We start from the raw sequence: 72,089 nt of genomic DNA, 5'->3' as shown, positions 1-72,089 counted from the left end.
GAGACATGGAGGTAAGAGTGGTTTAACAAGACGGTTTTAATGCCCCTTGGAAGAGACGTGGAGGACGCAGTAGCTTAACAAGACGGTTTTAATGCCACTTGGAAGATCGGTGGAGGTCGCAGTAGCTTAAGACGGTTTTAATGCCCCTTGGAAGAGCGGTGGAGGACGCAGTAGCTTAAAAAGATGGTTTTAATGCCCCTTGGAGAAGCGGTGGAGGTCGCAGTAGCTTAACATGACGGTTTTACTGCCCCTTGGAAAAGTGGTGGAGGTTGCAGTAGCTTAACAAGACGGTTTTAATGACCCTTGGAAGAATGGTGGAGGTCACAGTAGCTTAACAAGACGGTTTAAATGCCCCTTGGAAGAGTCGTGGAGAACACAGTGGAATAAAAAGACAATATCAATGCCCCTTGGAAGAGTGGTGGAAGTCGCAGTAGCTTAACAAGATGGTTTTAATGCCCCTTGAAAAAGTGGTGGAGGTCGCAGTAGCTTAACAAGACGGTTTTAATGCCCCTTGGAAGAGACATGGAGTTAAGAGTGGTTTAATAAGTCGGTTTTAATGCCCCTTGGAAGAGACGTGGAGGTCGCAGTAGCTTAACAAGACAGTTTTAATGCCACTTGGAAGATCGGTGGGGGTCGCAGTAGCTTAACAAGATGGTTTTAATGCCCATTGAAAAAGTGGTGGAGGTCGCAGTAGCTTAACAAGACGGTTTTAATGCCCCTTGGAAGAGACATGGAGGTAAGAGTGGTTTAATAAGTCGGTTTTAATGCCCCTTGGAAGAGACGTGGAGGACGCAATAGCTTAACAAGACAGTTTTAATGCCCCTTGGAAGAAATGTGGAGGTCAGTCTGATTTAACAAGACAGTTTTAATGCCCCTTGGAAGAGTGGTGGAGGTAGCACTAGCTTAACAAGACTGTTTTAATGCCCCTTGGAAAAGTGGTGGAGGTCGCAGTAGCTTAACAAGACAGTATTAATGCCCGCTGGAAGAGACGTGGAGGTCAGAGTGGTTTAACAAGACGGTTTTAATGCCCCTTTGAAAAGTGGTGGAGTACGCAGTAGCTTAACAAGACGGTTTAAATGCCCTTTGGAAGAGTGGTGGAAGTCGCAGTAGCTTAACAAGACGGTTTTAATGCCCCTTGGAAGAGTGTTGGAGGTCACAGTAGCTTAACAAGACGGTTTTAATGCCCCTTGGAAGAGTAGTGGAGGTCAGAGTGGTTTAACAATACTGTTTAAATGCCCCTTGGAAAAGTGGTGGAGGTCGCAGTGGCTTAACAAGATTTTTTTAATGCCCCTTGGAAGAGTGGTGGAGGTCACAGTGGAATAAAAAGACAATATCAATGCCCCTTGGAAGAGTGGTAGAGGTCGCAGTAGCTTAACAAGACGGTTTTAATGCCCCTTGGAAGAGCGATGGAGGTCAGAGTGGTTTAACAGGACGGTTTTAATGCCCCTTGGAAAAGTGGTGGAAGTTGCAGTAGCTTAACAAGATGGTTTTAATGCCCCTTGGAAGTATGGTGGAGGTTACAGTGGAAAAAAAAGACAATATCAATGCCCCTTGGAAGAGTGGTGGAGGTTGCAGTTTCTTAACAAGACGGTTTTAATGCCCCTTGGAAGAGCGATGGAGGTCAGAGTGGTTTAACAAGACGGTTTAATTCCCCTTGGAAAAGTGGTGGAGGTCGCAGAAGCTTAACAAGATGGTTTTAATGCACCTTGGAAGAGACGTGGAGGTTAGAGTGGTTTAACAAGACTGTTTTAATGCCCCTTGGAAAAGTGGTGGAGGTCGCAGTAGCTTAACAAGATGGTTTTAATGCCCCTTGGAAAAGTGGTGGAGGTCGCAGTAGCTTAACAAGATGGTTTTAATGCCCCTAGTATGAGCGGTGGAGGTCGCAGTAGCTTAACAAGACGGTGTTTATGCCCCTTGGAAGAGACATGGAGGTCAGACTGGTTTATCAAGACAGTTTTAATGCCCCTTGGAAAAGTGGTGTAGGTCGTAGTAGCTTAATAAGACGGTTTTAATGCCCCTTGGAAGAGTGGTGAAGGTCGCAGTAGCTTGACAAGACGGTTTTAATGCCCCTTGGAAAAGTGGTGGAGGTCGCAGTAGCTTAACAAGACGGTTTTAATGCTCCTTGGAAGAGACGAGGAGGTCGTAGTAGCTTAACAAGATGGTTTTATTGCCCCTTGGAAGAGACGTGGAGGTCACAGTAGCTTAACAAGATGGTTTTAATGCCCCTTGGAAGAGTGGTGGTCAGAGTAGCTTAACAAGATGGTTTAAATGCTCCATGGCAGAGACGTGGAGGTCACAGTGGAAAAAAAGACAATATAAATGCCCATTGGAAGAGTGGTGGAGGTCGCAGTGGAATAAAAAGACAATATCAATGCACCTTGGAAGAATGGTGGAGGTCGTAGTAGCTTAACAAGATGGTTTTAATGTCCCTTGTAAAAGTGGTGGAGGACGCACTAGCTAAACAATATGATTTTAATGCCCCTTGGAGAAGTGGTGGAGGTCACCTTAGCTTAACAAGACGGATTTAATGCCCCTTGGAAGAGACGTGGAGGTCAAAGTAGCTTAACAAGACGGTTTTAATGCCCCTTGGAAGATCGGTGGACGTCGCAGTAGCTTTGAACGGTTTTAATGACCCTTCGAAGAGCGGTGTAGGACGCAGTAGCTTAACAAGACGGTTTTAATGCCCCTTGGAAGATCGGTGGAGGTCGCAGTAGCTTTGAACGGTTTTAATGACCCTGGGAAGAGCGGTGGAGGATGCAGTAGCTTAACAAGATGGTTTTAATGACGCTTGGAAAAGTGGTGGAGGTCGCAGTAGCTTAACAAGACGCTTTTAAAGCCCTTTGGAAGATCGGTGGAGGTCGCAGTAACTTAAGACGGTTTTAATGCCCCTTGGAAAAGTGGTGGAGGTCGCAGTAGCTTAACAAGACGGATTATATGCCCCTTGGAAGAGTGGTGGAGGTCACAGTAGCTTAACAAGATGGTTTAAATGCCCCTTGGAATTGACGTGGCGGTCACAGTGGAATAAAAAGACAATATCAATGTCCCTTGGAAGAGTGGTGGAGGTCGCAGTAGCTTAACAAGACGGATTTAATAGCCCCTTGGAAGAGACGTGGAGGTCGCAGTATCTTAACAAGACGGTTTAAATGCCCCTTGGAAGAGACTTGGAGGTCACAGTGGAATAAAAAAACAATATCAATGCCCCTTGGAAGAGACGTGGAGGTCGCAGTAGCTTAACAAGACGCTTTAATGCCCCTTGGAATAGTGGTGGAGGTCGCAGTAGCTTAACAAGACGGATTATATGCCCCTTGGAAGAGTGGTGGAGGTCACAGTAGCTTAACAAGATGGTTTAAATGCCCCTTGGAATTGACGTGGCGGTCACAGTGGAATAAAAAGACAATATCAATGTCCCTTGGAAGAGTGGTGGAGGTCGCAGTAGCTTAACAAGACGGATTTAATAGCCCCTTGGAAGAGACGTGGAGGTCGCAGTATCTTAACAAGGCGGTTTAAATGCCCCTTGGAAGAGACTTGGAGGTCACAGTGGAATAAAAAAACAATATCAATCCCCCTTGGAAGAGACGTGGAGGTCGCAGTAGCTTAACAAGACGCTTTACTGCCCCTTGGAATAGTGGTGGAGGTCGCAGTAGCTTAACAAGACGGTTTATATGCCACTTGGAAGAGTGGTGGAGGTCACAGTAGCTTAACAAGATGGTTTAAATGCCCCTTGGAAGAGACGTGGAGGTCAGAGTGGTTTAAAAAGTCAGTTTTTATGCCCCTTGGAAAAATGAAGGCGGTCGCAGTAGATTAACAAGATGGTTTTAATGCCCCTTGGAAGAGTGGTGAAGGTCGCAGTAGCTTGACAAGACGGTTTTAATGCCCCTTGGAAAAGTGGTGGAGGTCGCAGTAGCTTAACAAGACGGTTTTAATGCTCCTTATAAGAGACGAGGAGGTCACAGTAGCTTAACAAGATGGTTTTAATGCCCCTTGGAAGAGACGTGGAGGTCACAGTAGCTTAACAAGATGGTTTTAATGCCCCTTGGAAGAGTGGTGGAGGTCACAGTAGCTTATCAAGATGGATTAAATGCTCCCTGGAAGAGACGTGGAGGTCACAGTGGAAAAAAAGACAATATAAATGCCCATTGGAAGAGTGGTGGAGGTCTCAGTGGAATAAAAAGACAATATCAATGCACCTTGGAAGAGTGGTGGAGGTCGCAGTAGCTTAACAAGATGGTTTTAATGTCCCTTGGAAAAGTGGTGGAGGACGCAGTAGCTAAACAATACGATTTTAATGCCCCTTGGAGAAGTGGTGGAGGTCACAGTAGCTTAGCAAGACGGTTTTAATGCCCCTTGGAAGAGACGTGGAGGTCAGAGTGCTTTAAAAAGACGGTTTTTATGCCCCTTGGAAAAGTGGAGTAGGTTGCAGTGGCTTAACAAGACGGTTTTTATGCCCCTTGAAAGAGACGTGGAGGTCAAAGTGGTTTAACAAGATGGTTTTTATGCCCCTTGGAAAAGGAATGAAGGTCGCAGTAGCTTAAAAAGATGGTTTTAATGTCCCTTGGAGAAGCGGTGGAGGTCGCAATAGCTTAACAAGACGGTTTTACTGCCCCTTGGAAGAGTGGTGGAGGTCGCAGTAGCTTTACAAGACGGTTTTTATGCCCCTTGGAAAAGTGTTGGAGGTCGCAGTAGCTTTACAAGATGGTTTTAATGCCCGTTGGAAGAATGGCGGAGGTCACAGTAGCTTAACAAGACGGTTTAAATGCCCCTTGGAAGAGTCGTGGAGCACACAGTGGAATAAAAAGACAAAATCAATACCCCTTGGAAGAGTGGTGGAAGTCGCAGTAGCTTAACAAGATGGTTTTAATGCCCCTTGGAAAAGTGGTGGAGTTCGCAGTAGCTTAAGACGGTTTTAATTCCCCTTGGAAGAGCGGTTGCGGACGCAGTAGCTTAACAAGACTAGTGTTGAGCCACCCCCGTAGTGTTCGAGTTCGGTTCGGTTCGTCGAACACCCGTGTGTTCGCCGAACTGTTCGTCGAACTGTTCGTCGAACACCTTCGAACACCGTTAAAACCAATGGCAGGCAAACAAAAACACATAGAAACACATAGAAAACACTTTCAAAGGTGTCCAAAAGCTGACAAACTGCTCAGAAGACACAACTAACACATGGAAAAGTGACAAGTACATATAGTCATGCGAAAATAAAAGAGGTGGAGGAGTAAAAGGAGGGGGAGACACAGATATAGGCATGTCATGCCCTTCTAAAATCCAAAAAGTGAGAAGCCGACACGGCCAGTCCGCTCCTGCCCGTGCCACCTCCGTGTCGCCGGGTTTGTGCCAGAGCTGCGGTGAACCCTGATGGCCAGCCCCCCTCTCCCAATACTGGTGCCTGTCCGCTGGTGGGTCGAGCGAGCCCCCCTGTGGTGGAGGCAGCTCTAAGCTTTTTAATTTAAATTGTCTCTCTAATTTGAATGAATACACTTTAAATCCATTTACAAGGATCTATTGGAGGGCAAGTCTCATGCCAGCAGCCGCGTAATTCCAGCTCCAGTAGCGTCCACTAAAGCTGCTGCAGTTAAAAAGCTTTTATAAGGATCGAGCTCGGCTGTCCACCGCAAGGCATCCTACTGCCAGTCCCAGCCCCTATGCCTTGGGGTGCCTCCTGATGCTCTTCACTGAGTATCCCATGGTCCCGAAGCATTTCCTTTGAAAAAATTAAGTGTCTAAACTACAGGTGGTGTAGCTTGCTTAACAGCCGGGATAATCCGCTAACTAGCAGACACTGCTACTAGGCACAAAGTATTTCCTGGGCTAGATGCAGTTAAAAATTTGTAATTAGATACTCTCGTTGGATGCTGAGAAAGCATTCCATAGAGTCTCCTGGCACGCCATATATGATTCTCTTAAAAAGCTTGGGGTAGGGGTCTAGGGGACCCTTTTATAGCCAAAATCACGGCCCTGTATCGCAATACGTCACCTAGGCTGAAGATAAATGGAACTGTAGCACCCTGAGGGCTCGGTTGCTACAGACGTATTGCACCTCACCCAGAGGTGTGATAGCTCACTCTCAGGTAAGGTTGGAGTGTGGATCAGGACCCGACACCTGCATGCATTACACCACATTGCCGTGGGGCAGGGCGACCAATATGCCCCTGAGATGGGCACGACAGTCCCTGTCCCTGGCTGGAGTGGGGGGAGGGAACACTCAGGAAGGGGAACCCTGTAGTGCAGGAGCAGAGGAAGCAGTTCCTGGGTGCATTGAGAAGGGAGTATAAAAGGTGGGCACCATCTTAGTTCAGTGCAGAGAAGTCTGAGCAGAAGTGGCAGGGAGCAGGGGCTCTGCATGAGCTCTGCTCCGGAGGTGGGCCTAGTAACAGAGGCCCAGGCCTGGAAGAGGGAGAAGGAAGGAAGAGGAGCGGAGAAGGCTCCAGGAACGAGGAATGAAGGGATCCCAGGGGTGCGGACGGGCGAGTCGCCACCGCACGCCCGAATCCACCTGCGTGGAGGGGTCAGGCCAAAGGGGGAGACCGGTCCCCGAACTAGTGGAGGCAGGAAACGACCCTCAGCTAGAAACCGGAGGCTCTGACATTTTATGTGGCGCAGCCCCTCGCTACACCCGCTAGGAAGGCACCACATAGGGTCAGGGAAACTGGCGCCAAGTTTACCAAGAGGAGGCCCGAGGCAGCCGGACAGAAGTGTTGGTAAGAAAGGCCAGACAAAGGACACACAAAGGGGGTCCTGTGAAGTGCTCCAAAGTTATCTGGGAGTTGTCTGAGTCCCTCACCTGGTGAGCACAGTACGACGTTGGCAGCCGTTACCTGCAGACGTGGTCTGGATAATAAGAACTGTGAGTAAAGGCCCTGGACTGCATCACTGACTCCGTGTCGTTACTGCTGCTGCCCTGCACCATCACCCTCATCCTCCGCATACACTGCCCTGAGGCTATACTCCTCCCGTGGGGAGTTATGCTACGCTCTGCTGCACCCACAACACCAGCCTCAGCGGTCTGCCCTGTAGCGGCGGTTCACTCTGACCGCAATCCACGGGTGGCGTAGTCGGACATTTAAACATCAAAACCACATAAATAGTTCCGCCACTGGTTTGACCGCCCTGAGCCACGGAACCGGGTCGCCGCCACGAAGACTACAACCACCAGCATCCACCAAAAAGGGTCCGGCTCCGGGTGTCCCAAGGCCCAGGGGGTGCGTCAGAACATTTTCATCACCTTTCACAATCACCAATGGGACAAGGCAGGGATGTCCTCTGTCCCCTCTCTTATACATCCTAGTGACGGAGCACCTGCTCTCATCAATTCGCCATAACCCCAATATTAGGTGGATTGAGGTGGGAGGCACCGAGTACAAGTGCTCTCTATTTGCTGATGATGTCCTAGTATATATCACTCAATCACATATATCCATCCATGCTGTTATGGCTGAAATAGATCACTTTGTTACATGGTAAAATTTTAAAATCAATGCAGCGAAGTCTGAGGCCCTCGATGTCTCCCTCCCCAAATCCATATAGGATTCCATCCAGTCCAACTTTCCCTTTGCCTGGCCCTCACAGGGTATCAAATACTTAGGAATTCCTATTCATAGAGACCTCTCCCATCTATGTTATCTTAATTTTGGGCCCTTTATTGAACAATTCCATACAGACCACGGTTGGCAAGTTAGAACTGTAAGATTCACTACGTGAACCGCTGGTGTTTTGTGGAAAAGCACATGTACACCGCGTTCCAAATTATTATGCAAAAAGTGTTTAGGAGTGATAAGGGAAGAATTTGTTTGTTTGTCAGTTAAACTCATTGATGGTGATGTGTGTCAGGGCTCTTTATATCACTGTAAGCAATTGCAGACACCTGTGCTAATTAGTTTGGCAGGTGTGTCCAATGAAAGGCAAGACTACTTAAGAAGGCTCTCTCACATTATTAAGCAGCCTACATTTTCTGCCAAAATGGGAAAGAAAAAGGATGTGTCGGCTGCTGAGAAGCAACAAATTGTGGAGTGTTTAGGTCAAGGCATGACTACAATCAACATTGTGCGATGATCAGGATGAAGTGTCTTGGCAATCAAGAAGTATGTAGCTGATTCACAGTACACACGTGTGCGTGCTGATAAGCGCAAATTGAGGACTCTTTCCTACAGGCAATTACGTCAGGTTGAAAGAGCAGCGGCAAAAAAGCCTTGTCATAGCAGCAGACAAGTTTTTGAAGCTGCTTGTGCCTCCAACGTCCCCCGAACAACAAGATGCAGGGTCCTTCAGAGGTTTGCAGCTGTGCATACGCCATCCTGTCGACCTCCTCTATCCACTTCACACAAGCAGAAACGGCTCCAGTGGGCCAAACATTACATGAAGACTGATTTCAAAACTGTTTTGTTCACGGATGAGTGCCGTGCAGCGCTCGATGGTCCAGATGGATGGAGTGGAGGATGGCTGGTTGATGGACACCCCACGCAAACACGGCTACAGCGCCAACAAGGAGGAGGTGGAGTAATGTTTTGGGCTGGAATCATGGGGAGAGAGATTGTCGGACCCTTTAGGATCCCTGAAGGCGCTTAAGATGAACTCCATAATGTATGTGGATTTTCTCAACAGCACTTCCTGCCATGGTTCAAGAAGAAGAACCGTGTATTTCACAGCAAGATCATTTTTCTGCATGATAATGCACCATCTCATGCTGCACATAAAACATCTGCATCTCTGGCTGATATGGGCATAAAAGGGGACAAACTTATGGTGTGACCCCCATGCTCCCCTGACCTCTACCCCATTCAGAACCTTTGGAGCATCATTAAAAGGAGTGTCTATGATGGCGGGAGGCAGTTCACATCTAAGCAACAGCTCTGGGAGGGTATTCTGTCCTCATGCAAAACAATTGAAGCAGAAACCATCCAAAACCTGACAAATTCAATGGACGAGAGAGTTCAGAAGCTCCTTTCGAACAAGGGGTCCTATGTGAAAATGTAACATCACCTAGAATAAAGTTTTGAGTTGAAAACTGTTTGATTTCAGTTTCTAACAACCTGCTAATGCTTATAATTTCAAAAATGACCATTTTTTTGGTCTTTATTAAAATGAAAAGGTTGATCGAAAAGTTTGGGGGATCTAAGAGTGTGGCAACCCAGTAGTCATGATGACTTCGAATTCTGACAATATGAGGGTCATGCTGCAGGTAGTGCAGCAAGAAGGCACTTATGTGTCTTGCGCATCTCGGAGCCCCAAAATTATTTTCCGGGCTAGATGCAGCTAAAAATTATTTTTAATTTTAAATCTGGTGGAGCTTATTATAGATGGCCTAATAGGATTAGTGCTGCACACTGCTACAAAGCCCAAATTATTTTCCAGTCAAGATACAGATAAACATGATTAGTAATTTGAAAGCTTAAAACGTTTGGTAGGGTGATTTTAACCACTCATCAAGCTTTTACTCTCCCCAGGATGACACAGGGGTAGAAAAGTCGTTTCGGATCCATGATTTGTTCATCTTTATGAACTTGAGTCTGTCTACATTATCAGTGGAGAGCCGCGTGCGCTTATCTGTCAGCACACCACCAGCAGCGCTGAACACACGTTCAGACAGAACGCTGGCTGCGGGGCATGACAAGATCTCCAAGGCGTAAGTGGCTAGCTCCGGCCATTTATCCAGATTGGAAGCCCAAAAAGAGCAAGGGTCCAGTGACACAGTCGTGGCTTCAATGTTTACTTGGAGATACTCCTGTACCATCGTCTCTAGGCGTTGACTATGTGTCAGACTTCTTGTCTCCTGTGGCCTTGCAAAGGATGGGCTAAAAAAGTGGTGAAATGATTCCGCAAAATTGATGTTACCAGCAGATACTGTGGTTCTGTTACGGTTTGAGTGCTGAACACTTGACGGTCCCACGGTTGGCAAGTTGGAACTGTGAGATTCACTACGTGCACCACTGGTATTTTGTGGAAAAGCACATGTAAGATTCTGCAACAGTCTCTGCTGATACTCCTGCATGCGTGCATCCCTTTCTATGGCAGGAATAATTTCTGCAAATTTACTTTTGTACCGGGGATCTAACAGTGTGGCAACCCAGTAGTCAGGATTATTTCTAATTCTCACAATTCGAGGGTCATGTTGCAGGTAGTGCAGCAAGAAGGCACTCATGTGTGTTGCGCATCCAGGAGCACCAAGTCCCTGTTGTGTTGGTGGCGAGGTAACAATCATGCTTCCTTCCTCTGTCCTCTCCCCCCAACCTCGCACAACAGAAATGTGATCAAGGTCTCCCTCATCTGATGAGTCTTCCATCAGTTCGTCCTCCACTTCTTCCTGGGCTCCTGCACCTTCCTCACTAGTTTGGCTGCTACCATGCGCCCTGGTAAAACCATCTCCCCCACCCTCACATGCCTGCCGCCTTGGTGCTGCCGACCTTCTGGACCTTGCAGATGTTAGCCCTTCCGCATACAACTCCTCCTCCTCTACTTCCTCCACCTCCTCTTGTGCCACCACCTGACTCCGAATTCTGTTTAACATGTGCTCCAGCATGTAAATCACCGGAATAGTCATGCTGATAATGGCATCGTCAGCACTAAACATCTTCGTCACCATTTCAAAACTGTGCAGAAGGGTGCATAGGTCCCTGATCTGAGACCACTCCTCCAGCATGATTGCCCCACCTCTGAATCTCGTTGGCCCAGGCTATACGTCAGAACGTATTGCACCAGGGCTTGTCGGTGCTGCCACAGTCGCTGCAACATGTGCAGAGTTGAATTCCACCGGGTAGGCACATCGCATTTTAGCCGGTGAAGTGGCAGGCCCAACGACTTCTGTAGAGATGTAAGTCGCTGAGCTGCGGGATGCGAACGGCGGAAGTGAGCACACAGCGACCGTGCCCTCTGCAGAAGGCCATCTAGTCTGGGATAGTGGGCTAAAAATTGCTGGACAACCAGGTTCAACACGTGAGCCATACAAGGCACGTGTGTGACATTGCCCCGGCGAAGGGCCGCACCCAGGTTTGCAGCATTGTCGCACACGGCCTTCCCTGGTTTCAGGTCCAGTGGAGACAACCATTCATGAAATTGGTTCTCCAGAGCTGACCACAACTCCTCAGCTGTGTGACTCACATTTCCCAGACATTTCAATGTAAAAACCGCCTGATGACGTTGAGCCCTACTGCCAGCATAGTAAGGAGGTGTGCAGGATCCCTTCTGCGCAGTTAGAAAGCTTGTGGCATGACCAGACAGGCTTTGGGTGCAGGTGGAAGACCGAGAGGAGGTTGAGGAGGCAGAAGCAGTGGAGGAACTTTGACATAAAGAGGATTGACGCACAACTCGTGGGGACGGCAAGACTTGGACAGCAGCCCCTTGTCCTGCTGTCACCATAGTTACCCAGTGCCCAGTCAGCGACATGTAACGCCCCTGTCCATGCCTACTCGTCCAAGTGTCTGTGGTGAAATGCACCCTGTCACACACAGAGTTTCTCAAAGAAGCGGTGATGTTGTGTGCGACATGCTGGTGGAGCGCAGGCACACCTTTCTTTGAGAAGTAGTGCCGACTGGGCATCTGGTACTGGGGCACTGCGACGGACATAAGGTCTCGAAAATCCTCTGTGTCCACCAGGCGGAAAGGCAGCATTTCTGTAGCCAAGAACTTGCAGATGGTGAAATTCAACCTCTTAGCTTTTTCATGGCTAGGAGGAAATGGTCTTTTACTTGTCCACATCTGAGGGACCGAGGGCTGGCTATTGTGCTTAGACGGGGTTGATAAGGGTGTCCCCGGCAAACTGCCGGTCTGTGAGGAAGATGCAGGCGGACATGTTAGGTTGCCTTGATCCAAAGGTGGTGCTATCGATGTCGGACAGCGCTCAACACCAGCTGGTGTTACCACCTCCAAAGAAAATGATGACCTGCCAATCACGCTGGCTGTTGCGGGTAAAGAGGTGGCAGGTCTGCGCCCCAAAACAGGTGTGACTGCTGTCCCCCCAGTCACAGAGGATGAAGAGGCCGCGGATGCACAAGATATGGCAGACGGTGGTTGGCCCGGCCGGCTAGGCCGCATTGTAGCACACTGAGCTTCCCACTGCAACTTATGCTTCATGTCCATGTGCCGGTTCATGCATGAAGTACTCAAACTATGTATTTTTTGGCCTCTACTTAGCTTTTGCTGACAAATGTTACAGATAACACGAGTTGGGTCATCTTTATCGATCTGAAAAAATGCCCAGGCTATGCAAGGCTTAGCACCCATGCGACCTGAAGAGCCACCACGACTTGTGGTGAGAGGCAGAGTTGTGTTTGAGGATGCAGTTGTTGACGTGCTTCCAGTACTACGTCTCTGTCCAGGAAGGCGCAACCTGACCTCGTCGTCACTAGCATCTTCCTCCACCTCCTCTGCTGACCTCATCTCTTGGCTGACTGTGGGTTGACAGTAAGTGGGATCTCCGACCTCATCATCATCACCCTGTGCGTTATCACACCCGTCATCCTCAGAGCCAACCTGTTCCTGCCCTGACAAAAAACTAAAGTTGTCGCTCCAATCAGGTATTTGAGTCTTATCATCGTCTTCCTCATTGTCTCCACCAACAGGAGTTACAGTTTGGGAATGAGGGTCTACATTATGGTCAGAACCTTCTGCGTCTGGTCCTGGATCCGACTCATAAAGATTCTGGGCATCAGTGCAGATCATTTCCTCGTCTGGATTCACAGAAGCGCTGGAGTCGACCTCTGATTCCCAGGCTATAGTATGAGTAAACAGCTCTGCAGACTCAACCATCTGTTCTACCTCATACTCAGACGGGCAGCTGGAGATTTGGGAGCTGTGAGGAAGCAAGTGCGATTTGGGTGACACCTTTGAGGACTGGAGTATTTGTGATGTTGAAGTTGATGTGGAGGAGAGCCCACTTAAAGGAGCACTTGATATCCGTTGAAGCACCTGCTGTTTTTGTGCCTCATCTGGAATTTGTAGCGATTGGCGTGGCCGTAAGAAAGGGATCTTATCACATTGTCCGCTAAAAGAAGTAGACATTTTAGTTTGGCTGGAAGATGGTCTTTCTTCTGCAGATGTTACTGTTGCTTTAACACCTACCCCACGGACACAACCTTTTTTCCCCTTCCCAACACGCCTATTCCCCTTTCCACCAGCAGCAGGCCTTTTTCCACTCATTTTGGTGGTTAACTAATTCACAACTCTGGAGTTGTTTGCACAAAAAAACAATGGATGGTAACCGAGCAGAGCTGAGTGGCCAAACTGTGGTATTAGGCCAAAACTATTGGCTGGGTTAGATGCAGAAAAAAATTATTTTGAATTTGCAACCTGATGGAGGTCAGTATAGATGGACAAATAGAGAAAGTCCGACACACTACTAGAAGGCCAAATATTTTTTCAGAGGTAGATGCAGAAAAAAATATATTCAGTTTGCAACCTGATGGAGGTCAGTATAGATGGACTAATACAACAAGTCCCGCACAGAGCTAGAAGCCCAAATATTTTTTCAGAGGTACTGTAGATGCAGATAAAAATTATTTTTAATTTGCAACCTGATGGAGGTCAGTATAGATGGACTAATAGAGAAAGTCTGACACACTACTAGAAGGCCAAATATTTTTTCAGAGGTAGATGCAGAAAAAAATATATTCAGTTTGCAACCTGATGGAGGTCAGTATAGATGGACTAATACAACAAGTCCCACACACAGCTAGAAGCCCAAACATTTTTTCAGAGGTACTGTAGATGCAGATAAAAATTAGTTTTAATTTGCAACCTGATGGAGGTCAGTATAGATGGACTAATAGAGAAAGTCCGACACACTACTAGAAGGCCAAATATTTTTTCAGAGCTAGATGCAGAAAAAAATTATATTCAGTTTGCAACCTGATGGAGGTCAGTATAGATGGATTAATAGAACAAGACCCACACACAGCTAGAAGCCCAATATTTTTTCAGAGGTAGATGCAGAAAAAAATATATTCAGTTTGCAACCTGATGGAGGTCAGTATAGATGGACTAATAGAACAAGTCCCACACACTGCTAGAAGCCCAAATATTTTTTCAGAGGTACTGTAGATGCAGATAAAAATTAGTTTTAATTTGCAACCTGATGGAGGTCAGTATAGATGGACTAATAGAGAAAGTCCGACACACTACTAGAAGGCCAAATATTTTTTCAGAGGTAGATGCAGAAAAAAATATATTCAGTTTGCAACCTGATGGAGGTCAGTATAGATGGATTAATAGAACAAGACCCACACACAGCTAGAAGCCCAATATTTTTTCAGAGGTAGATGCAGAAAAAACTATATTCAGTTTGCAACCTGATGGAGGTCAGTATAGATGGACTAATAGAACAAGTCCCACACACTGCTAGAAGCCCAAATATTTTTTCAGAGGTACTGTAGATGCAGATAAAAATTAGTTTTAATTTGCAACCTGATGGAGGTCAGTATAGATGGACTAATAGAGAAAGTCCGACACACTACTAGAAGGCCAAATATTTTTTCAGAGGTAGATGCAGAAAAAAATATATTCAGTTTGCAACCTGATGGAGGTCAGTATAGATGGATTAATAGAACAAGACCCACACACAGCTAGAAGCCCAATATTTTTTCAGAGGTAGATGCAGAAAAAATATATTCAGTTTGCAACCTGATGAAGGTCAGTATAGATGGACTAATAGAACAAGTCCCACACACTGCTAGAAGCCCAAATATTTTTTCAGAGGTACTGTAGATGCAGATAAAAATTAGTTTTAATTTGCAACCTGATGGAGGTCAGTATAGATGGACTAATAGAATGATGCAATGCCCAAAAGATTTTACTTCACTAGGTGCAGTAAAAAAATTGGTATTCTATACACAGGTGGTATATCTTGCAACACAGATAGGCTACTCCACTGACTAACACACTCTGCAATAGGCCAAAAAGGATTAGCTTTGCTAGATTCAGCCAAATGCTGTGAAAAAAACTTGCACAGCACTGGCACAGACCTGCCTGGCAAAAACTGATAGGAACTCATGTAACCTAGTCCTGAAAAGGACTCCAATTACAATTAGTCTTTACTCCCACAACCTATCTATTTAAGAGCACAGACCTCCCTGATAAAAGTCGTAGGAAATGCTGTAACCTAGTCCTTAAAAGGACTGCAATCACAACTATTCCCTACTCCCAAGCTATCTGTATATTTTTGCGAAAATTGGCTTGAAATTAACAAGGTATAGCGCACACAGCAACAGCGGTGCCGTCTAACACGCAGCTGCAGCAGTGAGAAAATGGTGGCGACGGGGAAAATGGCTTGGTCTTATAGGGCAAGGACATGTGACATACACTGCCAATGACACATGCCCTTGCTTGTGTGAAAAAAAGCACTTCGCTCCGTGTGTGCGCTGCTGATAGGCTGACAGATTGCACCTCCCCACTGTAAATGCGGGAAAGAGAAAAAAAAATGGAGATCTTCATTGTTCCTGCAGAGATCCATCCCCTGCCCCTCCCCCCACCCCGCTGTACACTCAAACTGCGTATTAACATTAATTTTCATCATTACTGAGAAAAAATCCAGTTATGATTTTGGTGCACGAACAGTTTTCGAACATAACCTCGAACAGCCGAATTTTTCTCAAATTGTTCGTGTTCGCCGAACGGCTCGAACACCGCCCAAAACAGCTCGAATTTGAGATTGGCGAACAGTTCGAGTAGAACAACGCTCATCTCTAAACAAGACGCTTTTAATGCCCCTTGGAATAGTGGTGGAGGTCGCAGTAGCTTAACAAGACGGTTTATATGCCACTTGGAAGAGTGGTGGATATCACAGTGGAATAAAAAGACAATATCAATGTCCCTTGGAAGAGTGGTGGAGGTCGCAGTAGCTTAACAAGACTGTTTTAATACCCCCTTGGAAGAGACGTGGAGTTCGCAGTAGCTTAACAAGACGGTGTTAATGCCCCTTGGAAGAGACGTGGAGGTCAGACTCGTTTAACAAGACGGTTTAAATGCCCTTTGGAAAAGTGATGGAGGTCACAGTAGCTTAACAAGACGTTTTTAATGCCCCTTGCATGAGACGTGGAGGTTAGAGTGGTTTAACAAGACGATTTTAATGCCCCCTGGAAAAGCAGTGGAGGTCGCAGTAGCTTAACAAGATGGTTTTAATGCCCCTTGGAAGAGCGGTGGAGGTCGCAATATCATAACAAGACGGTTTTAATGCCCCTTGGAAGAGCGGTGGAGGTAGCAGTAGCTTAACAAGACTGTTTTAATGTCCCTTGGAAGAGCGGTGGAGGTCGGAGTAGCTTAACAAGACGGTTTTAATGCCCCTTGAAAGAGTGGTGGAGGTCACAGTAGCTTAACAAGACGGTTTAAATGCTCCGTGGAAGAGACGTGGAGGTCACAGTGGAAAAAAAGACAATATCAATGCCCATTGGAAGAGTGGTGGAAGTCGCAGTAGCTTAACAATATGGTTTTAATGCACCTTGGAAAAGTAGTGGAGGTCGCAATAGCTTAACAAGACAGTTTTAATGCCCCTTGGAAGAAACGTGGAGGTTATTCTGATTTAACAAGATGCTTTTAATGCCCCTTGGAAGAGCGGTGGAGGTAGCAGTAGCTTAACAAGACTGTTTTAATGCCCCTTGGAAAAGTGGTGGAGGTCGCAGTAGCTTAACAAGACAGTATTAATTCCCGTTGCAAGAGACGTGGAGGTCAGAGTGGTTTAACAAGACGGTTTTAATGCCCCTTTGAAAAGTGGTGGAGGTCGCAGTAGCTTAACAAGACGGTTTTAATGCCCCTTGGAAGAGCGGTGGAGGTCGCAGTAGCTTAACAAGATGGTTTTAAAGCCCCTTGGAAGAGAGGTGGATTACGCAGTAGCTTAACAAGACGGTTTAAATGCCCTTTGGAAGAGTGGTGGAGGTCACAGTAGCTTAACAAGATGGTTTAAATGCCCCTTGGAAGAGAAGTGGAGGTCACAGTGGAATAAAAAGACAATATCAATGCCCCTTTGAAGAGTGGTGGAGGTCGTAGTGAAATAAAAAGACAATCTCAATGCCCCTTGGAAGAGTTGTGGAGGTCGCAGTAGCTTAACAAGACGGTTTTAACGCCCCTTGGAAGAGACGTGGAGGTCAGAGTGGTTTAACAATACTGTTTAAATGCCCCTTGGAAAAGTGGTGGAGGTTGCAGTAGCTTAACAAGATGGTTTTAATGCCGCTTGGAAGAGACGTGGAGGTCAGAGTGGTTTAACAAGACGGTTTTAATGCCCCTTGGAAAAGTGGTGGAAGTTGCAGTAGCTTAACAAGACGGTTTTAATGCCCCTTGGAAGTATGGTGGAGGTCACAGTGGAATAAAAAGACAATATCAATGCCCCTTGGAAGAGTGGTAGAGGTCGCAGTGGAATAAAAAGACAATATCAATGCCTTTTGGAAGAGTGGTGGAGGTCGCAGTACCTTAACAAGACAGTTTTAATGCCCGTTGGAAGAGACGTGGAGGTCAGAGTGGAATAAAAAGACAATATCAATGCCTTTTGGAAGAGTGGTGGAGGTCGCAGTACCTTAACAAGACAGTTTTAATGCCCGTTGGAAGAGACGTGGAGGTCAGAGTGGTTTAACAAGACGGTTTTAATGCCCCTTGGAAAAGTGGTAGAGGTTTCAGTAGGAATAACAAGTACCTCAACAAGACAGTTTTAATGCCCGTTGGAAGAGACGTGGAGGTCAGAGTGGTTTAACAAGACGGTTTTAATGCCCCTTGGAAGAGTGGTAGAGGTCGCAGTGGAATAAAAAGACAATATCAATGCCTTTTGGAAGAGTGGTGGAGGTCGCAGTACCTTAACAAGACAGTTTTAATGCCCGTTGGAAGAGACGTGGAGGTCACAGTGGAATAAAAAGACAATATCAATGCCTTTTGGAAGAGTGGTGGAGGTCGCAGTACCTTAACAAGACAGTTTTAATGCCTGTTGGAAGAGACGTGGAGGTCAGAGTGGTTTAACAAGACGGTTTTAATGCCCCTTGGAAAAGTGGTGGAAGTTGCAGTAGCTTAACAAGACGGTTTTAATGCCCCTTGGAAGTATGGTGGAGGTCACAGTGGAATAAAAAGACAATATCAATGCCCCTTGGAAGAGTGGTAGAGGTCGCAGTGGAATAAAAAGACAATATCAATGCCCCTTGGAAGAGTTGTGGAGGTCGCAGTAGCTTAACAAGATTGTTTTAATGTCCCTTGGAAAAGTGGTGGAGGTCGCAGAAGCTTAACAAGACGATTTTAATGCAGCTTGGAAGAGACGTGGAGGTTAGAGGGGTTTAACAAGATGGTTTTAATGCCCCTTGGAAGAGAGGTGGAGGTCGCAGTAGCTTAACAAGACGGTTTTAATGCCCCTCGGAAGAGACGTGGAGGTTAGAGTTTTTTAACCAGACAGTTTTAATGCCCCTTGGAAAAGTGGTGGAGGTTGCAGTAGCTTAACAAGACGGTTTTAAAGCCCCTTGGAAGATCGGTGGAGGTCGCAGTAGATTTAAACGGTTTTAATGCCCCTTGGAAGAGTGGTGGAGGTCGCAGTAGCTTAACAAGACGGTTTATATGCCCCTTGGAAGAATGGTGGAGGTCACAGAAGCTTAACAAGATGGTTTAAATGCCCCTTGGAATTGACTTGGAGGTCACTGTGGAATAAAAAGACAATATCAATGCCCCTTGGAAGAGTGGTGGAGGTAGCAGTAGCTTAACAAGACGGATTTAATAGCCCCTTGGAAGAGACGTGGAGGTAGCAGTAGCTTAACAAGACGGTTTAAATGCCCCTTGGAAGAAACTTGGAGGTCACAGTGGAATAAAAAAACAATATCAATGGCCCTTGGAAGAGACGTGGAGGTCGCAGTAGCTTAACAAGATGGTTTTAATGCCCCTTGGAAAAGTGGTGGAGGTCGCAGTAGCTTAACAAGATGGTTTAAATGCCCCTTGGAAGAGTCGTGGAGAACACAGTGGAATTAAAAGACAAAATCAATGCCCCTTGGAAGAGTGGTGGAAGTCGCAGTAGCTTAACAAGATGGTTTTAATGCCCCTTGGAAGAGTGGTGGAAGTCGCAGTAGCTTAACAAGATGGTTTTAATGCCCCTTGGAAAAGTGGTGGAGGTCGCAGTAGCTTAACAAGACGGTTTTAAAGCCCCTTGGAAGATCGGTGGAGGTCGCAGTAGATTTAAACGGTTTTAATGCCCCTTGGAAGAGTGGTGGAGGTCGCAGTAGCTTAACAAGACGGTTTATATGCCCCTTGGAAGAATGGTGGAGGTCACAGAAGCTTAACGAGATGGTTTAAATGCCCCTTGGAATTGACGTGGAGGTCACTGTGGAATAAAAAGACAATATCAATGCCCCTTGGAAGAGTGGTGGAGGTAGCAGTAGCTTAACAAGACGGATTTAATAGCCCCTTGGAAGAGACGTGGAGGTAGCAGTAGCTTAACAAGACGGTTTAAATGCCCCTTGGAAGAAACTTGGAGGTCACAGTGGAATAAAAAAACAATATCAATGCCCCTTGGAAGAGACGTGGAGGTCGCAGTAGCTTAACAAGATGGTTTTAATGCCCCTTGGAAAAGTGGTGGAGGTCGCAGTAGCTTAACAAGATGGTTTAAATGCCCCTTGGAAGAGTCGTGGAGAACACAGTGGAATTAAAAGACAAAATCAATGCCCCTTGGAAGAGTGGTGGAAGTCGCAGTAGCTTAACAAGATGGTTTTAATGTCCCTTGGAAAAGTGGTGGAGGTCGCAGTAGCTTAACAGGACGGTTTAATTGCACCTTGGAAGAGTCGTGGAGAACACAGTGGAATAAAAAGACAATATCAAAGGCCCTTGAAAGAGTGGCAGAAGTCGCAGTGGAATAAAAAGACAATATCAATGCCCCTTGGAAGAGAAGTGGAGGTCTCAGTAGCTAAACATGACTGTTTAATGCCCCTTGGAAAAGTGGTGGAGGTCGCAGTAGCTTAACAAGATGGTTTTAATGCCCCTTGGAAGAATGACGGAGGTCACAGTAGCTTAACAAGACGGTTTAAATGCCCCTTGGAAGAGTCATGGAGAACACAGTGGAATAAAAAGACAAAATCAATGCCCTTTGGAAGAGTGGTGGAGGTAACAGTGGAATAAAAAGACAATATCAATGCCCCTTGTAAGAGAAGTGGAGGTCGCAGTAGCTTAACAAGACGGTTTTAATGCCCCTTGGAATAGTGGTGGAGGTCGCAGCAGCTTAACAAGACGGTTTTAATGCCCCTTGGAATAGTGGTGGAGGTCGCATTAGCTTAACAAGATGGTTTTAATGCCCCTTGGAAGAGTGGAGGAGGTCACAGTAGCTTAACAAGATGGTTTAAATGCCCCTTGGAATTGACGTGGAGGTCACAGTGGAATAAAAAGACAATATCAATGCCCCTTGGAAGAGTGGTAGAGGTCGAAGTGGAATAAAAAGACAATATCAATGCCCCTTGGAAGAGTGGGGGAGGTCGCAGTAGCTTAACAAGACGGTTTTAATACCCCCTTGGAAGAGACGTGGAGGTTGCAGTAGCTAAACAAGATGGTTTAAATGCCCCTTGGAAGAGACGTGGAGGTCAGACTGGTTTAAAAAGGTGGTTTAAATGCACATTGGAAAAGTGGTGGAGGTCACAGTAGTTTAACAAGATGGTTTTAATGCCGCTTGGAAAAGTGGTGGAGGTCGCAGTAGCTTAACAAGACGGTGTTAATGCCCCTTGGAAGAGACGTGTAGGTCAGACTGGTTTAACAAGATGGTTTAAATGCCCATTAGAAAAGTGGTGGAGGTCACAGTAGCTTAACAAGGCGTTTTTAATGCCCCTTGGAAGAGACGTAGAGGTTAGAGTGGTTTAACAAGATGGTTTTAATGCCCCCTGGAAAAGCAGTGGAGGTCGCAGTAGCTTAACAAGACGGTTTTAATGTCCCTTGGAAGAGCGGTGGAGGTCGCAGTATCTTAACAAGACGGTTTTAATGCCACTTGGAAGAGTAGTGGAGGTAGCAGTAGCTTAACAAGAAGGTTTTAATGCCCCTTGGAAGAGTGGTGGTGGTCGCAGTAGCTTAACAAGACGGTTTTAATGCCCCTTGGAAGAGTAATGGAGGTCACAGTAGCTTAACAAGACAGTTTTAAAGCCATTTGGAAGAAACGTGGAGGTCAGTCTGATTTAACAAGACGGTTTTAATGCCCCTTGGAATAGCGGTGGAGGTAGCAGTAGCTTAACAAGACTGTTTTAATGCCCCTTGGAAAAGTGGTGGAGGTCGCAGTAGCTTAACAAGACAGTATTAATGCCCGTTGGAAGAGAAGTGGAGGTCACAGTGGAATAAAAAGACAATATCAATGACCCTTGCAAGAGTGGCGGAGGTAGCAGTGAAATAAAAAGACAATATCAATGCCCCTTGGAAGAGAGGTGGAGGTCGCAGAAGCTTAACAAGACTGTTTTAATGCCCCTTGTAAAAGTGGTGGAGGTTGCAGTAGCTTAACAAGACAGTATTATTGCCCACTGGAAGAGACGTGGAGGTCAGAGTGGTTTAACAAGATGGTTTTAAAGTCCCTTGGAAGAGTGGTGGAGTACGCAGTAGCTTAACAAGACGGTTTAAATGCCCCTTGGAAGAGTCGTGGAGAACACAGTGGAATAAAAAGACAAAATCAATGCCCTTTGGAAGAGTGGTGGAGGTCACAGTGTAATAAAAAGACAATATCAATGCCCCTTGGAAGAGAAGTGGAGGTCGCAGTAGCTTAACAAGACTGTTTAATGCCCCTTGGAAAAGTGGTGGAGGTCGCAGCAGCTTAACAAGACGGTTTTAATGCCCCTTGGAATAGTGGTGGAGGTCGCATTAGCTTAACAAGACGGTTTATATGCCACTTTGAAGAGTGGTGGAGGTCACAGTAGCTTAACAAGATGGTTTAAATGCCCCTTGGAATTGACGTGGAGGTCACAGTGGAATAAAGAGACAATATCAATGCCCCTTGGAAGAGTGGTAGAGGTCGAAGTGGAATAAAAAGACAATATCAATGCCCCTTGGAAAAGTGGGGGAGGTCGCAGTAGCTTAACAAGACGGTTTTAATACCCCATTGGAAGAGACGTGGAGGTTGCAGTAGCTTAACAAGACAGTTTAAATGCCCCTTGGAAGAGACTTAGAGGTCACAGTGGAATAAAAAGACAATATCAATGCCCCTTGGAAGAGTGGTAGAGGTCGCAGTGGTATAAAAAGAAAATATCAATGCCCCTTGGAAGAGTGGTGGAGGTCGCAGTAGCTTAACAAGACGGTTTTAATGCCCCTTGGAAGAGACGTGGAGGTCAGACTGGTTTAAATAGATGGTTTAAATGCCCATTGGAAAAGTGGTGGAGGTCACAGTAGTTTAACAAGACGGTTTTAATGCCGCTTGGAAAAGTGGTGGAGGTCGCAGTAGCTTAACAAGACGGTGTTAATGCCCCTTGGAAGAGACGTGTAGGTCAGACTGGTTTAACAAGATGGTTTAAATGCCCATTAGAAAAGTGGTGGAGGTCACAGTAGCTTAAAAAGGCGTTTTTAATGCCCCTTGGAAGAGACGTAGAGGTTAGAGTGGTTTAACAAGATAGTTTTAATGCCCCCTGGAAAAGCAGTGGAGGTCGCAGTAGCTTAACAAGACGGTTTTAATGTCCCTTGGAAGAGCGGTGGAGGTCGCAGTATCTTAACAAGACGGTTTTAATGCCACTTAGAAGATTAGTGGAGGTAGCAGTAGCTTAACAAGAAGGTTTTAATGCCCCTTGGAAGAGTGGTGGTGGTCGCAGTAGCTTAACAAGACGGTTTTAATGCCCCTTGGAAGAGTAATGGAGGTCACAGTAGTTTAACAAGACAGTTTTAATGCCACTTGGAAGAAACGTGGAGGTCAGTCTGATATAACAAGATGGTTTTACTGCCCCTTGGAAGAGCGGTGGAGGTAGCAGTAGCTTAACAAGACTGTTTTAATGCCCCTTGGAAAAGTGGTGGAGGTCGCAGTAGCTTAACAAGACAGTATTAATGACCGTTGGAAGAGACGTGGAGGTCACAATGGAATAAAAAGACAATATCAATGACCCTTGGAAGAGTGGCGGAGGTAGCAGTGGAATAAAAAGACAATATCGATGCCCCTTGGAAGAGAGGTGGAGGTCGCAGAAGCTTAACAAGACTGTTTTAATGCCCCTTGAAAGAGTGGTGGAGGTCACAGTAGCTTAACAAGACGGTTTAAATGCTCCGTGGAAGAGACGTGGAGGTCACAGTGGAAAAAAAGACAATATCAATGCCCATTGGAAGAGTGGTGGAAGTCGCAGTAGCTTAACAATATGGTTTTAATGCACCTTGGAAAAGTAGTGGAGGTCGCAATAGCTTAACAAGACAGTTTTAATGCCCCTTGGAAGAAACGTGGAGGTTATTCTGATTTAACAAGATGCTTTTAATGCCCCTTGGAAGAGCGGTGGAGGTAGCAGTAGCTTAACAAGACTGTTTTAATGCCCCTTGGAAAAGTGGTGGAGGTCGCAGTAGCATAACAAGACAGTATTAATTCCCGTTGCAAGAGACGTGGAGGTCAGAGTGGTTTAACAAGACGGTTTTAATGCCCCTTTGAAAAGTGGTGGAGGTCGCAGTAGCTTAACAAGACGGTTTTAATGCCCCTTGGAAGAGCGGTGGAGGTCGCAGTAGCTTAACAAGATGGTTTTAAAGCCCCTTGGAAGAGAGGTGGATTACGCAGTAGCTTAACAAGACGGTTTAAATGCCCTTTGGAAGAGTGGTGGAGGTCACAGTAGCTTAACAAGATGGTTTAAATGCCCCTTGGAAGAGAAGTGGAGGTCACAGTGGAATAAAAAGACAATATCAATGCCCCTTTGAAGAGTGGTGGAGGTCGTAGTGAAATAAAAAGACAATCTCAATGCCCCTTGGAAGAGTTGTGGAGGTCGCAGTAGCTTAACAAGACGGTTTTAACGCCCCTTGGAAGAGACGTGGAGGTCAGAGTGGTTTAACAATACTGTTTAAATGCCCCTTGGAAAAGTGGTGGAGGTTGCAGTAGCTTAACAAGATGGTTTTAATGCCGCTTGGAAGAGACGTGGAGGTCAGAGTGGTTTAACAAGACGGTTTTAATGCCCCTTGGAAAAGTGGTGGAAGTTGCAGTAGCTTAACAAGACGGTTTTAATGCCCCTTGGAAGTATGGTGGAGGTCACAGTGGAATAAAAAGACAATATCAATGCCCCTTGGAAGAGTGGTAGAGGTCGCAGTGGAATAAAAAGACAATATCAATGCCTTTTGGAAGAGTGGTGGAGGTCGCAGTACCTTAACAAGACAGTTTTAATGCCCGTTGGAAGAGACGTGGAGGTCAGAGTGGAATAAAAAGACAATATCAATGCCTTTTGGAAGAGTGGTGGAGGTCGCAGTACCTTAACAAGACAGTTTTAATGCCCGTTGGAAGAGACGTGGAGGTCAGAGTGGTTTAACAAGACGGTTTTAATGCCCCTTGGAAAAGTGGTAGAGGTTTCAGTAGGAATAACAAGTACCTCAACAAGACAGTTTTAATGCCCGTTGGAAGAGACGTGGAGGTCAGAGTGGTTTAACAAGACGGTTTTAATGCCCCTTGGAAGAGTGGTAGAGGTCGCAGTGGAATAAAAAGACAATATCAATGCCTTTTGGAAGAGTGGTGGAGGTCGCAGTACCTTAACAAGACAGTTTTAATGCCCGTTGGAAGAGACGTGGAGGTCACAGTGGAATAAAAAGACAATATCAATGCCTTTTGGAAGAGTGGTGGAGGTCGCAGTACCTTAACAAGACAGTTTTAATGCCTGTTGGAAGAGATGTGGAGGTCAGAGTGGTTTAACAAGACGGTTTTAATGCCCCTTGGAAAAGTGGTGGAAGTTGCAGTAGCTTAACAAGACGGTTTTAATGCCCCTTGGAAGTATGGTGGAGGTCACAGTGGAATAAAAAGACAATATCAATGCCCCTTGGAAGAGTGGTAGAGGTCGCAGTGGAATAAAAAGACAATATCAATGCCCCTTGGAAGAGTTGTGGAGGTCGCAGTAGCTTAACAAGATTGTTTTAATGTCCCTTGGAAAAGTGGTGGAGGTCGCAGAAGCTTAACAAGACGATTTTAATGCAGCTTGGAAGAGACGTGGAGGTTAGAGGGGTTTAACAAGATGGTTTTAATGCCCCTTGGAAGAGAGGTGGAGGTCGCAGTAGCTTAACAAGACGGTTTTAATGCCCCTCGGAAGAGACGTGGAGGTTAGAGTTTTTTAACCAGACAGTTTTAATGCCCCTTGGAAAAGTGGTGGAGGTTGCAGTAGCTTAACAAGATGGTTTTAATGCCCCTTGGAAAAGCGGTGGAGGTCGCAGTAGCTTAACAAGATGGTTTTAATGCCCCTTGGAAGAACGGTGGAGGTCGCAGAAGCTTAACAAGACGGTGTTAATGCCCCTTCGAAGAAAAGTGGAGGTCAGACTGGTTTAGCAAGACAGTTTTAATGCCCCTTGGAAAAGTGGTGGAGGTCGCAGTAGCTTGACAAGACGGTTTTAATGCTCCTTGGAAGAGATGAGGAGGTCGTATTAGCTTAACAAGATGGTTTTATTGCCCCTTGGAAGAGACGTGGAGGTCACAGTAGCTTAATAAGATGGTTTTAATGCCCCTTGGAAGAGTGGTGGAGGTCACAGTGGAAAAAAAGACAATATAAATGCCCATTGGAAGAGTGGTGGAGGTCACAGTGGAATAAAAAGACAATATCAATGCACCTTGGAAGAGTGGTGGAGGTCGCAGTAGCTTAACAAGATTGTTTTAATGTCCCTTGGAAAAGTGGTGGAGGACGCAGTAGCTAAACAATACGATTTTAATGCCCCTTGGAGAAGTGGTGGAGGTCACTGTAGCTTAACAAGATGGTTTTAATGCCCCTTGGAATAGTGGTGGAGTTCACAGTAGCTTAACAAGACAGTTTATATGCCACTTGGAAGAGTGGTGGAGGTCACAGTAGCTTATCAAGATGGTTTAAATGCCCCTTGGAAGAGACGTGGAGGTCAGAGTGGTTTAAAGTCTTTTTTTTATGCCCCTTGGAAAAGTGAAAGAGGTCGCAGTAGATTAACAACATGGTTTTAATGCCCCTTGGAAGAGTGGTGAAGGTCGCAGTAGCTTGACAGACGGTTTTAATGCCCCTTGGAAAAGTTGTGGAGGTCGCAGTAGCTTAACAAGACGGTTTTAATGCTCCTTGTAAGAGACGAGGAGGTCACAGTAGCTTAACAAGATGGTTTTAATGCCCCTTGGAAGAGACGTGGAGGTCACAGTAGCTTAACAAGATGGTTTTAATGCCCCTTGGAAGAGTGGTGGAAGTCGCAGTAGCTTAACAAGATGGTTTTAATGCCCCTTGGAAAAGTGGTGGAGGTCGCAGTAGCTTAACAAGACGGTTTTAAAGCCCCTTGGAAGATCGGTGGAGGTCGCAGTAGATTTAAACGGTTTTAATGCCCCTTGGAAGAGTGGTGGAGGTCGCAGTAGCTTAACAAGACGGTTTATATGCCCCTTGGAAGAATGGTGGAGGTCACAGAAGCTTAACAAGATGATTTAAATGCCCCTTGGAATTGACGTGGAGGTCACTGTGGAATAAAAAGACAATATCAATGCCCCTTGGAAGAGTGGTGGAGGTAGCAGTAGCTTAACAAGACGGATTTAATAGCCCCTTGGAAGAGACGTGGAGGTAGCAGTAGCTTAACAAGACGGTTTAAATGCCCCTTGGAAGAAACTTGGAGGTCACAGTGGAATAAAAAAACAATATCAATGGCCCTTGGAAGAGACGTGGAGGTTGCAGTAGCTTAACAAGATGGTTTTAATGCCCCTTGGAAAAGTGGTGGAGGTCGCAGTAGCTTAACAAGATGGTTTAAATGCCCCTTGGAAGAGTCGTGGAGAACACAGTGGAATTAAAAGACAAAATCAATGCCCCTTGGAAGAGTGGTGGAAGTCGCAGTAGCTTAACAAGATGGTTTTAATGCCCCTTGGAAGAGTGGTGGAAGTCGCAGTAGCTTAACAAGATGGTTTTAATGCCCCTTGGAAAAGTGGTGGAGGTCGCAGTAGCTTAACAAGACGGTTTTAAAGCCCCTTGGAAGATCGGTGGAGGTCGCAGTAGATTTAAACGGTTTTAATGCCCCTTGGAAGAGTGGTGGAGGTCGCAGTAGCTTAACAAGACGGTTTATATGCCCCTTGGAAGAATGGTGGAGGTCACAGAAGCTTAACAAGATGGTTTAAATGCCCCTTGGAATTGACGTGGAGGTCACTGTGGAATAAAAAGACAATATCAATGCCCCTTGGAAGAGTGGTGGAGGTAGCAGTAGCTTAACAAGACGGATTTAATAGCCCCTTGGAAGAGACGTGGAGGTAGCAGTAGCTTAACAAGACGGTTTAAATGCCCCTTGGAAGAAACTTGGAGGTCACAGTGGAATAAAAAAACAATATCAATGCCCCTTGGAAGAGACGTGGAGGTCGCAGTAGCTTAACAAGATGGTTTTAATGCCCCTTGGAAAAGTGGTGGAGGTCGCAGTAGCTTAACAAGATGGTTTAAATGCCCCTTGGAAGAGTCGTGGAGAACACAGTGGAATTAAAAGACAAAATCAATGCCCCTTGGAAGAGTGGTGGAAGTCGCAGTAGCTTAACAAGATGGTTTTAATGTCCCTTGGAAAAGTGGTGGAGGTCGCAGTAGCTTAACAGGACGGTTTAATTGCACCTTGGAAGAGTCGTGGAGAACACAGTGGAATAAAAAGACAATATCAAAGGCCCTTGAAAGAGTGGCAGAAGTCGCAGTGGAATAAAAAGACAATATCAATGCCCCTTGGAAGAGAAGTGGAGGTCTCAGTAGCTAAACATGACCGTTTAATGCCCCTTGGAAAAGTGGTGGAGGTCGCAGTAGCTTAACAAGATGGTTTTAATGCCCCTTGGAAGAATGACGGAGGTCACAGTAGCTTAACAAGACGGTTTAAATGCCCCTTGGAAGAGTCATGGAGAACACAGTGGAATAAAAAGACAAAATCAATGCCCTTTGGAAGAGTGGTGGAGGTCACAGTGGAATAAAAAGACAATATCAATGCCCCTTGTAAGAGAAGTGGAGGTCGCAGTAGCTTAACAAGACGGTTTTAATGCCCCTTGGAATAGTGGTGGAGGTCGCATTAGCTTAACAAGACGGTTTTAATGCCCCTTGGAATAGTGGTGGAGGTCGCATTAGCTTAACAAGATGGTTTTAATGCCCCTTGGAAGAGTGGGGGAGGTCGCAGTAGCTTAACATGACGGTTTTAATACCCCCTTGGAAGAGACGTGGAGGTTGCAGTAGCTTAACAAGATGGTTTAAATGCCCCTTGGAAGAGACGTGGAGGTCAGACTGGTTTAAAAAGATGGTTTAAATGCCCATTGGAAAAGTGGTGGAGGTCACAGTAGTTTAACAAGATGGTTTTAATGCCGCTTGGAAAAGTGGTGGAGGTCGCAGTAGCTTAACAAGACGGTGTTAATGCCCCTTGGAAGAGACGTGTAGGTCAGACTGGTTTAACAAGATGGTTTAAATGCCCATTAGAAAAGTGGTGGAGGTCACAGTAGCTTAACAAGGCGTTTTTAATGCCCCTTGGAAGAGACGTAGAGGTTAGAGTGGTTTAACAAGATGGTTTTAATGCCCCCTGGAAAAGCAGTGGAGGTCGCAGTAGCTTAACAAGACGGTTTTAATGTCCCTTGGAAGAGCGGTGGAGGTCGCAGTATCTTAACAAGACGGTTTTAATGCCACTTGGAAGAGTAGTGGAGGTAGCAGTAGCTTAACAAGAAGGTTTTAATGCCCCTTGGAAGAGTGGTGGTGGTCGCAGTAGCTTAACAAGACGGTTTTAATGCCCCTTGGAAGAGTAATGGAGGTCACAGTAGCTTAACAAGACAGTTTTAAAGCCATTTGGAAGAAACGTGGAGGTCAGTCTGATTTAACAAGACGGTTTTAATGCCCCTTGGAATAGCGGTGGAGGTAGCAGTAGCTTAACAAGACTGTTTTAATGCCCCTTGGAAAAGTGGTGGAGGTCGCAGTAGCTTAACAAGACAGTATTAATGCCCGTTGGAAGAGAAGTGGAGGTCACAGTGGAATAAAAAGACAATATCAATGACCCTTGCAAGAGTGGCGGAGGTAGCAGTGAAATAAAAAGACAATATCAATGCCCCTTGGAAGAGAGGTGGAGGTCGCAGAAGCTTAACAAGACTGTTTTAATGCCCCTTGTAAAAGTGGTGGAGGTTGCAGTAGCTTAACAAGACAGTATTATTGCCCACTGGAAGAGACGTGGAGGTCAGAGTGGTTTAACAAGATGGTTTTAAAGTCCCTTGGAAGAGTGGTGGAGTACGCAGTAGCTTAACAAGACGGTTTAAATGCCCCTTGGAAGAGTCGTGGAGAACACAGTGGAATAAAAAGACAAAATCAATGCCCTTTGGAAGAGTGGTGGAGGTCACAGTGTAATAAAAAGACAATATCAATGCCCCTTGGAAGAGAAGTGGAGGTCGCAGTAGCTTAACAAGACTGTTTAATGCCCCTTGGAAAAGTGGTGGAGGTCGCAGCAGCTTAACAAGACGGTTTTAATGCCCCTTGGAATAGTGGTGGAGGTCGCATTAGCTTAACAAGACGGTTTATATGCCACTTTGAAGAGTGGTGGAGGTCACAGTAGCTTAACAAGATGGTTTAAATGCCCCTTGGAATTGACGTGGAGGTCACAGTGGAATAAAGAGACAATATCAATGCCCCTTGGAAGAGTGGTAGAGGTCGAAGTGGAATAAAAAGACAATATCAATTCCCCTTGGAAAAGTGGGGGAGGTCGCAGTAGCTTAACAAGACGGTTTTAATACCCCATTGGAAGAGACGTGGAGGTTGCAGTAGCTTAACAAGACAGTTTAAATGCCCCTTGGAAGAGACTTAGAGGTCACAGTGGAATAAAAAGACAATATCAATGCCCCTTGGAAGAGTGGTAGAGGTCGCAGTGGTATAAAAAGAAAATATCAATGCCCCTTGGAAGAGTGGTGGAGGTCGCAGTAGCTTAACAAGACGGTTTTAATGCCCCTTGGAAGAGACGTGGAGGTCAGACTGGTTTAAATAGATGGTTTAAATGCCCATTGGAAAAGTGGTGGAGGTCACAGTAGTTTAACAAGACGGTTTTAATGCCACTTGGAAAAGTGGTGGAGGTCGCAGTAGCTTAACAAGACGGTGTTAATGCCCCTTGGAAGAGACGTGTAGGTCAGACTGGTTTAACAAGATGGTTTAAATGCCCATTAGAAAAGTGGTGGAGGTCACAGTAGCTTAACAAGGCGTTTTTAATGCCCCTTGGAAGAGACGTAGAGGTTAGAGTGGTTTAACAAGATGGTTTTAATGCCCCCTGGAAAAGCAGTGGAGGTCGCAGTAGCTTAACAAGACGGTTTTAATGTCCCTTGGAAGAGCGGTGGAGGTCGCAGTATCTTAACAAGACGGTTTTAATGCCACTTAGAAGATTAGTGGAGGTAGCAGTAGCTTAACAAGAAGGTTTTAATGCCCCTTGGAAGAGTGGTGGTGGTCGCAGTAGCTTAACAAGACGGTTTTAATGCCCCTTGGAAGAGTAATGGAGGTCACAGTAGTTTAACAAGACAGTTTTAATGCCACTTGGAAGAAACGTGGAGGTCAGTCTTATATAACAAGATGGTTTTACTGCCCCTTGGAAGAGCGGTGGAGGTAGCAGTAGCTTAACAAGACTGTTTTAATGCCCCTTGGAAGAAATGTGGAGGTCAGTCTGATTTAACAAGACAGTTTTAATGCCCCTTGGAAGAGTGGTGGAGGTAGCACTAGCTTAACAAGACTGTTTTAATGCCCCTTGGAAAAGTGGTGGAGGTCGCAGTAGCTTAACAAGACAGTATTAATGCCCGCTGGAAGAGACGTGGAGGTCAGAGTGGTTTAACAAGACGGTTTTAATGCCCCTTTGAAAAGTGGTGGAGTACGCAGTAGCTTAACAAGACGGTTTAAATGCCCTTTGGAAGAGTGGTGGAAGTCGCAGTAGCTTAACAAGACGGTTTTAATGCCCCTTGGAAGAGTGTTGGAGGTCACAGTAGCTTAACAAGACGGTTTTAATGCCCCTTGGAAGAGTAGTGGAGGTCAGAGTGGTTTAACAATACTGTTTAAATGCCCCTTGGAAAAGTGGTGGAGGTCGCAGTGGCTTAACAAGATTTTTTTAATGCCCCTTGGAAGAGTGGTGGAGGTCACAGTGGAATAAAAAGACAATATCAATGCCCCTTGGAAGAGTGGTAGAGGTCGCAGTAGCTTAACAAGGCGTTTTTAATGCCCCTTGGAAGAGACGTGGAGGTTAGAGTGGTTTAACAAGACGGTTTTAATGCCCCCTGGAAAAGCAGTGGAGGTCGCAGTAGCTTAACAAGATAGTTTTAATACCCCTGGGAAGAGCGGTGGAGGTCGCAGTATCTTAACAAGACGGTTTTAATGCCACTTAGAAGATTAGTGGAGGTAGCAGTAGCTTAACAAGACTGTTTTAATGCCCCTTGGAAAAGTGGTGGAGGTCGCAGTAGCTTAACAAGACAGTATTAATGACCGTTGGAAGAGACGTGGCGGTCACAATGGAATAAAAAGACAATATCAATGACCCTTGGAAGAGTGGCGGAGGTAGCAGTGGAATAAAAAGACAATATCGATGCCCCTTGGAAGAGAGGTGGAGGTCGCAGAAGCTTAACAAGACTGTTTTAATGCCCCTTGTAAAAGTGGTGGAGGTTGCAGTAGCTTAACAAGACAGTAATAATGCCCATTGGAAGAGACGTGGAGGTCAGAGTGGTTTAACAAGATGGTTTTAAAGCCCCTTGGAAGAGTGGTGGAGTACGCAGTAGCTTAACAAGACGGTTTAAATGCCCTTTTGAAGAGTGGTGGAAGTTGCAGTAGCTTAACAAGACGGTTTTAATGCCCCTTGGAAGAGACGTGGAGGTCACAGTGGAATAAAAAGACAATATCAATGCCCCTTTGAAGAGGGGTGGAGGTCGTAGTGGAATAAAAAGACAATATCAATGCCCCTTGGAAGAGTGGTGGAGGTCGCAGTAGCTTAAAAAGAAGGTTTTAACGCCCCTTGGAAGAGTGGTGGAGGTCACAGTGGAATAAAAGACAATATCAATGCCCCTTGGAAGAGTGGTGGAGGTCGCAGTAGCTTAACAAGACGGTTTTAACGCCCCTTGGAATTGACGTGGAGGTCACAGTGGAATAAAAAGACAATATCAATGCCCCTTGGAAGAGTGGTGGAGTTCGCAGTAGCTTAAGATGGTTTTAATGCCCCTTGGAAGAGCGGTGGAGGATGCAGTAGCTTAACAAGATGGTTTTAATGCCCCTTGGAATAGTGGTGGAGGTCGCAGTAGCTTAACAAGAAGGTTTATATGCCACTTGGAAGAGTGGTGGAAGTCACAGTAGCTTAACAAGATGGTTTAAATGCCCCTTGGAATTGACGTGGAGGTCACAGTGCAATAAAAAGACAATATCAATCTCAATTGGAAGAGTGGTGAAGGTCGCAGTAGCTTAACAAGACGGTTTTAATACCCCCTTGGAAGAGACGTGGAGGTCGCAGTAGCTAAACAAGACAGTGATAATGCCCCTTGGAAGAGACGTGGAGGTCAGACTCGTTTAACAAGGCGGTTTAAATGCCCTTTGGAAAAGTGATGGAGGTCACAGTAGCTTAACAAGACGTTTTTAATGCCCCTTGGAAGAGACGGGGAGGTTAGAGTGGTTTAACAAGACGGTTTTAATGCCCCCTGGAAAAGCAGTGGAGGTCGCAGTAGCTTAACAAGACAGTTTTAATACCCCTGAGAAGAGAGGTGGAGGTCGCAGTATCTTAACAAGACGGTTTTAATGCCCCTTGGAAGAGCGGTGGAGGTAGCAGTAGCTTAACAAGACTGTTTTAATGTGCCTTGGAAGAGCGGTGGAGGTCGCAGTAGCTTAACAAGACGGTTTTAATGCCCCTTGGAAGAGTGGTGGAGGTCACAGTAGCTTAACAAGATGGTTTAAATGCTCCGTGGAAGAGAGGTGGAGGTCACAGTGGAATAAAAGACAATATCAATGCCCATTTAAAGAGTGGTGGAGGTTGTAGTGGAATAAAAAGACAATATCAATGCCCCTTGGAAGAGTTGTGGAGGTCGCAGTAGCTTAACAAGACGGTTATAATGCCCCTTGGAAGAAACGTGGAGGTCAGTGTGGTTTAACAATACTGTTTAAATGCCCCTTGGAAAAGTGGTGGAGGTCGCAGTAGCTTAACAAGATGGTTTTAATGCCCCTTGGAAGAGTGGTGGAGGTCACAGTGGAATAAAAAGACAATATCAATGCCCCTTGAAAGAGTGGTGGAGGTCGCAGTACCTTAACAAGACAGTTCTAATGCCCGTTGGAAGAGACGTGGAGGTCAGAGTGGTTTAACAAGACGGTTTTAATGCCCCTTGGAAAAGTGGTGGAAGTTGCAGTAGCTTAACAAGACGGTTTTAATGCCCCTTGGAAGTATGGTGGAGTTCGCAGTAGCTTAAGATGGTTTTAATGCCCCTTGGAAGAGCGGTGGAGGACGCAGTAGCTTAACAAGATGGTTTTAATGCCCCTTGGAATAGTGGTGGAGGTCGCAGTAGCTTAACAAGAAGGTTTATATGCCACTTGGAAGAGTGGTGGAAGTCACAGTAGCTTAACAAGATGGTTTAAATGCCCCTTGGAATTGACGTGGAGGTCACAGTGCAATAAAAAGACAATATCAATCTCAATTGGAAGAGTGGTGAAGGTCGCAGTAGCTTAACAAGACGGTTTTAATACCCCCTTGGAAGAGACGTGGAGGTCGCAGTAGCTAAACAAGACAGTGATAATGCCCCTTGGAAGAGACGTGGAGGTCAGACTCATTTAACAAGGCGGTTTAAATGCCCTTTGGAAAAGTGATGGAGGTCACAGTATCTTAACAAGGCGTTTTTAATGCCCCTTGGAAGAGACGTGGAGGTTAGAGTGGTTTAACAAGACGGTTTTAATGCCCCCTGGAAAAGCAGTGGAGGTCGCAGTAGCTTAACAAGATAGTTTTAATACCCCTGGGAAGAGCGGTGGAGGTTGCAGTATCTTAACAAGACGGTTTTAATGCCCCTTGGAAGAGCGGTGGAGGTAGCAGTAGCTTAACAAGACTGTTTTAATGTGCCTTGGAAGAGCGGTGGAGGTCGCAGTAGCTTAACAAGACGGTTTTAATGCCCCTTGGAAGAGTGGTGGAGGTCACAGTATCTTAACAAGACGGTTTAAATGCTCCGTGGAAGAGAGGTGGAGGTCACAGTGGAATAAAAGACAATATCAATGCCCCTTTAAAGAGTGGTGGAGGTTGTAGTGGAATAAAAAGACAATATCAATGCCCCTTGGAAGAGTTGTGGAGGTCGCAGTAGCTTAACAAGACGGTTTTAACGCCCCTTGGAAGAGTGGTGGAGGTCAAAGTGGAATAAAAAGACAATATCAATGCCCCTTAGAAGAGTGGTGGAGGTCGCAGTAGCTTAACAAGACGGTTTTAACGCCCCTTGGAAGAGTGGTGGAGGTCAAAGTGGAATAAAAAGACAATATCAATGCCCCTTAGAAGAGTGGTGGAGGTCGCAGTAGCTTAACAAGACGGTTATAATGCCCCTTGGAAGAAACGTGGAGGTCAGTGTGGTTTAACAATACTGTTTAAATGCCCCTTGGAAAAGTGGTGGAGGTCGCAGTTGCTTAACAAGATGGTTTTAATGCCCCTTGGAAGAGTGGTGGAGGTCACAGTGGAATAAAAAGACAATATCAATGCCCCTTGGAAGAGTGGTGGAGGTCGCAGTACCATAACAAGACAGTTCTAATGCCCGTTGGAAGAGACGTGGAGGTCAGAGTGGTTTAACAAGACGGTTTTAATGCCCCTTGGAAAAGTGGTGGAAGTTGCAGTAGCTTAACAAGACGGTTTTAATGCCCCTTGGAAGTATGGTGGAGGTCACAGTGGAATGAAAAGACAATATCAATGCCCCTCGGAAGAGTGGTAGAGGTGGCAGTGGAATAAAAAGACAATATCAAAGCCCCTTGGAAGAGTGGTGGAGGTCGCAGTAGCTTAAGAAGACGGTTTTAATGCCCCTTGGAAGAGCGATGGAGGTCAGAGTGGTTTAACAAGACGGTTTTAATGCCCCCTGGAAAAGCAGTGGAGGTCGCAGTAGCTTAACAAGATAGTTTTAATGCCCCTTGGAAGAGCGGTGGAGGTCGCAGTATCTTAGCAAGACGGTTTTAATGCCCCTTGGAAGAGCGGTGGTGGTAGCAGTAGCTTAACAAGACTGTTTTAATGTGCCTTGGAAGAGCGGTGGAGGTCGCAGTAGCTTAACAAACGGGTTTAATGCCCCTTGGAAGAGTGGTGGAGGTCACAGTAACTTAACAAGACGGATTAAATGCTCCGTGGAAGAGACGTGGAGGTCACAGTGGAAAAAAAGACAATTTCAATGCCCATTGGAAGAGTGGTGGAGGTCGCAGTGGAATAAAAAGACAATATCAATGCACCTTGGAAGAGTGGTGGAAGTCGCAGCAGCTTAACAAGATGGTTTTAATGCACCTTGGAAAAGTAGTGGAGGTCGCAATAGCTTAACAAGACAGTTTTAATGCCCCTTGGAAGAAACGTGGAGGTCATTCTGATTTAACAAGACGGTTTAACTGCCCCTTGGAAGAGCGGTGGAGGTAGCAGTAGCTTAACAAGACTGTTTTAATGCCCCTTGGAAAAGTGGTGGAGGTCGCAGTAGCTTAACAAGACATTATTAATTCCCGTTGGAAGAGACGTGGAGGTCAGAGTGGTTTAACAAGACGGTTTTAATGCCCTTTTGAAAAGTGGTGGAGGTCGCAGTAGCTTAACAAGACAGTTTTAATGCCCCTTGGAAGAGCGGTGGAGGTCGCAGTAGCTTAACAAGATGGTTTTAATGCCCCTTGGAAGAGTGGTGGAGTACGCAGTAGCTTAACAAGATGGTTTAAATGCCCTTTGGAAGAGTGGTGGAAGTCGCAGTAGCTTAACAAGACGGTTTTAATGCCCCTTGGAAGAGTGGTGGAGGTCACAGTAGATTAACAAGATGGTTTAAATGCCCCTTGGAAGAGACGTGGAGGTCACAGTGGAATAAAAGACAATATCAATGCCCCATTGAAGAGTGGTGAAGGTCGTAGTGGAATAAAAAGACAATATCAATGCCCCTTGGAAGAGTGGTGGAGGTCGCAGTAGCTTAACAAGACGATTTTAACGCCCCTTGGAAGAGTGGTGGAGGTCAAAGTGGAATAAAAGACAATGTCAATGCCCCTTAGAAGAGTGGTGGAGGTCGCAGTAGCTTAACAAGACCGTTATAATGCCCCTTGGAAGAGACGTGGAGGTCAGAGTGGTTTAACAATACTGTTTAAATGCCCCTTGGAAAAGAGGTGGAGGTCGCAGTAGCTTAGCAAGATGGTTTTAATTCCCCTTGGAAGAGTGGTGGAGGTCACAGTGGAATAAAAAGACAATATCAATGCCCCTTGGAAGAGTGGTGGAGGTCGCAGTACCTTAACAAGACAGTTTTAATGCCCGTTGGAAGAGACGTGGAGGTCAGAGTGGTTTAACAAGACGGTTTTAATGCCCCTTGGAAAAGTGGTGGAAGTTGCAGTAGCTTAGCAAGACGGTTTTAATGCCCCTTGGAAGAGTGGTGGAGGTCACAGTGGAATAAAAAGACAATATCAATGCCCCTTGGAAGAGTGGTAGAGGTCGCAGTAGCTTAAGAAGACGGTTTTAATGCCCCTTGGAAGAGCGATGGAGGTCAGAGTGGTTTAACAAGACGGTTTAATGCCCCTTGGAAAAGTGGTGGAGGTCGCAGAAGCTTAAAAAGACGATTTTAATGCAGCTTGGAAGAGACGTGTAGGTTGGAGTGGTTTAACAAGACTGTTTTAATGCCCCTTGGAAAAGAGGTGGAGGTCGCAGTAGCTTAACAAGATGATTTTAATGCCCCTTGGAAGAGAGGTGGAGGTCGCAGTAGCTTAACAAGAAGGTTTTAATGCCCCTCGGAAGAGACGTGGAGGTTAGAGTTTTTTAACCAGACAGTTTTAATGCCACCTGGAAAAGTGGTGGAGGTTGCAGTAGCTTAACAAGATGGTTTTAATGCCCCTTGGAAAAGCGGTGGAGGTCGCAGTAGCTTAACAAGATGGTTTTAATGGCCCTTGGAAGAGCGGTGGAGGTCGCAGAAGCTTAACCAGACTGTGTTAATACCCCTTGGAAGAAAAGTGGAGGTCAGACTGGTTTAACAAGACAGTTTTAATGCCCCTTGGAAAAGTGGTGGAGGTTGCAGTAGCTTGACAAGACTGTTTTAATGCCCCTTGGAAAAGTGGTGGAGGTCGCATTAGCTTAACAAGACGGTTTTAATGCTCCTTGGAAGAGACGAGGAGGTCGTATTAGCTTAACAAGATGGTTTAAATGCTCCGTGGCAGAGACGTGGAGGTCACAGTGGAAAAAAAGACAATATAAATGCCCCTTGGAAGAGACGTGGAGGTCAGTGTGGTTTAACAATACTGTTTAAATGCCCCTTGGAAAAGTGGTGTAGGTCGCAGTAGCTTAACAAGATGGTTTTAATGCCCCTTGGAAGAGTGGTGGAGGTCACAGTGGAATAAAAAGACAATATCAATGCCCCTTGGAATAGTGGTGGAGGTCGCAGTTCCTTAACAAGACAGTTTTAATGCCCGTTGGAAGAGACGTGGAGGTCAGAGTGGTTTAACAAGACGGTTTTAATGCCCCTTGGAAAAGTGGTGGAAGTTGCAGTAGCTTAACAAGACGGTTTTAATGCCCCTTGGAAGTATGGTGGAGGTCACAGTGGAATAAAAAGACAATATCAATGCCCCTTGGAAGAGTGGTAGAGGTCGCAGTGGAATAAAAAGTCAATATCAATGCCCCTTGGAAGAGTGGTGGAGGTCGCAGTAGCTTAAGAAGACGGTTTTAATGCCCCTTGGAAGAGCGATGGAGGTCAGAGTAGTTTAACAAGACGGTTTTAATGCCCCCTGGAAAAGCAGTGGAGGTCGCAGTATCTTAACAAGACGGTTTTAATGCCCCTTGGAAGAGCGGTGGAGGTAGCAGTAGCTTAACAAGACTGTTTTAATGTGCCTTGGAAGAGCGGTGGACGTCGCAGTGGAATAAAAAGACAATATCAATGCACCTTGGAAGAGTTGTGGAAGTCGCAGCAGCTTAACAAGATGGTTTTAATGCACCTTGGAAAAGTAGTGGAGGTCGCAATAGCTTAACAAGACAGTTTTAACGCCCCTTGGAAGAAACGTGGAGGTCATTCTGATTTAACAAGACGGTTTTAATGCCCCTTGGAAGAGCGGTGGAAGTAGCAGTAGCTTAACAAGACTGTTTTAATGCCCCTTGGAAAAGTGGTGGAGGTCGCAGTAGCTTAACAATACAGTATTAATTCCCGTTGGAAGAGACGTGGAGGTCAGAGTGGTTTAACAAGACGGTTTTAATGCCCTTTTGAAAAGTGGAGGAGGTCGCAGTAGCTTAACAAGACAGTTTTAATTCCCCTTGGAAGAGCGGTGGAGGTCGCAGTAGCTTAACAAGATGGTTTTAAAGCCCCTTGGAAGAGTGGTGGAGTACGCAGTAGCTTAACACGACGGTTTAAATGCCCTTTGGAAGAGTGGTGGAAGTCACAGTAGATTAACAAGATGGTTTAAATGCCCCTTGGAAGAGACGTGGAGGTCACAGTGGAATAAAAGACACTATCAATGCCCCATTGAAGAGTGGTGGAGGTCGTAGTGGAATAATAAGTCAATATCAATGCCCCTTGGAAGAGTGGTGGAGGTCGCAGTAGCTTAACAAGACGATTTTAACGCCCCTTGGAAGAGTGGTGGAGGTCAAAGTGGAATAAAAGACAATGTCAATGCCGCTTAGAAGAGTGGTGGAGGTCGCAGTAGCTTAACAAGACGGTTATAATGCCCCTTGGAAGAAACGTGGAGATCAGAGTGGTTTAACAATACTGTTTAAATGCCCCTTGGAAAAGTGGTGGAGGTCGCAGTAGCTTAGCATGATGGTTTTAATGCCCCTTGGAAGAGTGGTGGAGGTCACAGTGGAATAAAAAGACAATATCAATGCCCCTTGGAAGAGTGGTGGAGGTCGCAGTACCTTAACAAGACAGTTTTAATGCCCGTTGGAAGAGACGTGGAGGTCAGAGTGGTTTAACAAGACGGTTTTAATGCCCCTTGGAAAAGTGGTGGAAGTTGCAGTAGCTTAGCAAGACGGTTTTAATGCCCCTTGGAAGTATGGTGGAGGTCACAGTGGAATGAAAAGACAATATCAATGCCCCTTGGAAGAGTGGTAGAGGTCGCAGAGGAATAAAAACACAATATCAATGCCCCTTGGAAGAGTGGTGGAGGTCGCAGTAGCTTAAGAAAACGGTTTTAATGCCCCTTGGAAGAGCGATGGAGGTCAGAGTGGTTTAACAAGACGGTTTTAATGCCCCTTGGAAAAGTGGTGGAAGTTGCAGTAGCTTAGCAAGACGGTTTTAATGCCCCTTGGAAGTATGGTGGAGGTCACAGTGGAATAAAAAGACAATATCAATGCCCCTTGGAAGAGTGGTAGAGGTCGCAGAGGAATAAAAAGACAATATCAATGCCCCTTGGAAGAGTGGTGGAGGTCGCAGTAGCTTAAGAAAACGGTTTTAATGCCCCTTGGAAGAACGATGGAGGTCAGAGTGGTTTAACAAGACTGTTTTAATGCCCCTTGGAAAAGTGGTGGAGGTCGCAGTAGCTTAACAAGATGATTTTAATGCCCCTTGGAAGAGAGGTGGAGGTCGCAGTAGCTTAACAAGAAGGTTTTAATGCCCCTCGGAAGAGACGTGGAGGTTAGAGTTTTTTAACCAGACAGTTTTAATGCCCCTTGGAAAAGTGGTGGAGGTTGCAGTAGCTTAACAAGATGGCTTTAATGCCCCTTGGAAAAGCGGTGGACGTCGCAGTAGCTTAACAAGATGGTTTTAATGCCCCTTGGAAGAGTGGTGAAGCTTGCAGTAGCTTGACAAGACGGTTTTAATGCCCCTTGGAAAAGTGGTGGAGGTCGCATTAGCTTAACAAGACGGTTTTAATGCTCCTTGGAAGAGACGAGGAGGTCGTATTAGCTTAACAAGATGGTTTAAATGCTCCGTGGCAGAGACGTGGAGGTCACAGTGGAAAAAAAGACAATATAAATGCCCATTGGAAGAGTGGCGGAGGTCGCAGTGGAATAAAAAGACAATATCAATGCACCTTGGAAGAGTGGTGGAGGTCGCAGTAGCATAACAAGATGGATTTAATGTCCCTTGGAAAAGTGGTGGAGGACGCAGTAGCTAAACAGTACGATTTTAATGCCCCTTGGAGAAGTAGTAGAGGTCACTGTAGCTTAACAAGACGGTTTTAATGCCCCTTGGAAGAGCGGTGGAGGTCGCAGTAGCTTAACAAGACAGTTTTAATACCCCTTGGAAGAGACGTGGAGTTCAGAGTGGTTTAAAAAGACGGTTTTTATGCCACTTGGAAAAGTGAAGGAGGTCGCAGTAGCTTAACAAGACGGTTTTAATGCCCCTTGGAAGAGACGTGGAGTTCAGAGTGGTTTAACAAGATGGTTTTAATGCCCCTTGGAAAAGTGGTGGAGGTTGCAGTAGCTTAACAATACGGTTTTAATGCCCCTTGGAAGAGCGGTGGAGGTCGCAGTAGCTTAACAAGACAGTTTTAATACCCCTTGGAAGAGACGTGGAGTTCAGAGTGGTTTAAAAAGACGGTTTTTATGCCCCTTGGAAAAGTGAAGGAGGTCAAAGTGGTTTAACAAGACAGTTTTAATGCCCCTTGGAAGAGACGTGGAGTTCAGAGTGGTTTAACAAGATGGTTTTAATGCCCCTTGGAAAAGTGGTGGAGGACGCAGTAGCTAAACAGTACGATTTTAATGCCCCTTGGAGAAGTAGTAGAGGTCACTGTAGCTTAACAAGACGGTTTTAATGCCCCTTGGAAGAGCGGTGGAGGTCGCAGTAGCGTAACAAGACAGTTTTAATACCCCTTGGAAGAGACGTGGAGTTCAGAGTGGTTTAAAAAGACGGTTTTTATGCCCCTTGGAAAAGTGAAGGAGGTCAAAGTGGTTTAACAAGACAGTTTTAATGCCCCTTGGAAGAGACGTGGAGTTCAGAGTGGTTTAACAAGATGGTTTTAATGCCCCTTGGAAAAGTGGTGGAGGTTGCAGTAGCTTAACAATACGGTTTTAATGCCCCTTGGAAGAGACGTGGAGGTCGCAGTAGCTTAACAAGATGGTTTTAATGCCCCTTGGAAGATCGGTGGAGGTCGCAGTAGCTTTAAACGGTTTTAATGCCCCTTGCAAGAGCGGTGGAGGACGCAGTAGCTTAACAAGACGGTTTATAAGCCCCTTGGAAGAGTGGTGGAGGTCACAGTAGCTTAACAAGATGGTTTAAATGCCCCTTGGAATTGACGTGGAGGTCGAAGTGGAATAAAAAGACAATATCAATGCCCCTTGGAAGAGTGGTGGAGGTCGCAGTAGCTTAACAAGACGATTTTAATGCCCCTTGGAAGAGACGTGGAGGTCAGACTGGTTTAACAAGACGGTTTTTATTCCCCTTGGAAAAGGAATGAAGGTCGCAGTAGCTTAAAAAGACGGTTTTACTGCCCCTTGGAAAAGTGGTGGAGGTCGCAGTAGCTTAACAAGATGGTTTTAATGCCCGTTGGAAGAATGGCGGAGGTCACAGTAGCTTAACAAGACGGTTTAAATGCCCCTTGGAAGAGTCGTGGAGAACACAGTGGAATAAAAAGACAATATCAATGCCCCGTGGAAGAGTGGTGGAAGTCGCAGTAGCTTAACAAGTTGGTTTTAATGCCCCTTGGAAAAGTGGTGGCGGTTGCAGTAGCTTAACAATATGGTTTTAATGCCCCTTGGAAGAGACGTGGAGGTCGCAGTAGCTTAACAATATGGTTTTAATGCCCCTTGGAAGAGACGTGGAGGTCGCAGTAGCTTAACAAGACGCTTTTAAAGCCCCTTGGAAGATCGGTGAGGTAACAATAGCTTAACTAAACAGTTTTAATGCCCCTTGGAAAAGTGGTGGAGGTCGCAGTAGCTTAACAAGACGGTTTATAAGCCCCTTGGAAGAGTGGTGGAGGTCACAGTAGCTTAACAAGATGGTTTAAATGCCCCTTGGAATTGACGTGGAGGTCACAGTGGAATAAAAAGACAATATCAATGCCCCTTGGAAGAGTGGTGGAGGTCGCAGTGGAATAAAAAGACAATATCAATGCCCCTTGGAAGAGAAGTGGAGGTCGCAGTAGCTTAACAAGACGGTTTAATGCCCCTTGGGTAAGTGGTGGAGGTCGCAGTAGCTTAACAAGATGGTTTTAATGCCCCTTGGAAGAATGACGGAGGTCACAGTAGCTTAACAAGACGGTTTAAATGCCCCTTGGAAGAGTCGTGGAGAACACAGTGGAATAAAAAGACAAAATCAATGCCCTTTGGAAGAGTGGTGGAGGTCACAGTGGAATAAAAGTCAATATCAATGCCCCTTGGAAGAGTGGTGGAAGTCGTAGTAGCTTAACAAGATGGTTTTAATGCCACTTGGAAGAGTGGTGGAGGTCACAGTAGCTTAACAAGATGGTTTAAATGCCCCTTGGAATTGACGTGGAGGTCACAGTGGAATAAAAAGACAATATCAATGCCCCTTGCAAGAGTGGTAGAGGTCGAAGTGGAATAAAAAGACAATATCAATGCCCCTTGGAAGAGTGGTGGAGGTCGCAGTAGCTTAACAAGACGGTTTTAATTCCCCCTTGGAAGAGACGTGGTGGTCGCAGTAGCTTAACAAGACGGTTTAAATGCCCCTTGGAAGAGTCTTGGAGGTCACATTGGAATAAAAAGACAATATCAATGCCCTTTGGAAGAGTGGTAGAGGTCACAGTGGTATAAAAAGACAATATCAATGCCCCTTGGAAGAGAAGTGGAGGTCGCAGTAGCTTAACAAGACGGTTTAATGCCCCTTGGGTAAGTGGTGGAGGTCGCAGTAGCTTAACAAGATGGTTTTAATGCCCGTTGGAAGAATGGCGGAGGTCACAGTAGCTTAACAAGACGGTTTAAATGCCCCTTGGAAGAGTCGTGGAGAACACAGTGGAATAAAAAGACAATATCAATGCCCCGTGGAAGAGTGGTGGAAGTCGCAGTAGCTTAACAAGTTGGTTTTAATGCCCCTTGGAAAAGTGGTGGCGGTTGCAGTAGCTTAACAATATGGTTTTAATGCCCCTTGGAAGAGACGTGGAGGTCGCAGTAGCTTAACAATATGGTTTTAATGCCCCTTGGAAGAGACGTGGAGGTCGCAGTAGCTTAACAAGACGCTTTTAAAGCCCCTTGGAAGATCGGTGAGGTAACAATAGCTTAACTAAACAGTTTTAATGCCCCTTGGAAAAGTGGTGGAGGTCGCAGTAGCTTAACAAGACGGTTTATAAGCCCCTTGGAAGAGTGGTGGAGGTCACAGTAGCTTAACAAGATGGTTTAAATGCCCCTTGGAATTGACGTGGAGGTCACAGTGGAATAAAAAGACAATATCAATGCCCCTTGGAAGAGTGGTGGAGGTCGCAGTGGAATAAAAAGACAATATCAATGCCCCTTGGAAGAGAAGTGGAGGTCGCAGTAGCTTAACAAGACGGTTTAATGCCCCTTGGGTAAGTGGTGGAGGTCGCAGTAGCTTAACAAGATGGTTTTAATGCCCCTTGGAAGAATGACGGAGGTCACAGTAGCTTAACAAGACGGTTTAAATGCCCCTTGGAAGAGTCGTGGAGAACACAGTGGAATAAAAAGACAAAATCAATGCCCTTTGGAAGAGTGGTGGAGGTCACAGTGGAATAAAAGTCAATATCAATGCCCCTTGGAAGAGTGGTGGAAGTCGTAGTAGCTTAACAAGATGGTTTTAATGCCACTTGGAAGAGTGGTGGAGGTCACAGTAGCTTAACAAGATGGTTTAAATGCCCCTTGGAATTGACGTGGAGGTCACAGTGGAATAAAAAGACAATATCAATGCCCCTTGCAAGAGTGGTAGAGGTCGAAGTGGAATAAAAAGACAATATCAATGCCCCTTGGAAGAGTGGTGGAGGTCGCAGTAGCTTAACAAGACGGTTTTAATTCCCCCTTGGAAGAGACGTGGTGGTCGCAGTAGCTTAACAAGACGGTTTAAATGCCCCTTGGAAGAGTCTTGGAGGTCACATTGGAATAAAAAGACAATATCAATGCCCTTTGGAAGAGTGGTAGAGGTCACAGTGGTATAAAAAGACAATATCAATGCCCCTTGGAAGAGTGGTGGATGTCGCAGTAGCTTAACAAGACGGTTTTAATGCCCCTTGGAAGAGACGTGGAGGTCAGACTGGTTTAAAAAGATGGTTTAAATGCCCATTGGAAAAGTGGTGGAGGTCACAGTAGTTTAACAAGATGGTTTTAATGCCGCTTGGAAAAGTTGTGGAGGTCGCAGTAGCTTAACAAGACGGTGTTAATGCCCCTTAGAAGAGACATGGATTTCAGACTGGTTTAACACGATGGTTTAAATGCCCATTGGAAAAGTGGTGGAGGTCACAGTAGCTTAACAAGACTGTTTTAATGCCCCTTGGAAGAGTGCTGGAGGTCGCAGTAGCTTAACAAAATGGTTTTAATGCCCCTTGGAAGAGACGTGGAGGTTAAAGTGGTTTAGCAAGACGGTTTTAATGCCCCTTGGAAAAGTGGTGGAGGTCGCAATAGCTTAACAAGATGGTTTTAATGCCCCTTGGAAGAGCGTTGGAGGTCGCAGTAGCTTAATAAGACGGTTTTAATGCCCCTTGGAAGAGCGGTGGAGGTCGCAGTTGCTTAACAAGATGGTGTTAATGCTCCTTGATAGAGACGTGGAGGTCATACTGGTTTAACAAGACAGTTTTAATGCCCTTTGGAAGAGTGGTGGAGGTCACAGTAGCTTAGCAAGACAGTTTTAATGCCCCATGGAAGAGACGTGGAGGTCAGAGTGGTTTAACAAGACGGTTTTAATGCCCCTTGGAAGAGTGGTGGAGGTCACAGTAGCTTAACAGGACGGTTTAAATGCTCCTTGGAAGAGACGTGGAGGTCACAGTGGAATAAAAAGACAATATCAATTCCCCTTGGAAGAGTTGTGGAGGTCGCAGTGGAATAAAAAGACAATATCAATGCCCCTTGGAAGAGTGGTGGAGGTCGCAGTAGCTTAACAAGACGGTTTTAATGACCCTTGGAAAAGTGCTGCAGGTCGCAGTAGCTTAACAAGATGGTTTAAATGCCCCTTGGAAGAGACGTGGAGGTCAGAGTGGTTTAACAAGATGGTTTTAATGCCCCTTGGAAGAGTGGTGGAGGTCACAGTAGCATAACAGGACGGTTTTAATGCCCCTTGGAAGAGTGGTAGAGGTCACAGTAGCTTAACAAGATGGTTTTAATGCCCCTTACAAGAGCCTTGCAGTACAGCATATTAAAAACATTATTCCCATTATTTGGGAGTGGGTCTCCCATAGTCTTTGCCTATGCCTTCCAAGCAAAAGCTGCCAAAAATTAGGACGGAGGAACTTGCAATGCTGGCAACACGGACCACGGTCACCCTGGTGGTATAGTGGTGGTGGAGGCTGAGGATAAGAAGAGAAAAAAACAGCCAAATTGAGGAAGGGTATACCCATGTGTGGGTGTGTAGCGGTGCATGGGTATACACCTCCCAAAATAACACAGTGTATTTGACTTTATGTTACTCTGCTGTCATTTGGTGGTGATGAGATGTCTGGCCCAATCCAGCCCTTGTTCATTTTGATAAGGGTCAGCTTGTCAGCATTGTCAGTTGACAGGCAAGTGCGCTTATCAGTTATAATTCCCCCAGCGGCACTAAAAACACGCTCCGATAACACGCTAGCGGCAGGGCAGGCCAGGACCTCCAAGGCGTACAGAGCGAGTTCATTCCAAGTGTCCCGCTTGGATACCCAATAATTAAAAGGCACAGAGGAATCACGGAGGACGCTGGTACTCCCTCACCATCTTTTGAAACTTTCCACTCCTTGCGAGAGTACCCCGCGCCTCAGGGCCTGTAAGCTGCGCGGATCTCAGAAAACTGTCCCAGAATGTTGACAGTGTTCCCCTGCCTCTGTTGGATTGGAGTTGCGTCTCTCTCGCCTGTACGCCTTGGTTGGGCAACGAACTGTGACCTCTGCCGCTAGCGTGTTCAGATGGGAATTTTTTTAATAGTTCTGCAGCAAGGGCCTTCTGGTACTGCCCCATTTTTGTAGACCTCTCCACCTCAGGAATAAGAGAGTGAAAGTTCTCCTTGTAGCGGTGGTCTAAAAGTGTCACCAACCAGTAATGACTGTCACCCAACATTTTGACAACACGAGGGTCATGGTTAAGGCAGCATAACATAAAGTCAGCCATGCGTGCCAGACTGGTAATGGGCAAGACTTCCGTGTCCTCACCAAGATGACGACTGACCTTGCTCTCCTCCTCCTCCCCCCTGTCCTCAGGCCACCCACGCTGAACCAACGGTATGACAGTTGTACAGGTACTACCGTCTACAGAGCATGATACTAGCTCCTATTCATCCTCCTCCTCCTCCTCTCCCTCATTGTCCCCCAATGCACGTTGGGATGAGATGAGACTGGGCTGTGTGTAATCGACCGCTACTGCTACTTGATCCATCTCATCATACTCTGGCTGCAATGCCTCCTCTTTAATTCTCTGCAGAGAGCGTTGCAAAAGACATACAAGTGGTATGCTGACGTTAATGATGGCCGTCATCGCCACTCACCATCTTGGTGGACTCCTCAAAGTTTGTCAGGATGGTACATATGTCAGACATCCAGGTCCACTCCTGAGGTCTTATGTGTGGAGTCTGACCTGAATATCGACGGCCTTGTTGCAGCTGGTACTCCACAACTGCTCTCTTCTGCTGACAAATCCTTTGCAACATGTGGAGGGTAGAGTTCCAACGTGTGGGGACATCACACACCAGTCGGTGTGATGGAAGCTGCAAACGCTGCTGCAAAACAGCAAGGGCGGCGGAAGCTGTAGCCGACTTGCGAAAATGAGGTGACAGGCGGCGTATTTTGACGAGCAGATCTGGCAACTCGGGGTACGATTTAAGAAACCGCTGAACCACGAGGTTAAGCACATGAGCCAGGCATGGTACGTGTGTGATCTCGCCTCGACTCAGAGTCGCCACCAGGTTACGGCCATTGTCACACACGACCATGCCTGGATGAAGGTTCAGCGGTCTCAGCCACAGATCTGCCTGCTCTTTCACAGCTGTCCACAACTCACAAGCAGTGTGAGGTTTATCACCTAAGCTTATGAGTTTCAGCACAGCCTGTTGCCGCTTGGCGGAGGCAGTACTGCAATGCTTCCAGCTTGTAATTGATGTGGTGATATCTGAGATGGAGGCTGAAGGAGGAGGAGGAGGATGATGAGCAGCAGCTGTACACTGTGGGGGCAACTCTGACTGACATAGGGCCAGCAATCCTCGATGTGGGGAGGATGTGTTCGGACCCAAGGTCCGACTGGGTCCCGGCTTCCACTATGTTTACCCAGTGTGCCGTCAGGGAGATGTTCTGTCCCTGGCCACAAGCACTTGTCCACGTGTCTGTTTTCAGGTGGACTCTCCCAGTAACTGCGTTGTTGAGGGCATGGCAGATGTTTTGGGACACGTGCTTGTGTAGTGTGGGGATGGCACAACGGGCAAAATAGTGTCGGCTGGGACCGAGTACCGAGGGACGGCCACCGCCATAAGGTTGCGGAAGGATTCCATCTCCACCAGCCTAAAAGGCAGCATTTCCAACGCAAGCAGTCGTGAAATGTGCAAATTTAGGACTGTGGCCTCTGGGGCATTGGCTGCGAATTTGCGCTTTCGTTCAAAGCTCTGGGATATGGACAATTGAACGCTGCGGTGGGACGTGGATGTGGACGTTGATGCTGTTTCTTGAGAGACTGCCATAACAACTGAAGACTGAGAGAAGGGGGCATCTTTGCATGCAGTATGGAAAGGGGATTGCCTTGCACGCACAACAGGGGGTACTCTTACACGCACAACAGCGCAAGAAGCAGTGGTGACACCCGCTGACACTGGTCGTGGACCATGGGTTTCGCCCCACAAAGTCGGGTGCTTTGCTGACATGTGCCTGATCATGCTGGTGGTGGTCAGGCTGGTAGTTTTGTCACCCCTGCTGATGCTGGCATGGCAGGTGGTACAAATGGCCTTTTTGGGGTCTTTAAAAAAATTCCAGATTCTGGAAGACCTAACGGTTGTACTGGCACCGTCCCTCTTGTTGGTGTTACAGGGAACTGTTGCCCGCCTTCTGTGTGCGGCCACCACACTGCTTCTTCCTGCCTGTTGGGGTACTCTGCCTCCCTCCCCCTGTGTGCTGCTGGCCTCGCTCTGCGTGTCTTCCTGCCACGATGGGTCAGTTACTAGATCATCCACCACCTCTTCCTCTTTCACTTGCGCACCACAATCCTCCTCCTCACTTCGTGGCAATTGTGTCTCGCCATCGTCCACCTCTTGTGACAAATTGCCAGCATCGACTTCCTCTGGCCGTGGCTGTTCAAATATTTGGCCATCGCTACATGGGATCTCCTCTTCCACCACTTCAAGCGGAGCAGGCAAGGGCCATCAATATGGTAATGGACCAGTGAACAGCTCTTCAGAGTGTCCAAGTGTGGGATCAGTTGCTGTCTGACGACACTCGGCATGGTGGGAGGAAGGAGCATCAGGGTGAGGAAGAGTATGCAGTCGAGACTCACGGCTACTAAAACTTGACCATGTGGAAGACAGACCGGAGGTGGTGGTGCCCAGGTAACTGGAAGTATTTTCTGCTATCCAATTAATAACCTGTTCACATTGATCAGTTCAAAATACTGGTGCTGTAGTGTGCTTCTGACGCACCCCCTGGGCCATGTTCGGGGAACGTTGCGCACGCGGGGAATACCCGGATCCGATCGGGTTAGTAGTCCTCGTGGCGGTGACCCGGTCCGTGCCCAGGGTGTCAAACTAAGTGGCGGAATTTAGTATAAGCTGTTATAGTGTTCGACTACGCCACCCGTGGATTGCGGTCAGTGGGGACCGCCGCTGCACTGCAGACCACTGAGGCTGATGTTGTTCTTGCAGCTTAGTATGGGATGACTCCCCACGGGAGGAGTATTGCCTCAGGGCAGCTAGTGTGGATAATGATGGGAGTGATGGTGCGAGTGTCCCAGTACTGATCGTGCTGGTGCGACAAGGAACCCCAGAGACGTGTGTTGCAGTTTCCAAATCTTTACTCACGATTTTGGTTCAGATCACCCCCGGCCGAGAGTGACCACCAGGTGCGGGACTCGGCCAACTCCCAGGCAATTTCAGAGCGTGGTCCAGGGCTCCCTTCTCTTCCTCTCTACTGGCCGTCCCCACCAGGGACCCACCTTTGTCCAGCTTCCTCGGGCCTTCTGTTGGTCAAACCTCTCTCCGGTTTCCCTGACCCTATATGGCGTGCCTTCCTGGTGGATATGGTGAGGGGTCGCGCCAAGACTTGACCACGACCTCCGGTTCCTGGCTAAGGATAATTGGCCTCCACCAGTTTGGGATCCGGTACCCTGCTCTGCCAACCCTTCACCCGTTATCTCGTGGGATCTTAGGGTTCCCTCCTTGCTTGCGTCTCTGGGCCTTTCCTTGTGTTTCGGTTCCTTCTTCTTCTTCCTTTTCTCTCTCTCTCTGCCTCAGGCCTCCACTTCAGGCCTGCCTCTGGAACTGGGCCTGGACTGAGCCACAGCTCCCTGTCAGCCCTCTCTGGCTGAGCTCCTCTCTGAACTGAACTAACTGGACTGCACACCGATCTAAGATGGTGCCCACCTTATATACCTCCCTTCTGACACCCGAGCCCAGGTGACCAGCACCCAATGGGCTCCTACCTATACCCAGAGTCCCTCCCCTCTCTGCTCCTACACCACTGGGATATTCCTCCCCCCTCCCCACTCCAGCCAGGGACAGACGCTGTCGTACCTGCACATCTATCTGGTGGGAGTACCGTTGATCTGTCCCCCGGAAATGGGGTGTGTGTGGTGTATGCAGCTAACTGAGCCCTGTTTCACACTCCATCCTTACCCGGGAGTGGAATACCACACCTCTGGTTCGAGGTGCAATACTCCTGTAGCAGCCGAGCCCTCGGGATGCTACACTTCCCTAGTAATTCGGTCAAGAAGTGGGAGCGTGAAGATGTGGCTGTTGGTTGTGGCACATTTTCACCTTGGCCACGGCCCCGTCCTCTACACGCGCCATCACCAGAAAGTCCAGTTCGACGTCCCTTGCCCATTGTAAATGAAGTAAAATAGCTTACACTCGCACTATCAATGGAAAAAGGGAAATATAAAGGAGATTAGAACCGTGGAAGATGAAAACTGCAGTTCTATTTCTCTGGCCTACACCAGAATCTTTTAAACAGATATATTTGTGTCTGAACGCTGAGCGAGACACTAATTTTTTTATTTTTTTTGTAAAAAAGGCAAAAAGGTGGATAATACAGAGATTTAAACCGTGGAACTGCAAAACCACAGTTCTAGTTATCTGGCCTACACCAGACTCTTTTAAACAGATATATTTGTGTCTTAACAGTCAGGGAGACACTATTACAGTTTTTTTTTATGGAAAAAATGCCAAAAGCAGGATAATACAGAGATTTGACCCGTGGAACTTCAAAACCACAGTTCTAGTTATCTGGCCTACACCAGACTCTTTTAAACAGATATATTTGTGTCTGAATAGTCAGGGAGAAACTATGTTAGGAGGGCGGTTGCAGACAACTTTATTATAATGGAACGCAACCGACCCCGGGGTACGCGATGCAGCCCGGTGGACTGCTGCCGAACACTTTCCGGGTGAAAAGGAAAGCAACCAACTTAAATGATAAACCCTTCCGTGCTACTGCACTCAGGAATGGGTATAGCGGATCGCTCTATCTCCATTGACTGCACGGGAGATGCGCGACCGGGGAAGTAGCTGTAGCCCTGTTAACTACACAGGGACTACACTGGCGGCGCTAGGATGCGTGTGTGACTACGCCGATGTGTACACGTGCCTCCAGCCGGCGTGCTACCGGACTGAAGGGTATTACTCCACGTGGCTGACGGGCGATAGCCGTGGACAGGACTAGAGATGAGCGTTGTTCTACTCGAACTGTTCGCCAATCTCAAATTCGAGCTGTTTTGGGCGGTGTTCGAGCCGGTCGGCGAACACGAACAATTTGAGAAAAATTCGGCTGTTCGAGGTTATGTTCGATAACTGTTCGTGCACCAAAATCATAACTGGATTTTTTCTCAGTAATGATGAAAATTAATGTTAATACGCAGTTTGAGTGTACAGCGGGGCGGGGGGAGGGGCAGGGGATGGATCTCTGCAGGAACAATGAAGATCTCCATTTTTTTTTCTCTTTCCCGCATTTGCAGTGGGGAGGTGCAATCTGTTAGCCTATCAGCAGCGCACACACGGAGCGAAGTGCTTTTTTTCACACAAGCAAGGGCATGTGTGATTGGCAGTGTATGTCACATGTCCTTGCACTATAAGACCAAGCCATTTTCCCCGTCGCCACCATTTTCTCACTGCTGCAGCTGCGTGTTAGACGGCACCGCTGTTGCTGTGTGCGCTATACCTTGTTAATTTCAAGCCAATTTTCGCACAAATATACAGATAGCTTGGGAGTAGGGAATAGTTGTGATTGCAGTCCTTTTAAGGACTAGGTTACAGCATTTCCTACGACTTTTATCAGGCAGGTCTGTGCTCTTAAATAGATAGATTGTGGGAGTAAAGACTAATTGTAATTGGAGTCCTTTTCAGGACTAGGTTACATCAGTTCCTATCAGTTTTTGCCAGGCAGGTCTGTGCCAGTGCTGTGCAAGTTTTTTTCACAGCATTTGGCTGAATCTAGCAAAGCTAATCCTTTTTGGCCTATTGCAGAGTGTGTTAGTCAGTGGAGTAGCCTATCTGTGTTGCAAGATATACCACCTGTGTATAGAATACCAATTTTTTTACTGCACCTAGTGAAGTAAAATCTTTTGGGCATAGCATCATTCTATTAGTCCATCTATACTGACCTCCATCAGGTTGCAAACTGAATATAATTTTTTTCTGCATCTAGCTCTGAAAAAATATTTGGGCTTCTAGCAGTGTGTGGGACTTGGTCTATTAGTCCATCTATACTGACCTCCATCAGGTTGCAAATTAAAAATAATTTTTTTCTTCATTTAGCTCTGAAAAAATATTTGGGCTTCTAGCAGCGTGTGGGACTTGTTCTATTAGTCCATCTATACCGACCTCCATCAGGTTGCAAATTAAAAATAATTTTTTTCTGCATCTAGCTCTGAAAAAATATTTGGGCTTCTAGCAGTGTGTGGGACTTGGTCTATTAGTCCATCTATACTGACCTCCATCAGGTTGCAAATTAAAAATAATTTTTTTCTGCATCTAGCTCTGAAAAAATATTTGGGCTTCTAGCAGTGTGTGGGACTTGGTCTATTAGTCCATCTATACTGACCTCCATCAGGTTGCAAATTGAATAAAAAAATTTTCTGCATCTAGCTCTGAAAAAATATTTGGGCTTCTAGCGGTGTGTGGGACTTGGTCTATTAGTCCATCTATACTGACCTCCATCAGGTTGCAAATTAAAAATATTTTTTTTCTGCATCTAACCCAGCCAATAGTTTTGGCCTAATACCACAGTTTGGCCACTCAGCTCTGCTCGGTTACCATCCATTGTTTTTTTGTGCAAACAACTCCAGAGTTGTGAATTAGTTAACCACCAAAATGAGTGGAAAAAGGCCTGCTGCTGGTGGAAAGGGGAATAGGCGTGTTGGGAAGGGGAAAAAAGGTTGTGTCCGTGGGGTAGGTGCAGAAGAAAGACCATCTTCCAGCCAAACTAAAATGTCTACTTCTTTTAGCGGACAATGTGATAAGATCCCTTTCTTACGGCCACGCCAATCGCTACAAATTCCAGATGAGGCACAAAAACAGCAGGTGCTTCAACGGATATCAAGTGCTCCTTTAAGTGGGCTCTCCTCCACATCAACTTCAACATCACAAACACTCCAGTCCTCAAAGGTGTCACCCAAATCGCACTTGCTTCCTCACAGCTCCCAAATCTCCAGCTGCCCGTCTGAGTATGAGGTAGAACAGATGGTTGAGTCTGCAGAGCTGTTTACTCATACTATAGCCTGGGAATCAGAGGTCGACTCCAGCGCTTCTGTGAATCCAGACGAGGAAATGATCTGCACTGATGCCCAGAATCTTTATGAGTTGGATCCAGGACCAGACGCAGAAGGTTCTGACCATAATGTAGACCCTCATTCCCAAACTGTAACTCCTGTTGGTGGAGACAATGAGGAAGACGATGATAAGACTCAAATACCTGATTGGAGCGACAACTTTAGTTTTTTGTCAGGGCAGGAACAGGTTGGCTCTGAGGACGACGGGTGTGATAACGCACAGGGTGATGATGATGAGGTCGGAGATCCCACTTACTGTCAACCCACAGTCAGCCAAGAGATGAGGTCAGCAGAGGAGGTGGAGGAAGATGCTAGTGACGACGAGGTCAGGTTGCGCCTTCCTGGACAGAGACGTAGTACTGGAAGCACGTCAACAACTGCATCCTCAAACACAACTCTGCCTCTCACCACAAGTCGTGGTGGCTCTTCAGGTCGCATGGGTGCTAAGCCTTGCATAGCCTGGGCATTTTTTCAGATCGATAAAGATGACCCAACTCGTGTTATCTGTAACATTTGTCAGCAAAAGCTAAGTAGAGGCCAAAAAATACATAGTTTGAGTACTTCATGCATGAACCGGCACATGGACATGAAGCATAAGTTGCAGTGGGAAGCTCAGTGTGCTACAATGCGGTCTAGCCGGCCGGGCCAACCACCGTCTGCCATATCTTGTGCATCCGCGGCCTCTTCATCCTCTGTGACTGGGGGGACAGCAGTCACACCTGTTTTGGGGCGCAGACCTGCCACCTCTTTACCCGCAACAGCCAGCGTGATTGGCAGGTCATCATTTTCTTTGGAGGTGGTAACACCAGCTGGTCTTGAGCGCTGTCCGACATCGATAGCACCACCTTTGGATCAAGGCAACCTAACATGTCCGCCTGCATCTTCCTCACAGACCGGCAGTTTGCTGGGGACACCCTTATCAACCCCGTCTAAGCACAATAGCCAGCCCTCGGTCCCTCAGATGTGGACAAGTAAAAGACCATTTCCTCCTAGCCATGAGAAAGCTAAGAGGTTGAATTTCACCATCTGCAAGCTCTTGGCTACAGAAATGCTGCCTTTCCGCCTGGTGGACACAGAGGATTTTCGAGACCTTATGTCCGTCGCAGTGCCCCAGTACCAGATGCCCAGTCGGCACTACTTCTCAAAGAAAGGTGTGCCTGCGCTCCACCAGCATGTCGCACACAACATCACCGCTTCTTTGAGAAACTCTGTGTGTGACAGGGTGCATTTCACCACAGACACTTGGACGAGTAGGCATGGACAGGGGCGTTACATGTCGCTGACTGGGCACTGGGTAACTATGGTGACAGCAGGACAAGGGGCTGCTGTCCAAGTCTTGCCGTCCCCACGAGTTGTGCGTCAATCCTCTTTATGTCATTTTTCCTCCACTGCTTCTGCCTCCTCAACCTCCTCTCGGTCTTCCACCTGCACCCAAAGCCTGTCTGGTCATGCCACAAGCTTTCTAACTGCGCAGAAGGGATCCTGCACACCTCCTTACTATGCTGGCAGTAGGGCTCAACGTCATCAGGCGGTTTTTACATTGAAATGTCTGGGAAATGTGAGTCACACAGCTGAGGAGTTGTGGTCAGCTCTGGAGAACCAATTTCATGAATGGTTGTCTCCACTGGACCTGAAACCAGGGAAGGCCGTGTGCGACAATGCTGCAAACCTGGGTGCGGCCCTTCGCCGGGGCAATGTCACACACGTGCCTTGTATGGCTCACGTGTTGAACCTGGTTGTCCAGCAATTTTTAGCCCACTATCCCAGACTAGATGGCCTTCTGCAGAGGGCACGGTCGCTGTGTGCTCACTTCCGCCGTTCGCATCCCGCAGCTCAGCGACTTACATCTCTACAGAAGTCGTTGGGCCTGCCACTTCACCGGCTAAAATGCGATGTGCCTACCCGGTGGAATTCAACTCTGCACATGTTGCAGCGACTGTGGCAGCACCGACAAGCCCTGGTGCAATACGTTCTGACGTATAGCCTGGGCCAACGAGATTCAGAGGTGGGGCAAATCACGCTGGAGGAGTGGTCTCAGATCAGGGACCTATGCACCCTTCTGCACAGTTTTGAAATGGCGACGAAGATGTTTAGTGCTGACGATGCCATTATCAGCATGACTATTCCGGTGATTTACATGCTGGAGCACATGTTAAACAGAATTCGGAGTCAGGTGGTGGCACAAGAGGAGGTGGAGGAAGTAGAGGAGGAGGAGTTGTATGCGGAAGGGCTAACATCTGCAAGGTCCAGACGGTCGGCAGCACCAGGGCGGCAGGCATGTGAGGGTGGGGGAGATGATTTTACCAGGGCGCATGGTAGCAGCCAAACTAGTGAGGAAGGTGCAGGAGCCCAGGAAGAAGTGGAGGACGAACTGATGGAAGACTCATCAGATGAGGGAGACCTTGATCACATTTCTGTTGTGCGAGGTTGGGGGGAGAGGACAGAGGAAGGAAGCATGATTGTTACCTCGCCACCAACACAACAGGGACTTGGTGCTCCTGGATGCGTAACACACATGAGTGCCTTCTTGCTGCACTACCTGCAACATGACCCTCGAATTGTGAGAATTAGAAATAATCCTGACTACTGGGTTGCCACACTGTTAGATCCCCGGTACAAAAGTAAATTTGCAGAAATTATTCCTGCCATAGAAAGGGATGCACACATGCAGGAGTATCAGCAGAGACGGTTGCAGAATCTTACATGTGCTTTTCCACAAAATACCAGTGGTGCACGTAGTGAATCTCACAGTTCCAACTTGCCAACCGTGGTCTGTATGGAATTGTTCAATAAAGGGCCCAAAATTAAGATAACATAGATGGGAGAGGTCTCTATGAAAAGGAATTCCTAAGTATTTGATACCCTGTGAGGGCCAGGCAAAGGGAAAGTTGGACTGGATGGAATCCTATATGGATTTAGGGAGGGAGACTTCGAGGGCCTCAGACTTCGCTGCATTGATTTTAAAATTTTACCATGTAACAAAGTGATCTATTTCAGCCATAACAGCAGGGATGGATATATGTGATTGAGTGATATATACTAGGACATCATCAGCAAATAGAGAGCACTTGTACTCGGTGCCTCCCACCTCAATCCACCTAATATTGGGGTTATGGCGAATTGATGAGAGCAGGTGCTCCGTCACTAGGATGTATAAGAGAGGGGACAGAGGACATCCCTGCCTTGTCCCATTGGTGATTGTGAAAGGTGATGAAAATGTTCTGACGCACCCCCTGGGCCTTGGGACACCCGGAGCCGGACCCTTTTTGGTGGATGCTGGTGGTTGTAGTCTTCGTGGCGGCGATCCGGTTCCGTGGCTCAGGGCGGTCAAACCAGTGGCGGAACTATTTATGTGGTTTTGATGTTTAAATGTCCGACTACGCCACCCGTGGATTGCGGTCAGAGTGAACCGCCGCTACAGGGCAGACCGCTAAGGCTGGTGTTGTGGGTGCAGCAGAGCGTAGCATAACTCCCCACGGGAGGAGTATAGCCTCAGGGCAGTGTATGCGGAGGATGGGGGTGATGGTGCAGGGCAGCAGCAGTAACGACACGGAGTCAGTGATGCAGTTCAGGGCCTTTACTCACAGTTCTTATTATCCAGACCACGTCTGCAGGTAACGGCTGCCCACGTCGTACTGTGCTCACCAGGTGAGGGGCTCAGACAACTCCCAGATAACTTTGGAGCGCTTCACAGGACCCCCTTTGTGTGTCCTTTGTCTGGCCTTTCTTACCAACACTTCTGTCCGGCTGCCTCGGGCCTCCTCTTGGTAAACTTGGCGCCAGTTTCCCTGACCCTATGTGGTGCCTTCCTAGCGGGTGGAGCAAGGGGCTGCGCCACATAAAATGTCAGAGCCTCCGGTTTCTAGCTGAGGGTCGTTTCCTGCCTCCACTTGTTCGGGGACCGGTCTCCCCCTTTGGCCTGACCCCTCCACGCAGGTGGATTCGGGCGTGCGGTGGCGACTCGCCCGTCCGCACCCCTGGGATCCCTTCATTCCTCGTTCCTGGAGCCTTCTCCGCTCCTCTTCCTTCCTTCTCCCTCTTGCAGGCCTGGGCCTCTGTTACTAGGCCCGCCTCCGGAGCAGAGCTCATGCAGAGCCCCTGCTCCCTGCCACTTCTGCTCAGACTTCTCTGCACTGAACTAAGATGGTGCCCACCTTTTATACTCCCTTCTCAATGCACCCAGGAACTGCTTCCTCCCTGCTCCTGCACTGCAGGGTTCCCCTTCCTCAGTGTTCCCTCCCCCCACTCCAGCCAGGGACAGGGACTGTCGTGCCCATCTCAGGGGCATATTGGTCGCCCTGCCCCACGGCAATGTGGTGTAATGCATGCAGGTGTCGGGTCCTGATCCACACTCCATCCTTATCTGAGAGTGAGATATCACACCTCTGGGTGAGGTGCAATACGTCTGTAGCAACCGAGCCCTCGGTGCTACAGTTCCATTTATCTTCAGCCTAGGTGACGTATTGTGATACAGGGCCGTGATTTTGGCTATAAAAGGGTCCCCTAGACCCCTACCCCAAGCTTTGTAAGAGAATCATATATGGCGTGCCAGGAGACTCTATGGAATGCTTTCTCAGCATCCAACGAGAGTATCTACTTACAAATTTTTAACTGCATCTAGCCCAGGAAATACTTTGTGCCTAGTAGCAGTGTCTGCTAGTCAGCGGATTATCCCGGCTGTTAAGCAAGCTACACCACCTGTAGTTTGGACACTTAATTTTTTCAAAGGAAATGCTTCGGGACCACGGGATACTTAGTGAAGAGCATCAGGAGGCACCCCAAGGCATAGGGGCTGGGACTGGCACTAGGATGCCTTGCGGTGGACAGCCGAGCTCGATCCTTATAAAAGCTTTTTAACTGCAGCAGCTTTAGTGGACGCTACTGGAGCTGGAATTACGCGGCTGCTGGCATGAGACTTGCCCTCCAATAGATCCTTGTAAATGGATTTAAAGTGTATTCATTCAAATTAGAGGGACAATTTAAATTAAAAAGCTTAGAGCTGCCTCCACCACAGGGGGGCTCTCTCGACCCACCAGCGGACAGGCACCAGTATTGGGAGAGGGGGGCTGGCCGTCAGGGTTCACCGCGGCTCTGGCTCAAACCCGGCGACACGGAGGTGGCACGGGCAGGAGCGGACTGGCCGTCTCGGCTTCTCACTTTTTGGATTTTAGAAGGGCATGACATGCCTATATCTGTGTCTCCCCCTCCTTTTACTCCTCCACCTCTTTTCTTTTCGCATGACTATATGTACTTGTCACTTTTCCATGTGTTAGTTGTGTCTTCTGAGCAGTTTGTCAGCTTTTGGACACCTTTGAAGGTGTTTTCTATGTGTTTCTATGTGTTTTTGTTTGCCTGCCATTGGTTTTAACGGTGTTCGAAGGTGTTCGACGAACAGTTCGACGAACAGTTCGGCGAACACACGGGTGTTCGACGAACCGAACCGAACTCGAACACTACGGGGGTGGCTCAACACTAGACAGGACGTCTGCAGGCTGCTCTGGGTGTTAGGCGACCACTTTGGCAGAGCCAGAGTGCAAGACGGAGCTACCTGCCTATTTCCACTACACCTGCCTATGGAAGCTAGGTGGAACACAGTCGTCCACACATCAGCATCACTGCTCAATGATCAGAGCGCGCCGCCATGTTTGTGGGCGGGTCTTTTAAAGACTAAGCCCTGTCCACCTTCGCACTATTGGTGGCGTCACCCGCGACCAATCAGGCGGTGCCAGGTCACCGGATCAGGTGGTTGCCAAACCACCAATCACGGTCCGCCAGGTCACGGACATGCTCAGTGCGGAGTATGCTGGACTTAGGCTCCAGCAGCCCTGTCTCCCTCCGCAACCTATGCTTAACATCGCTAGGCACAAATATTCAAGAGACAATCTGTACATCTCGTGGACCAGCTAGGCGTTTGGGCTGACAATGATGCTGAGCAGCATCAGCCCAGCTGGCCCAGAATGGGAGACCACAGAAGGTTCTGGACCCATTTCGAATCCAACAACAGCCCGACGTCTAACACGCTATTACTGTTTTTTTTTACGGAAAAAATGCCAAAAGCAGGATAATACAGAGATTTGAACCGTGGAACTGCAAAACCACAGTTCTATTTATCTGGCCTACACCAGACTCTTTTAAACAGATATATTTGTGTCTGAACAGTCAGGGAGACACTATTACTGCTTTTTTTACAGAAAAAATGCCAAAGGCAGGATAATACTGGGATTTGAACCGTGGAACTGCAAAACCACAGTTCTAGTTATCTGGCCTACACCAGACTCCTTTAAACAGATATATTTATGTCTGTACAGTCAGGGAGACACTATTACTGTTTTTTTTTACGGAAAAAATGCCAAAAGCAGGATAATACAGAGAACCACAGTTCTAGTTACCTGGCCTACACCAGACTCTTTTAAACAGATATATTGGTGTCTGAACAGTCAGGGAGACACTATTAGTTTTTTTTACGGAAAAAAATGCAGAAAGCAGGATAATACTGGGATTTGAACCGTGGAACTGCAAAATCACAGTTCTAGTTATCTGGCCTACGCCAGACTCTTTTAAGCAGATATATTTGTGTCTGAACAGTCAGGGAGACACTATTACTGTTTCTTTTTTTTACGGAAAAAATGCCAAAAGCAGGATAATACAGAGATTTGAACCGTGGAACTGCAAAACCACAGTTCTAGTTATCTGGCCTACACCAGACTCTTTTAAACAGATATATTTGTGTCTGAACAGTCAGGGAGACACTATTACAGTTTTTTTTTATGGAAAAAATGCCGAAAGCAGGATAATACAGAGATTTGAAGCGTGGAACTGCAAAACCACAGATCTAGTTATCTGGCCTACACCAGACTCTTTTAAGCAGATATATTTGTGTCTGAACAGTCAGGGAGACACACTCAACTTTTTTGGGGGGGATAAAAAATACCAAAAGGGTAATAAGATGCGTATTTGTACAGTCTGACTGAGGAAAAAAAAATACAGGATTTAGATGAAAAAAAAAAGGATTTTTCTTCGCCTCTGAGACCGGGGGATAAGTCTAGCAATTTGACCAACAGGATCACACAGGACTGTAATGCAGCGTTTGCTGGTATAACCACTGCGTCTCCTATACAGCCTGCCTGCCTGATATCTGGGATGGATATTAGTCCTGAGAAGGACTGTTTGTTTGATTCGGTAGGCTTTAGACACCCTACACTATCTATTTTGCATTATAAATCTCTCCCAGGCTCTGCAGAACTGACCCTACACTGTCTGATCCGGAGCGACTGTGTCTAAGATGGCGGCGCCCGGTTTTAAATACTCGAGGTGACGCTGTGCGGCCAGACAATCACTGTAATGCCCACAAACAACATGGCTGCGACATTACAGTCATTACAGTGACTGGCTGGCAATCCCTGCATGTTCATTGGCTCTGTAAAGAGCGCCAAACGTGCAGGGCGGAGACCCAAGCTCCCGCCCGAGTAACGCGGAAATGCTCGGTGCTCGCCGAACATCCCGAGTAGTGAGATGCTCGGGCGAGTACCAAGCAGTGTCGAACATGCTCGCTCAACACTAATACTATACTTAGTTGGTAGAGAAGATTTAAAAAGCCAGCCATAGAAAGAGATGACATCGTACTGCCACTGCTACTATAGGTGGCAGAAGTATAAGACTAAGCAAGCACACAATATACTGAAATTAACCAGCAGTAGTGTGAAGGCCCAAAACACCAGTCATCACCATGTACCAACTGCACAAAATTTAGGTTTACAGAACCCATTAAACATATTCAGTCTTTAGTCTTAATTTCTTGTAGAGTTGTGCTAGCTTGAGTGGGCTGTTAAAGCTTTACTGCATAACCTTGAGCAGTTAGAGCTTTTCATGTTGGTGTCAGCAGTTCTGTAAAGAATCTTTAAAAGTGCAAGTAATTAGAGCATTGCTACAGATTGTGCAGTGAGATATAACTTATTTTACCTAATTTATTGATGTGATTGGATTTCCAGCATTTAATTTTTTTTGGACATATAATCCATAGTATCCAGCCAGACTGTGTCTACGTGCTTATTGCATTAATTAATAGTGGTTTGGGTATTTAAGCCAAATAACATCCCGTAGGCTATATTCACACACATCTCTTGGACGCCTTTTCATAGTTTCTTTTTTTATGAAATTTTGTTTTTCTAAATCACTTCAGACAGATGTTATTTTAAAGTCTACATTAAAATATTGAAATTTCTGTTGCACAAAATTTTGTTTTATGGTATTTTGTTTTTATGGTCAGTGGTACCAATTATGCCTAAAAATGTCCTGCCATTGCTTCTGACAACACTAGCAAATACATGAATTCTTTTTGAAGTTATAATTTTAGCTTCATTTGTGTTGTGGTATTCCTCTCTTAGGGCTCATTCAGAAGTCAGATTTTGTTGCGTACAAGCATTATCTATGTTTTTCATTAATAGCACTCGTTAGTCTATGGCGCCATTCCCATGTCTGTGATTTTTCCATGGAAAATCACAGACATGTTCAATTTTGATCCAAACAAGTCAATGGGTCCATAAAAAAATCAGACCAGACTCGGATAACATCTAAGTGGGGTCCAAATTTCACAGACTGTCAGAGTGGAGAAAGTGAAGCTGATCAAAAACTATAATCAGAATAATAATCAGTCAAATTTTCTGATCAGAAATATTGGATGTTTGAATGAGCCCTTATTGTTCCTGAATAATTATAAATAAATTGAGTGTTACCAGATGTGCATGTTCTCCATTCACACTAACATTTGTATCTAATCAATTAAGAGCGGGAAGCAGTCAATGTTCTATACCTGTTCTTATAATGTTTTTGGAATAAAGGCAAGGGTTTTCTTTATGAGGATTCAAGTTTTCTGAAATGCAGGAAACCAGCATCCTTATTATATGGAAACTAATATCAACGTTTAGCTGGTTATGTGAGTAGAACAAAAGTGCAAACTTTGTGAGTGGACATTATCTATTTTTTCATATGTATACAACCAGAAATGGTTGATTCTTTTGAAAATCAAATTCACCAAGCTCGACAAATATTTCACAAAAATTAGATTCACAATTAATCAATACATCATCAATTGCAATATTGCAAAGCCATCAATTGCCGTAAAAAGACTTATGTAAAATCTAAGGTCTACTGGCAATGTATTCAATCTTTTTCATGTGTTTTAAAATAAACACAGCCTTAATAATGTCAAAAATGACTTCACCATAAAAACAGTCCAAAAATTATCCATCTTAATAATTTATGATGAGACCATTCTTTGTGATCAGACTGTTATGGCAGTGGATAAGGTGGATTGAGCAGAACACTAACTTAAACTGATGGTGTTGCTGTTCGAGGTAACATCATCCTGATGTGACTAAGATGAGTGATGTGTCATAAATACCAAAACGTCCTCTGTTTCATTACCATTACTATGCTAGCTGGAGGCAAAGGAGGTTAATTGTGGACAGAATTGGAGCACTACTGCCAAGACAACTGATGTCAATGGTGATGATGGTGGTGCTTCAGCTGCTGCTAGAAACGCTTACATTTTTAGCAGTGGTATAGGTCTTTTTTTACACTACCCCATCCACTGTCAGTGCCACTTTTGCCATGCATTTTTCACAACACTATAATTATTTTTTTTCAATCTTTGCAAACTAAATTTCAACCCTTGCCGTAAAGAACAAAACAATAAATACTAGGTAGATACACGTATAGAAAGTAAAATGTAGCAGCAGGCCGCAGTATAGGTGTGGCATCTGTGGTTATCAAATAGGACTAGTAAAATAGGTGTGCAAAAATAGGCATTCACAGTTAAATATTTACATTTTTTAAACTTTTGTTTTCAAGTTTTTTTTATAACAAAAGTCAATTTCCTTCCCAAAAATGTACGTAATAAGAAATGCTAGGTAGATAAACATCCAAAAATCTAGTACAAACAACCAGGCACTAAAGAAAAAATTTGACTAGTAAAATAGTTGTGGTAAAAAAAATTGCAACATACCCTCTTTTTGAGGTGCACAATTGCAGTTCAATGTCTAGATTTGGGGAAATCTACTTTAGTATTTTTAAAAAACAATCATTCCGCCTTCACAAAAATGATTACACAAGAAATATAAAGAAGTGCAGTCACTTGTGACAAGCAAGCACATTGTTTCTTACTGACACTAATTTCAGATTTGTTTTTTCCTTTAAATAATATTGTGGTGCTTTAATTCTGATTTCTAGTAAATTAAAATGAAGAAGATATGACTCATAATTCATCACATACTGTGAGTATTTATTTTAGGGCTTTTTTTTCCTGTCTCTGTTGTTGTGCTCTGAGTTTTGATTTTCTCTTACTAACTTAAATCGCCTTAAAATGACTGCTTAAATCCAAGCCTCGGCTTTTACACACACTATGATAGTCCCTCCGGAACTCGATCCAGTGATCTCTGGCTATGGGTTGGTTTTCCTCTCTGTTTGACCACAGCCCAGGTTGTTTCTGTCCAACTGCTGATAATGCTCTTGTCTTTGCTTTGCTGTGTTGCTTTTATGCAGATGTTTTCACTTCCTCGTTTTGGTTTGTCCTATCACATCTTGGGAGGGGATATTTATATTCTCCTAGCATATGCAGTCTTTGCTGGCTATATTCCAAGTTGGATGTTTGGAGTCCCAGCACCCCAGTGAAGGATTATCTTGCTGAGGTTTTCTCTATTGCTTCTCCTGCAGTTTGTCTGTGTATTCCTCTTCTCAACTCTTTTACAATTTTATTACATTTAGGGTCTGGGGGTTTTCAAGTATACCAAAGGTCTGTTTTGGTTCCTTTCTTTTCCTTCCATCTTTCATATATGACTATGGGAACAGTCTGTAGCCCTGTGTCTCACCCTCTGTCTGTGTGCACTCTGTTCTGTTGTTGTGGTTTTGGGTTACATTCAGGATATAGTTGAGGGTGCAGTTAAGTACGCTCATCGTCATCTGACATTGAGTGGAGCGCCATTGCGTAATTTTAGGGTGCCAACCTCTGCGGTGAGGCAGGGACAAATCAGGTCAGGCTAGTGACTGCCTAGTCTGTATACGAACCTGTGCAGGATTTATATCTCCCCTGGCTTGTTCATCCCAGTGTGAGTGTTAGGGCTCAGTCATAACACATGTGTTTACAATGAGATGATATTGAAGCTTTGTTTACGCCAAAACAATCTACCCTTAGACCTTTGGTACCTTTAAAAAGAAAAAAAAATGCTATTTACAGTGGATGGAACCACAATTGTCAGATTGAAGTTGCTTCCTGACAACTCATAATTACTGTTCACACATTGAAAACTCAATAGGAGTAGCAACACAGATGCTAGACAAGCAATTCTCATCTTGGTTACACAAGGTTGATTTTCAGAAGAACCAGTCTGTAGTGGAAAAAGATCATGTTTTATTTTAGGTAGAAACTAAATTTCCACAGTTTAAATATTATTTGGATAGTAATTGGTGTATAGTTTAGATGATACATTAAGTGTACGGGGGCTAAAGTCAACTGCTTCTTTAAATTATTGGCAGTGTTAAAGATGATCTCTTCAAAAGGTTATGCTATATATTTTTTATACTTTAAAATGCTATCAGCTGTTTTAAAATAGAAAGCAGCCTCAAACTATTGAGATGTTTTTTAGAAAAAAAAATACAAGAATACAGCGCTTCCACTCTGTTTCCAAGATTCTTCAATACGGTTTATTTAAATGCAAAGATAAAAACAACGCGTTTCGGCTGGGTCAGCCTCCATCAGGTTAATAGCTCAATACGGAAACATGCAGCTTATTTATACCTTTTCCGATGCTATTAGTGGGTGGTGCTCATTTGTATAGAAATTACTTTCAGAGCACCTGTCCTCACTTTTTCTTTTTCCTATACCATTCTTTAGTTTCTTTCCTAATTCATATGTGTATATACATATATAATGCTATCAAAAAGATTTTTTGAAACATACAGAAAATTAATCTTAGACATATTGCTCATACAACATATTAACAACATTTTGTACAAATGCTTAATTGAATTAGGTTTTAAAAAAATAAAAAGTATTTTACTTAGTGTTGAAAGACGTTTCATAAAATATTTTCTAAAATACTAATACAGACAAGAATTTTATGAATTTTATATACCGTATTTTTTGGACTATAAGACGCACTTTTTTCCTCCAAAATTTTGGAGGAAAGCGGGGGGTGCGTCTTATAGTCCAAATACTATATTATTGTATGGCCGCATGGTGGTGGGTGTGGGGGAGCGGCAGTGGGGGATCAGCGGGGCACAGGAGGCAGCAGCCGCCTGCTGCAGCCTAGCTCTGCCCGCTACTAAAGAAAATGAATATTCCCTGGGCGTGGAGAGCAATGAATATTCATTTCTCTTAATAGCCGACACACTGGAGCCGCAGCGTGGCTCCTGCTGCCGCTCTGCAGTCAGTGTGCCCGCTATTAAAGCTCATGAATATTCGCTACAACCCACTCCCATTGGTTGTAGTGAATATCCATGGTGTTTAATAGCGGGCACACTGACTGCAGAGCGGCAGCAGGAGCTGCGCTGCAGTACAGTGTGTCGGCTATTGAACATTCTGAATGGTCACTGCTCCCCACGCACAGAGTCCCGGCGTGGGGAGCAGTGACTATTCCAGCACAGCGTCTCACACTGTGTGAGGGTGCATGGCAGGGACGCCATGCGCGCCCTGCCATGTGCCGCTCACACAGTGAGAGTGTCAGCAGCAGAGCAGGACAGCAGCAGAGCGGGACAGCGTTGGAGGAGAGAGGAGGCGAGTATGATTGTTCATTTTTTTTGCAGGCGGCGTGATGGGGGCTCAGAGGGTGCCATACATACCAGGATGGGGGCTCAGAGGGTGCCATGCAGACCAGGATGGGGGCTCAGAAGGTGCCATACATACCAGGATGGGGGCTCCGCGGGTGCCATACATACCAGGATGGGGGCTCAGAGGGTGCCATGCGTACCAGGATGGGGGCTCAAGGGGTGCCATGCATACCAGGATGGGGTATCAATGGGTGCCATGCATTCCAGGATGGGGTATCAAGGGGTGCCATGCATTCCAGGATGGGGGCTCAAGGGGTGCCATGCATACCACGGTGAGTGCTCAAGGGGTGCCATGCATACCAGGATGGGGGCTCAAGGGGGGTTATGCATACCAGGATGGGGATAAAGGGGTACCATGAATACCAAGATGGAGTATAAAGGGGTGCCATGCATACCAGGATGGGGGATAAAGGGGTGCCATGCATACCCGGATGGAGGATATTAACAGAATTGGGAGACATTACCCCAATACCAGTGTCAGCAGCTGACCCCCTCCCCCATGGCATCATGACCACATTTTTTGCTTACATTTTTTTTCCCTATTTTCCTCCTTTAAAACCTAGGTGAGTCTTATGGTCCGAAAAATACGGTAAACCATCTCTTTTGCATAAAGGATATGTGATGTTTTTTTCTACTCTTTCTTTCTTTTCCTTCTTCCTTTCTTCCTTTAAAAATGTGTGGATTTTGTTTTTTCTATTTTAAATTTTTTGTATAAAAAACAGGAAGATTGATACATTAATAAATTAAGTTCCTATGTTTTTATCTTTGCATTTCAATAAACTGTATCGAAGAATCCTGAAAACAAAGTGGAAGCGACATTTTCTTGCATTTTTTCTAAAAAACATTTTTACTACGTTGGAACCTCTTGAAGGACCGTCCACGGTTTAACAAGGTGGCTGCATACCGCTATAAAGGATTTATACGGAATGCACGTTATCCTAGAGTTGTGTCTGTATGCACAACCATATAAGGTGAGCAAAATCTTTCATTAGCTACCAATGATATAATCTAATACTACGCTTAGATAGCGCTCCGTTGTCTCCCTTGTAATATAGGCTACAGCAAGATTTTAAGATGTGATGATAACTAAGGGGTGACAAGTTCCCCCACAGTAAGCCAACACATGTTCTGTGCTCTCTATGCTGCTAAAGCACTTAGATGTCTTCTGCAGTCCTCCACTGAGATAAGGAGTACTGTTTTGCTTCTTTTCATTGTGATTAGATATGAATGGAACTTTTTAAATTTGAATTAGCCGACTTCTCAGAATTTTCTAAAAATTTGATTTGCGGTGAATAAATCTGCATAAATTTTAATACTGGAAAACTGTTTGTTTGGAAAATACACGTGGGGGAGGGGGGAGAGAGGGAGAACCCTGCTGACCATAAGAACTTATACTCTACAGGAGAGAGAGGATCCCGCTGACCAAAAGAGTTTACACTCTATAGGAGAGAGATAGAGGACCACGCTGACCATTAGAGCTTATACTGTAAAGAAGAGAGAGAGAGAGAACCCTGCTGACCATAAGAGCTTACACTCTACAGGAGAGAAAGAACTCTGCTGATCATAAGAGCTTACACTCTATGGAAGAGAGACAGAGGAACCTCCTGATCATAAGAGCTTACACTCTACAGAAGAAAGAGACAGTGGACCCCACTGACAATAAGAGGCTATACTCTACAGAAGAAAGCGAGAGGACCCCACTGACAATAAGAGCTTACAATCTACTGTACAGAAGAGAGACAGGTCCCATGCTGATCATAAGGGCTTATATTCTACCAGAGAGGGAGAGAGGACCTGCTTACACCTTACAAGTGTGACGCTGAGTCACTTCTCACTGACAAGCTGTGAGGTGGGGAAGTCAAGTAGTCCAAGGTCAAAACCAGGAGGCTGCGTCAAGACAAAGGGATAATACAAATGGATAGTCAGAGGCAAAGTCAGGGGTCAGATAACTAAGGTCAGAGTGTGTCCAAGGCAAAAAATGTTTGGTTATGTTTTTTTCATTAAATAATTTTGTATTTTATTCGGTGATCCCAACTATGTAGCACACTTCTTTCACATTACTAAAGGAAAAAGGGGCGATACAAGCGAGTAGTCAAAAGGCAAATCCAAGGTCTGTCAAAAAAGATCAGAAAATAAGAACACAGAGCAAACACACCACAGAGCTAGGCTATAACTGGCAATGGTCTGATTATTGCCAGCCAACTAAATAGCCAGGTATTCACCCTCAACGGGTGACACCTGGAAGAAACCCCACAGGTCTGGCCAGATTGGACAGCTGGCCAGTCATTCACAATACTGGCAGCCCAGCACACCCCTGTCTCAGATTGGAAGACAAGGCTGCCACTCTCAATACCTAAAGCCTAGCATGCCCTTGATTCTATATGGCAACTGAGCTGTCACTCATAGCATCCTTAGGACACCGTGACTTGTGGAATTGTGACAACAGGAGAGAGAGGATGCCACTGGCAGTAAGATCTATCTTATACTGTGCAGGTAAGAGAGAGTACTCGTTGACCATATGAGAGTACACTCTACAGAAAAGTAAGACTTAGCCTCTGGCTCTGGAAATGGTAAACTACTCTGCTGTACAAACTGAGCTTTGCTGGGAACAACTGACCATAATAGCATATACTTTACGTGAGAAATAGAGATGACCTGTGGCGCCCTGCTGCGCATTGGTGCCACAGATCCTAGAGGGGTGCATGGACGGATTCCTCCACAAGAGGCCCTCATAGCATTCACACTCCTCCACCTTCCACCTCAGACCACCAGAGGGAGCCAGTTAAGGATATAAAAAGGGAAGGTGGAGCTAAGCAGTCAGTCTGCTGCAGCCAGAGAGGTTGTAAGGTCAGTCCAGACTCAGTGAGCTCAAGTTAGTGAGCCTAAGGCGTGCCGACGCCATAAGAGTGGTGAAGAATAGCGAGGCCTACTGCCAGTGTGAAGCCTAGTGAGGGCCCCGAGCGCGGCCGAAGGCAAGTGGTGTAAGCTAGATACTTAGAGGGCAGAGGAGCTTAACCAGCTCACCCCACAAGAATTTACCGGACACCGGGTCCGCGTCTGCAGGGATCCCTAAGGCCCAGCAGAAACAACCGGAACCCCTGGTGAACTACATGTCCCAGGAACACCAAAAGCTGACTGATATACCAGGGTCAGGAGTCACTGAGGCCCAAGAGACCAGGGAGTGTGATCTCCAACAGAAGGCCCTACCACCAGGTCAGCCGGTGCAAGACAGAGACCAAGTTAGGCCTAGCTCCAGGCAGGTCATAACCTTATCAGGAAAAGGCAAGAAACAGGAGACCCCACACCCGCTCACTGGGGAGAGTCCTGAAATGCACAATTCACCCTGGATCGTGCCTGAAACACCACCAGTAAAGGTACTTAAGTGAACTGTTGTGAGTGTGCCTATTCTTCTTCCGAACCGGCTGGGTCCCCTCTGTCCTGCATCCCTTTTCCTACGCTGCCCTGAGGCCCCGCTCCACCTGTGAGGAGCCACACCAACTAAGCTGCCTGACCACCAGCCTCAGAGGACTGTAGCAGCGCTGGTGATCCTCACCAGACACCACGGGTGGCGTCACAAACTTTCCCTATCCCATACACCTTTCCCCCAATTCCTTGCTTTTTTAAGAGTGACCCCAGGGTACGGCCCCGGGAGCCGGCCACCGCGACCTCCCCCAAAACTAACAGCAAGGCCCGAGCGCCGAGTCGTCCCCATCCCCTGGGCGCGTCAGACCTTGCTGATCATAAGAACTTACACTCTGAAGAAGAGAGAGACTTAGCAGCCAGTGAAGGTGGAAAATGGGTTTGACGTACAAATTATGCTCTGCTGAGAACTTCAGATCTGTGATGGCCTGGGTACAGATCACCACTGTACAAGGTATGATAATCCGTAAAACGTAATAGATGCAGAGCATTATGGGGAAGCCTGTATGACTTAAAAGATTCAAATCTTTATGCCTTGATACTTTCTCTCTCTTTATCAGAGATAGTTGTTTTTTGATAGTCAAATTTCTATATTATAATGGTCACAGTCTAACTAAATTTGCTGTAGTGTATCTTCATAACTAAATAAATGCAGAAAAACTTGAATTTAGATAAGTTACATTTTGGTGAACCAGAGACAAAGTGGGATCTCTTCTGAGCAGTAATAAAAGTGTCATTTCCGTTAATAGTGGGTAATATATAATCTTTTTAACAGCCGGAGGCAAGTGTGTTGTGACAACCCAACAAAGGATAGTCATCTAGGCGCTATAGATAGATCTGACAAAAACCTAACATGTTGTGCAGAGTTAGGGCGCAGTCAGATGGGCGTATAAATTGAACCGAGATCGGAACATAGTTCGAGAGAGAGATACATTTAAATAAAAATTAAAATTTAGATTTTTAGGAGAAAAATAGTAGCCATGCAGTGAAATGACAATCTGCATAACTAATCACATGCTAAATAGTTGTAAGTCAAATTTATGTATGAGAAAGCCAAGATGATCGTCTATAAAATGATGATAGTCTCATGTTTGAAGCAGCAGTGGATGGTGATATATGGAGGCTGAAAGTCAAATGTTCAACACATTGTTACTCTTTTGCTTGGCACTATAATTAAAACAACAATGAAGAGCGCGGTCAAAACATGTAAATCATATTGCATAATATCTCATCGCAATGTAATTTGCAATACGTTTTTAATATTGACCATACCATATTGTAAAATCCCACAGAACATGCACTTAGCTAAGATCTGTGGTTTTTTTGGGATCAGTACATTCTTTTGAAGAACACTATTTCTCCTAAAAACCCATGTTTCAGTCCTCCTTTTTTCTCTCACCTTTTACTATTCGGGCAGTTTAAATTCAGCATACTAAAAACCTCCCGCTTGGTGACTCTCTTTTATGTGCTGCAGTCTATTGTTAGGCTCATGTAATGTGCACATTGATGGAGTTTCAGCTTTTATTTGAAATGGAGAGTGGAATATTAGACTTCAAAAAGTCATGAGCAGCTACCTCGAGATAAAGAGGAATGCCACCTGCAACTGTCACATCTGACAGACTTTTCTACCAGTTACCTTTCCTGGCAGCTTCCAACCGGCATCCCCTAAAAGCTTTGGAATTTGTGAGTGTGCCACTGGACAGACTTCGTTCCTGCTGCTTAAAACAATTTAGTTTTAAATAATATGAGATAAATATATATTTTCACGATCTGCATTAGAAATGAAGTGATGGCATGAGTAGATGGTCTTTTTTTTATATCTTCATTTCCCTGTGGATGATAAAAGAAAGACACAGAATATGACGCAAAATTTAATTTATAATGCCATGTGCAATTGTGCATTTAATGAGATATAGGAGAAAATCTAATTTAATTTTTTGTAATTTCATTCCTCTTTGAAAAGGCAAACTTCACTGGAGAAAGGATCGTAGACTGAGGCATTAATGACAAAGGCAGCATTTACAGATGAAAGAGAATAGGCACATATGTAACATAGTGAAAAGACGTTTTAGTCCCCACCAATAAAGCACTTGTAATAAAGCAAATGTAAATGTTCATGAATTGATCCACATCTATTCTCTTCAGTTATCAGATTTACCTTTGACTTGATCTGATTCATTAGTAGACCATATTAGTAAAAAGCATCATCAGAGACAATGTAGCAAGATATGAAATGCATTGGTATTTTGCAGCACTTGCTTGTAGTTTATAGCATTCATAGTAATAATAATTTTAAATGTTCTGAATTAAAGTGAATAAAAATCCAATATTAATGCACATCAGTAAGTATCATCGCCAATTTCGAGATAAGCACATTAGCTAGGAATCAACAGTCTACATGAAAACCAAATGTTCTCTCTGTGTGCTTCCGCCTTAACAAAGAGATGCTATAGAGCAGGTAAAGTTCACTGCTCCAATGTAGACTGCCCGTCTCCAGCCCATACCAGCTACATCAAAATGGCACAATAAAAATGCAATATTTCAATACCATCTCCATAAAAATCCAATTTCAATGCAATCCCCATATGTGATCGGGGAAGATAATAGCTCCTGTGGCTTCTGTCCCAGGGAAAACACAGAAATGCAATATCAGCATGAATTATGGATAAGTCACAGTCATGTTTTGTGGTAAAAAAAGATGCTTGGAAACATAAAAC

This window comes from Phyllobates terribilis, unplaced genomic scaffold (genome assembly GCF_046119375.1).
Source record: "Phyllobates terribilis strain yellow unplaced genomic scaffold, ASM4611937v1 Scaffold_7__3_contigs__length_470593459, whole genome shotgun sequence".
Taxonomy (NCBI): domain Eukaryota; kingdom Metazoa; phylum Chordata; class Amphibia; order Anura; family Dendrobatidae; genus Phyllobates; species Phyllobates terribilis.
This window is presented reverse-complemented; position numbering follows the sequence as displayed.